Below are 72,089 nucleotides of genomic sequence, written 5' to 3' on the forward strand. Positions count from 1 at the left end.
AGGAGGTAGAGGTGGTAGTCAGAGAGGGGCCTCTGATACGGCTATTCGAACCGAGACCCGTACTCCTGCTAGAGCATATGCCATTCGCGCACGAGAGGAGGCATCCTCCCCTGATGTTATCACTGGTACTTTCACTCTCTTTGATACTAGTGTGATTGCATTGATTGACCCTGGCTCTACTCATTCATACGTATGTGAAACCTTAGCATCCAGTAAGACTCTACCTGTCGAGTCTACTGAGTTCGTAATTCGAGTGTCAAACCCTTTGGGTCAATACGTACTTGTTGATAAAGTGTGTAAGAGATGCCCTCTAATAATCCGAGAATCCTGTTTTCCAGCCGATTTGATGCTTTTACCGTTTGACAAATTCGATGTTATTCTGGGTATGGATTGGTTGACCGTACATGATGCAGTGGTGAACTGTAAAAGGAAAACCATTGATTTGAGGAGTACAAATAATGAAGTAGTCCAAGTTGAGTCTACTGATTTAAAGGGAGTGCCAGCGATAATATCTTCAATGACCGCTCAGAGATATGTGAAAAAGGGGTGTGAAACATACCTTGCGTATGTATTTGATAGCAAAGAGACGGAAAGGAAACTTGAATCAGTACCAGTGGTCTGTGAGTATTTAGATGTTTTTCCTGAAGAGTTACCGGGGTTGCCACCGGTTTGAGAGGTGGAATTCGGCATCGAAATTGTACCTGGTACCACGCCAATCTCAATAGCCCTGTATCGTATGGCATTGACAGAATTAAAGGAACTGAAGGTTCAATTGCAAGAATTGACGGATAGAGGTTTCGCTCGACCGAGTTTTTCTCCATGGGGCGCACCAGTACTATTTGTGAAAAAGAATGATGGAACCATGAAATTGTGCATCGACTATCGTCAGTTGAATAAAGTGACAATAAAGAATAAATATCTGTTGCCACGTATTGATGATTTGTTTGATCAATTGAAAGGAGCCTCAGTGTTTTCAAAGATAGATTTGAGATCTGGTTATTATCAGTTGAGGGTTCGAGACTCGGACATACCCAAAACTGCTTTTAGAACGAGGTACGGTCACTACGAATTCTTAGTGATGCCGTTTGGGCTCACTAATGCCCCCGCGGTATTTATGGATTTAATGAATCGAGTTTTCAAGCCATACTTGGATCGGTTTGTGGTTGTGTCTATTGATGATATTTTAGTTTATTCACAAGGTGAAGCTGAACATGCCGAGCATTTGAGACTAGTATTACAGATTTTACGAGACAAGCAGTTATACGCAAAATTCAGTAAATGTGAATTTTGGTTGAGAGAGGTTAGCTTTTTGGGTCACGTGGTGTCCGTATCGGGTGTCAGAGTGGACCCGAACAAAATTTCGGCCATACTCGATTGGAAACCTCCAAGGAATGTTACTGAAGTTAGGAGCTTTTTGGGACTTACCGGATACTACTGACGTTTTGTAAAGGGCTTTTCGATGATAGCTGCACCGTTGACAAAACTACTTCAAAAAGATGTTGAGTTCGAATGGTCAGAACACTGTCAGGAAAGTTTCGATCAACTAAAAACCTGTTTAACCGAGGCCCCAGTGCTAGTACAGCCGGAGTCCGGCAAGGAGTTTGTTATTTACAGTGATGCATCCTTGCTTGGGCTAGGTTGTGTGTTGATGCAAGAAGGTCGAGTTGTGGCTTACGCGTCGAGACAATTAAAGCCGCATGAGAGAAACTACCCGACCCATGACCTTGAATTAGCAGCCATAGTGTTTGCCTTGAAATTATGGCGACATTACTTGTTTGGAGAGAGGTGTCATATTTATTCAGACCAAGAGTCTTAAATATTTGATGACTCAAAGAGATCTAAATCTGCGACAAAGACGTTGGCTTGAGTTGTTGAAAGACTATGAACATGTCATTGATTATCACCCGGGGAAGGCTAACGTGGTGGCCGATGCTTTGAGTCGTAAAGCACTGTTTGCTTTGAGAGCGGTGGATGCTCACCTATCCGTTTCGCCCAATGAGGTGCTAGTAGTTGAATTAGAGGCCAAACCATAATTAATTCATCAAATACTTGAATCCCAGAAAGTCGACGCTGAATTGGTCGCTAAACGAGCTGAATGTGCCTCGAATGAGGAATCGGAGTTTCGGATTGACAACAATGATTGCTTGACGTTCAAGGGTCGATTATGTGTTCCAAGAAATTCGGAACTTATTTCGATGATTTTGAATGAGGCTCATAGTGGTCGAATGTCTATCCACCCGGGTAGTACTAAAATGTACAACGATCTGAAACGTCAATTTTGGTGGCCGGGTATGAAACGAGACATTTCTGAATTTGTTTCAAGGTGTTTGATATGTCAACAAGTAAAAGCGGAACATCAAGTGCCATCGGGATTACTTCAGCCAATCATGATACCCGAATGGAAATGGGATCGAGTGACAATGGACTTTGTATCTGGGTTACCTTTGACTCAGAGTAAGAAAGACTCGGTCTGGGTTATTGTTGATAGATTGACCAAGTCTGCTCATTTTATCCCTGTCCGTACAGATTTTTCGCTCGATAAATTGGCAGAATTATACATCTCCCAAATTGTTCGATTGCATGGGGTACCTATTTCTATCGTGTCGGATAGAGACCCAAGATTTACATCGCGATTTTGGAAGAAGTTACAAGAAGCGTTGGGTACTAAGATGCATTTTAGCACCGCATTTCATCCCCAGACTGATGGCCAATCTGAACGAATAATTCAGATACTCGAGGATATGTTGAGATGTTGCGTATTAGAGTTTTGTGGTTCATGGGAAAGATATTTGCCTTTGATTGAATTTGCTTATAACAATAGCTTTCAATCAAGCATTAAGATGGCACCTTATGAGGCTTTATACGGTCACAAGTGCCGTACTCCATTATTTTGGACTGAACTTAGTGAAAGTAAAATCTTTGGGGTTGATTTGATTAAGGATGCTGAGCAGAAAGTTCGAGTAATTCGTGAAAGTTTGAAAGCCGCTTCGGATCGTCAAAAGTCGTATGCGGATTTAAGGAGAAAAGACATTGAATATCAGGTTGGGGACAAGGTATTTCTCAAAGTTTCACCCTGGAAGAAGGTGCTTAGATTTGGCCGTAAGGGCAAATTGAGTCCGAGGTTCATCGGTCCGTATGAAGTATCCGAACGAGTTGGGCCAGTCGCATACTGGTTAATTTTACCCCCTGAGCTTGAAAATATTCACAACGTTTTCCATGTCTCGATGCTTCGACGATATACTTCCGACCCGTCGCACGTAATCACTCCATCTGAGATGGAGATTCAGCCTAACTTGAGTTATGAAGAAGAACCGATTCGCATTTTGATGTGTGAAGTAAAAGAGTTGCAAAATAAGAAAATCCCAATAGTGAAGGTGTTGTGGCATAAACGCGGAATTGAAGAAGCCACTTGGGAACTTGAGGACTCAATGAAGGATCGATATCCAAAATTGTTCACCGGTAAGATTTTCGGGGACGAAAATTTCTTATGTGGGGGAGAGTTGTGACAGCCCTAATGTGACCCTAGTCGGAAAGTGGTTTCGGGACCACAAAACCGAGTCATAAAAATAATTAATTGTTATATTCTATGCATATTATGTGTGTACATGCATATGTGGAAGTTTCATTCCCTAATTTTCCAATTGCATGAGGAATTATTAAATAGGGATCAACATGAGACATGGTGAAATATGATAGGCTAATTTTAAAGGGCTTATTAGTGCATGTCAACACAAGGGTGGACTTGCATGTCAAATTGCCCAATTCCCTTATAGTGACCGGCCAAGATAGATTGATGATGGGCAATATATTTGTTTGAATTAGATATTATAATAAGAAATTGGGTTATTGGAGATAAAATAAATTAAAGAAAGGAATTAAAAAGGACAAAGATGAATAAAACAAGGGAGGAAGAAGGAGTGTTCATCCTTTTCCTTGTTACAATTGCCGTGAGTGAGGGAAAGAAAGGTGAAGAAGTTCGGCCATGATTGTACCTAGGTTGAGGTATGTTTGATGTTTTTTTTTTTGAAATTCATGCATGTTTTTAGTTGTTAGTTTAAGTTCTACCTAGCCCATGGTTTAAATTTTTGCTATTGATGGAGATGATATTCGGCCATGGGTGTTGTCTTTCTTGGTTGGTGTTTTGATGTTGTGGTGATGAGGCATGAAGATGATTGAGCTTGAGTGTTTAATAAAAAGGATTGGATGTGAGAGTGTGTGAGGAGCAAAAATGATGGGTCTTAGCAACTTCATGAAGGTTCGGCCATGGTGCTTAAATATTGTACTTGTGTTTAACCCTAGGATTAATTAGTTATATGGTTAGTATAGGTATGGGTGACCGAATATGAGAGCATGAATAGATGAAGAGTTTGGTGAATCGATATGTGGTAAATGTTAAGTGTTAAATGAAATGGAAATGATAGATTAATGTTGCACATTCGGCTATAGTTAGGCATGTTGATGATTTTATCTTGACTTAGATGAATTATAGGTGATAGTATAGATATACATATTCGACCATCACTTGGGAGCTTATGTGATGTTGAGTTTAAAATTAGCAAAGGTGATTACCGAATGTCCAAGTATGCATATGCATGTGTGATTAGATTATTGATAGTATGGTAATTGCATAAGGTTATTAGCCGAATAGCTAAGAACATAAGGTAGCAAGATGAAAATTTTACCATGTCGTTTCGTATGTCATAAAATCATTAAAATGTGGATACCAATATATGTAGCAAAGCGGTTAAATGAGTTAATTTATTTGTTTAAGCTCAAGATCCTAAAGGAGAGGCATCCAACAAGGGAAAATCGAAGGTCATCGAGTAGCCGACTTGGAACTATTTTACCTAACACAAGGTAAGTCATTAAGAATATCTTTGGTATTGACTTAAATGATCGCAATACCTATGCAATTGTGTTTAATGAGATGAAATGTATACAAATGTATATGTATGTACAGATGAAATTGTCGAATGTAAAAAGGAAGTGAAGCATATAGAGTGGCTGGTTTTCGGCACTAAGTGTGCGGGCAATAAGTGTTCACGGTTGTGAGATTGGCACTAGGTGTGCGAACTTGAAATGCATAGCACTAAGTGTGCGAGTTTAAAGTACATGGCACTAAGTGTGCGCGGTTGATTATTAAGCACTATGTGTACGAACCCACTATATATTTTCTATAAATTATTTACATTAAGGGTGCGACTTTACCGAGTCGATTTTGGACAGCGGAAAAGGTAAGTACCTTGAGTTCATGGCTAATAGGCGCTATGTTTATATTTGGAGTTGAGCTTGGTAAGTTTTGAACCTATGTGATGATTATAGTTGAAGTCACATACATAAGGTTGATCGTGGAATAGGTGAAAGGTCGTTTAATTGTATGATTGTAACGAAAATAAAATGATGTATGAAAGGTCAATGTAGGACTTGGTATGAGATTGAACCGTAAGGTTTAAGGAACTATGGTATAGTTCGGTATGGATGGAGTACTTAGCCTCATTTCATTGTTTCCTGTTGTGATAATTTTATTAATGGATGGTTGTGGAATGCTTATGGCTTACTGAGTTATATACTCATTCGGTGTTTGCTTGTCACCTATTTTAGGTTTCTTGGACTCGTCTTTTTGCCGTGCTCGGGACCGTCATCGAAGTCATCACACCGGCTAGCAACTTTTGGTACTTTCTTCTTAGTTGGTCTAGGAGAACATTTCGGCATGTATAGGCTATTATGTTTTGTTTGAAGTTTGGTATGTAAACTTTTAGCCATGCGAAAATGGCATAAATGTTCGTTTGGATTTGGTTCTATGATGCTTGGTCACAAGTCTTGGTAATTCGGTTGTGGTTGAGTATTCGTTGAGGTCTACTCGATTATTACGCCATATGTCATGGCTAATTTATTTTCGGTGTTAAATTCATGATTTGGTAATAGTGTAGTGGGGAGATGCTCGGTGATGATTAGTCTTTGGCATGGCTAGTCATGGTCATAAATTGTGACATGTATGATGAATTATTAGTTAGATCAAGGAAAAATCATGAAATAGGCATAGTCTGCTTTAGTAACAGATGCTGACAGCAGCAGTGTTGTGAGATTGAAAAATCACTAAAAATAGTAGAAATGGAATTAAATAATGAATAAATTAGGTAATCGAAGCTTGAGGAGTCTATTTTCATATGGAAGAAACGAAACGACCATATGAACTTTATGTTAGGAGATAATTAAATTCTTGTGAAATAGTGCCAGAGCGATTTCTGGATCCCCTGTTATGACTTAGAAAATTCACCCTAAAATTAGTGAGATAATTAGAGGTCATGCCTTATATGACAAGATTCGTTATCGATTCTAGTTTCATTAGAGACAAACGGCATAGGAATTGAATCCCTTTAAAGGGAGATATTTAAATCGTAAGGTATAGAGGTCAGTGTAGTCAAACCTTGAAATAGGGGAAACTTTAACAAATAAACTGTACTAATTGGCCCAACCAAAAATTCTACAAAAATTCCACCATATAGATATATGAGTCTAGTTTCGGGGAAAATTTATGGAATTGGATTTCGAGTTTCAGAACTCAAAATATGATTTTTAAAGCGACCACGATATAGTAGCCAGCTTGCCTGGAACAAAAAAAATATAGGGGGAAATAAATGAAGTAAGCCGGTAACACCTCGTGTTCGATTTCCGGTAACGGCCATGAGTTCGGGGTGTTACAGTGAGCATGCATATGTGTGATAAGGCCGAATGGCCAATATGGTGAATACGAACATGCATATATGTGGTAAAGCCAAATGGCTAGTGTGAAATATGTAGGCGATGTACGTATATTGTGGCCGAACGACCAAATGTGAAAGGTGTGTATTATTAGATATTTGATGAGGCAAATGAATTACAAATATGACAGTCGATGTGAATGTTGTAACATGTGATTAAATGTACATGAAACTTGGAAATATATTCCGGGTGAGACCCGATGACTACGTGTGGAGATTATGTCCAGGTAAGACCCGATGACTACGTGTGGAGATTATGCCCGAGTAAGACCCGATGACTACGTGTGGAGAGTATGTCCGGGTAAGACCTGATAACTTCGTGTGGAGATTTCGTCTGAGCTAAAGGTCTCGCCGATAATCCGAGTAGAGGTTAAAGCTATAAGACTTCGTAATAAGAATTGCTTATAAATATATTCAATGCGAAAGGTTAAACAGGTATGTATTCCAAGATTATATGTGAGCTTGATTTGAACTAAATCATAAGGTAGTTATGTGATGCATACGAGAGCAATCTATGAGATTATTCCTATGATTATGTGACATCGGATCAGTGTGAGAGGTTATGTGAAATCATACGATATATCTATGTCACATGAGCTCACTTTTATGTGAAAGTTTATCTGCCTATTGTATATGATGAGATGTGCATATTCGGTAAAGGGATGGTATGCCCGAAGGAAGAGTGAAATAAAAATACGAACAACTATGTTATAATTTGATTGTTATCTGTTGTCACTGCTTAAAACTTACTAAGCATTGTAATGCTTACTCCGTTTACTCTGTTTCCTCTATTTTATAGATCTCATTGCGAAGCTACAGGCTCAGGGATCGTCAGCAACTAGTCACACTATCACTATCCACCGCTTGTTACTGTTATGTTTAGAATTATTTTATGGCATGTATAGAATAGACTAGTGGCGGAAGAATATTTTTGGTTAATGTATATAAGCCATGCGAAAATGGCATCTTTTGAATGTTTACTTAGTGAAGTTTAAATTTTACCTCTGGCTGTGCTTAGTACTTATTTAAATGAACGATCTTTATTTCAAGAAAAAGGTCAAAATTTTTCTGTTCTGACATGAGTTACAAGTCCGGTAATGCCCCTTACCTATTCTGGCGACGGTTACGGGATAGGGGTGTTACATTTTATTGGTATCAGAGCTACGGTTTAGTCAATTCTAGGACTAACGTAGCACGCGTGAGTCTATTTATACATGCCATAAAGTGATAAAATGATAGTGTGATGATTTTTGACTATTAAAATGTGTTTGTTGTATTGTAATGAATCTTGATCCCGATCGAGTTGTAGCAAGCTTCTGACTATGAGAATTTGCGATATAACTTCATTTAGATATGCCTAAATTATTAAGTTGATCAGGTACGTATCATGTACTCGTATTTGAATTTCGATTTGGACTGAATTATAAGGGTATAAGTGATGCAATTTTGAAAGAGTGTTATGACTATAAATGTGATTTTCGTATGTGGCTATGGAACTGGAAGTTGAATGGTCGATAAGCATGTTGTGTTTGTATTCAAGTAATGTAAATGGTGTACTAATGTGTATTGCTATATGTGTATATGTACATGAGAATTGAGAGTGATATATCCGGGCTAAATCCCGAAGAGCATTCGTGCTAGTGATATATTCGGGCTAAATCCTGAAGAGCATTCGTGCTAGTGATATATCCGGGCTAAATCCCGAAGAGCATTCGTGCTAGTGATGTATCCGGACAAAGTCCCGAAGAGCATTCGTGCTAGTGATATATCCGGGCTAAATCCCGAAGAGCATTCGTGCTAGTGATGTATCCGGGCTAAATCCCGAAGAGCATTCGTGCTAGTGATGTATCCGGACTAAGTCCCGAAGAGCATTCGTGCTAGTGATATATCCGGGCTAAATCCCGAAGAGCATTCGTGCTAGTGATGTATCCGGACTAAGTCCCGAAGAGCATTCGTGCTAGTGATATATCCGGGCTAAATCCCGAAGAGCATTCGTGCTAGTGATGTATCCGGGCTAGGTCCCGAAGAGCAATCATGCTGGTGACGTGTATTCGGGCCTTCGTGCCTAGTAGGCTTCGTGCTGGTAATTTAAGCAAAGTTTAAGTGTTCATTACTATACGAATTCAAATTTAAATGAGATGATATGTTTAAAAGTGTACATACATGATGTTTATAGACTTGGTTAAGTCATTTCAATGTGTAATAACGAATGAATAAGAGCACTATGTGTGTGAATGATTAGAGGCACTGTGTGTGTGCGAATTCCTTTAACCGAGCACTGTGAGTGCGAGATCGGTCAGTGGGCACTAAGTGTGTGAAGTGGAATTCATGTAAGACCTCGTTTGGGACGAAGGCATTGATTTGAGATAGTGTGTAAAACCATGTCTGGGACATGGCATATGCTCGATATGTGAGAATATGTAAGACCATATCTAGGATATGGCATTGTAAGAGCTATATGTGCTTAATGAGTATCCGTAATGATTTCGAATGATTCAACGGGTACATGTAAGATGATAAATAAAGTAAGATCAGAATAAGTGATACGGGTATGTACGGAAGGTATGTGAAAATCAAATGAAAGTAAAAATTTGTGAGTTCATATTATATTATGTTATGTATACTGAATAAGTGAATACGTAAAAAGATGGTGGATATGTTGTTAAGAAATGAATTCATGTTATAAATGTGTTACGGATTTAGTCTATGGAATGCTTGGTATATGAAGTCATATGTGCTATTGCTAAATGACCCCTATTTTTTGTTAATCATATTCAAGAAATTATTTCGATTAAGTTCGACATTTGAAAGTTTGTAAGAATTTTTGATGAATGCTGATAATTTTGGATATATGGGTTATGTGCTAAAATAAATCCCATGCCGGTATACTATATGAGGCTTTATGCCAAATCGGTTGTATACGGGTATCGTTAACGGTGATTGAATGTGCTAAATGAATTCAATGTTCAGGTATGTGGGTTGATGATGTGAATTATACATGTTAATATGTGCTTAATATGTGTTTGAAATGCATTTGTGAATTAAATTAAGTGATTATTGCTTATGAAATCAAGAAAATGAGATATATGTGCATACTTGTAGAAATGTTTATGTATTTGTTTTAAGATAAGAAAATGATTTTATAGATCGATGCGAAATCAATAATGAATTACAATTGCTATCGATGAGCCAATGTTTATATGAATATAATTCAATAAGAGGACGTTATCCTAAACTATGCATTGGTAGAAATTTTCGGGGACGAAAATCCTTAAAGGGAGGGAGAGTTGTGACACCCCTAATTTGACCCTAGTCGAAAAGTAATTTCGGGACCACAAAATCAAGTCATAAAAATAATTAGCCGTCATATTTTATGTTTATTATATGTGAATATGAATGTGTGAGAGTTTTAAGCTTCGATTTTGTCGATTGCATGTGAATTTAGTAATAGGACTTATGTGTGACACTTTTGAAATGCGATAGGTTAATCTATAAGGACCTATTAATGCATGTTGTATAAAAGAAGGGTTTGCATGTCAAATTAGCCAAAAATCTAGATGGTGGCCAGCCATGCTATGGGGTAAAACATATTATAGACATTTTATGCTAATATGTGTGGGAAGAATAATAAAATATGAGGGGAGTGGGAGGAGAAACCAAAGTTGTCTCCCCCTTACTCCCCATTGCCGTGACTAGAGAAAGGGGAGGAAAAACAAAGTTCTTTCTTTGTTGTTCAACTTGGCCGAATAGAAGAAACAAAGGAGGGGAAGAATTTGTGGTCACTTGAGTCATTAAAAAGGTTAGTATATTATGTCAAATTGTGAAATTTTAACTTGTTTCATCTAAGTATTGATGATGGACATGTTAATGATGAAATGTAATCGGCCATGGAAGTAGCTCATTTTGGAAGTATGATTTGTGGTATGTTTTTTTTTGGTTGATTATAAAATTTGGCTTAAGTGAGGTAATTGGTAAAAGATGTGTTTATGATATAATACATATGCTTTCATAAGCTAAGTTATGTATATGTGATATCTTGCATATTGGTTGTTAAAGTAAGGTTTGAGATGTTAACGTATGAATATGTTTTGTTTGTGGTTCGGCAACTAATGGTTAAGTTGTTAAGTTACATGCTTGAGTTTAAAATGTGCCTTATATGTGGTTTATGAATTTGGTAAATGATAGATTGATATTTTGGATATTTCATTAGTCAAGTGATATTGCAACTATGGTATGATTTGATTCGGCACTTATGTGTAAAATTGGTAGTTATTATTTTGGTAAAATGTGCAAAATTTGGTAAGACCAAATTTTATACTTAAGCTTAAGTGAAGTTGTTAATGCTGTATATATATATATTAACGATTAATAAATCATGTGGTTTGGCTTGACTTAGTAAATAGTGAAGAAATGCATATTTATACATAGTGTTTATGAAAGGTAGTTTTATAAATGTGATATGAGTATTTTGTTTGTAAATGAGTAGTAAATATGTTAAGAATGGTTTTAAAATGTATATGGATGCCGTGTGATTGTGTTTGATTGGGAAGTAAATTGTTTGATTTAGCTCAAGAGCTTAGAGGATCAAAGTCGGATAAGGGAATAGAGAAAGTTAACGATTAGCCGTGGATATCTAGTCGTCGACCACTTCCGAGGTAAGTTTTAAGTGATTAAACGTTGAGTAAATTCAATCATAATAGGACATAATGAGTTGATTTAATAAGATATGATGTGGCCATGATATGTCTTAAACTCAAATGGTAAGTTCATAAGTGTTTGGACTTGGAAATTTAAGAGCAAATTGTAATAATTTGCTTTGGACAGCAGCAGTAATGTGATTTTAGAAAATCACTATAAATTGTTGGTGTGGAATTATAGGCTGAATAAAATATGTAATCAAAGCTTAGTTAGTCTAGTTTCTTATAAAAGAGACCGTGGAAGCAAAGAAATTTCCTATAAAGAGATATTTAAAGTTGGGTGGGACAGTGTCAGAATGACTCCAAAATCCCCTGTTCTGTTTTTAGAAAATCATTATAATTTGTAAAAAAATGGTTATAAGATAAAATTTATATTCTTAGACTGCTTAATGAGTCTAGTTTCAAATGAAATCAAATATAACACATTTTGAATTCTGTACAATGAAAAATTTGATTCGTAGTGAAGAGTGGTCAGATTAGTCAAACATTGAAACAGGGGAACTTTAAGAAAAATCTGGTACTCATTGGCCAAGCCTAAAATTCTGGAAATTTTATGTATGGAAGATATACGAGTCTATATTCAGGGAAAATTAACGGCAAGTGATTTGGAGTTTTATAGCTCCAGTTATAAATAATTTAGTGACTATTGCTCAGGAAAACAGCTCGTAGTAAATATGTGATTTTGTTGTAAACATGGATAAAACTTGTTTTAGTTGCTCATAAGCTATTGATTAAACCCATACGTGAATTCTAAATCGTGATGTTGTAAAACGGTATATGAGTGTTAGACGGATCTTCGATATTAAAATTTGTGAAATTGTAAGTTTATGAGTATTCGAATATGAAATGATAGTATGGTGTGAAATTGAATTATTCATTGGAAAATGATTGATGTAGATTCGGCCAAGACAAAGTGTATACATGATAGTATATGTGGTATGTGAAGTATATTTGGATAATTGTGATGGGAATACATGAAAATTTATATTTTGATTTAGGATTTTATGTGATGAATGTGAATGTGTATATATGTGATAAGGCCGGATGGCCGATGTGATGAATGTGAACATGCATATATGTGATAAGACCGAATGGCCAACGTGATGAATGTGAACATGCATATATGTGATAAGGCCGAATGGCCTATGTGATGAATGTGAACATGCATATATGTGATAAGGCCGAATGGCCAATGTGATGAACGTGAGCATGCATATGTGTGATAAGGCCGAATGGCCAATATGGTGAATATGAACATGCATATATGTGGTAAAGCCGAATGGCTAGTGTGAAATATGTAGGCGATGTGCGTATATTGTGGCCGAACGACCAAATGTGAAAGGTGTGTACTATTAGATATTTGATGAGGCAAATGAATTACAAATATGACAGTCGATGTGAATGTTGTAACATGTGATTAAATGTACATGAAACTTGGAAATATATTCCGGGTGAGACCCGATGACTACGTGTGGAGATTTTGTCCAGGTAAGACCCGATAACTACATGTGGAGATTATGTCCAGGTAAGACCCGATGACTACGTGTGGAGATTATGTCCGGGTAAGACCCGATGACTACGTGTGGAGATTATGTCCGGGTAAGACCCGATGACTACGTGTGGAGAGTATGTCCGGGTAAGACCCGATAACTTCGTGTGGAGATTTCGTCTGAGCTAAAGGTCTCGCTGATAATCCGAGTAGAGGTTAAAGCTATAAGACTTCGTAATAAGAATTGCTTATAAATATATTCAATGCGAAAGGTTAAACAGGTATGTACTACAAGTTTATATGTGAGCTTGATTTGAACTAAATCATAAGGTAGTTATGTGATGCATACGAGAGCAATCTATGAGATTATTCCTATGATTATGTGACATCGGATCAGTGTGAGAGGTTATGTGAAATCATACGATATATCTATGTCACATGAGCTCACTTTTATGTGAAAGTTTATCTGCCTATTGTATATGATGAGATGTGCATATTCGGTAAAGGGATGGTATGCCCGAAGGAAGAGTGAAATAAAAATACGAACAACTATGTTATAATTTGATTGTTATCTGTTGTCACTGCTTAAAACTTACTAAGCATTGTAATGCTTACTCCGTTTACTATGTTTCCTCTATTTTATAGATCTCATTGCGAAGCTACAGGCTCGGGGATCGTCAGCAACTAGTCACACTATCACTATCCACCGCTTGTTACTGTTATGTTTAGAATTATTTTATGGCATGTATAGAATAGACTAGTGGCGGAAGAATATTTTTGGTTAATGTATATAAGCCATGCGAAAATGGCATCTTTTGAATGTTTACTTAGTGAAGTTTAAATTTTACCTCTGGCTGTGCTTAGTACTTATTTAAATGAACGATCTTTATTTCAAGAAAAAGTTCAAAATTTTTCTATTCTGACATGAGTTACAAGTCCGGTAATGCCCCTTACCTATTCTGGCGACGGTTACGGGATAGGGGTGTTACATTTTACCTTGTTTATCATAGTACCACTTATACATTTATACAAAGATTATCATCTTACAAAATATCTTTAGCTTAATCATCAAACATTCATATTTAAAACTAGATCATATCTTTATAAAATACCACAATTCAGATACACAAAATAACATGTTTGCTTGAAACATTTCAATTCAACTCCATACCCAACAAGCATTACATTGAGACTAGTCATATATATATATATATATACATGTCATGATACATATCATTCTCTTTCTGTTTTCTTATAAACACATATCATTTGTTTCATTATATCAATATTTCATATACCATAGTTTCCATGTATTCCACATATATTTATTTTCCTCCTCCTCTCCATTCCCCATCCTTAATGTATATAGCATTCTTGTAAGTACGATTTCACAATTTACTAATAAATGCTCACATCAAACTGTCCACACGAGTCATAGTCACTTACTTATTTATAATTCGAGCTACAGAGCTCCAAATTAAGACCTGTAAATTTCCCCTAAAACTAGACTCACATATCTTTCCATCGTAAAATTTTCATAATTTTTGGTTTAGCCAATTAGTACAGTTTATTCATTAAAATTTCCCCTATTTCACTTTCTGACAGTTCTGACCTCTCTTCACTAAAAATTAATTATCTCACAATACAGAACTCGGATAATATTCTTGTTGATTTATCTTAAAAATAGACTTATTATGAATTTTAAAAATATAAGTTTAAGCCTCTAATTATTTTTATCCAAATTTTTGTGATTTTCCAAAGTCAGAACAGGGGATCACATAATCATTCTAAACCAGTCTCACAAAAACATAAATATCTCAAAATATAGAACTCATTTTCTTTCTCTGTTTCTTTTATATGAAAATATACTCATTAAGCTTTAATTTTATATCTTATTCAGTCTCTGATTCAATTTCTACTATTTTTGGTGATTTGTCAAAATTACATCACTGCTACTGTCCAAAACAATTTTATTGCTAATTCACTCTTTCACACTTTCTTTGTATTAACCTCATTTTAACATACATATCACAAATCATTTTCACCAAATTTCATACATCACAAGTATAGGCCCATGATCACAAGGTCACCATAAAATCATCCTCATGTATAACTTCCTTGTTTATAACCTCACCACATCCTGGTCACTTAATGAACACATCATTCACATAATCAAGTTCCGGCACTTATTCATCACAAAACTCACAAAGCAATACATAGAGAGTCTCCCGTTGAACACTGCGGATCAATCATCGATACTTGGTGGTTTCAGCACATAGCTCTACCCATCATATAGTTTGGCTCTCTTGTACACATGGTGAACACTCAGTACCACCCATGTGACCTAGCCAATTTATCTCGTAGCTCTCTTGTCTACATGGTGTCCTTCACCTGGAACCACGCATGCAACCTAGCTACATATATCTCGTAGCTCTCTTGTCTACATGGTGTACACATAGTATCACCCATGCGACCTAGCTACATCATAATGTCTTGTAGCTCTCTTGTACACATGATGTGCACTCAACACCATACAAGTGACCTAGCTACATACTATCTGTATCATCCAATCTTTTCGAAGGTTCAACCGAGATTTCTCTCTCTTCTCCAACAATATCACCAATCAAGTAATTATCCACAAACATATTTCCAATATTATTACAAAATATCATAATACAAGTAATATTGATGTATTACTTACATATAAACTTACATATCATTTAATATCAAGGCAATAACATTAAATTACACATTGCCTTATTAAAAATCATATGAACTTACAATTTCCCATAATATCCATAATCGTAGAAATCACATTTATGTATCATAATTCAATGCACTTCATGTACCATAGACATATTTTTAAATCAATTCATAAACTTGGCACCATAATCATTTAATTTAATATAATTCAATTAATTCACTAAATTTATCTTTCAAATATAAATTACAGCATTATTGCTGTATTATTTCATATCAACTTACATAATTTCAACACCTCGGAAATCATAATGAATATATCAATTTTACATCGAAACATGCATAAATTAATTCTTATTATACATATGAACTTACCTCGATACTAAAACAGTCATTTTACCAACTTTCCCAATTTTTTATTTTTCTCTCATTCTAGGTTCAAATCTCGTTTTTCGGGATCTAAAATATCATATTTTACTTATTTAATTAATGTACTATTAAAAACAGTCCTTAACTCAAACTTTGGTAAAATTACAATTTTGCCCCTAAACTTTTGCATATTTACACTTTTCCCCTAGGCTCGGGAATTAAACTTCATTCTTTATTCTTATGTTTTATGACATGCTGATCACTTTTCCCTTCTATGGCAACATCAAATTCTCACTCTAACATATACTTATGACTATTAGGTATTTTTACCGATTAAGCCCTTTTACTCGTTTTCACTCAAAACCGAGTAGCACAAGTTGTCTAACATAATTTAAAACCTTATATTCTATTATAAAACAGCAAAATAAACACATTTCACCTAGGGGTATTTTTCCAAATATGAACCCTAGCTTAAATTATTGCTAGAATAAGCTTAATCAAATTACCGGGATTCCAAAAACGTAAAGAACTTGAAAAACGGGGTTATAACGGACTTACTCTTGAGCTTGGAAAGTTGAAAAACCTAGCCATGGCTTCCCCCATGCTAATTTCGGCCTCCATGAGAAAGATGAGTCAATTTTGGCTTTATTTTCCCTTTTTATTTCTTTTAAATACCAAATAACCAAAATACCCTTCCTTACTAAACTTTCAAAAATTCCATCTATGTCCAATTTTTGTCCATCACTTAGAAATTGGTCAAAGTTCTATTTAAGACCTCCTAATTAATATTTCAAAGCAATTTCATACTAGAAACTTCTAGAATGCAAGTTTTGCAACTTATTCAATTTAGTCCCTAACTTCAAATTGAGCACTTTATGCATAGAATTTCTTCACGAAATTTTCACACAATCATGAAATCATATCATAGACCTCAAAATAATCATAAAATAATTATTTCTATCTCAAATGTTTTGGTCCCGAAACCTCTGTTCCAACTAGACCCAATTTTGGGCTATTACACTCCCGGCCCATTTCGGCCCAACGAAGCCCTTAACGACTTATGCCATGCACATAACATGACAAGCTCAACTACTTCCCACCTATCAATTAGATTTACACAAGCAGGCCCACGGGGCCCATTGGGCCCATTCAGCCCATCGAGGCCCAGAACAGCCTGAGTACACAAGAACGCTTGTGGCGGCCTCTACAATCTATCGCCCATGGTTTGTGGGCCTCGATTTACCCCATGAGCGGTAGCACGCTTGTGAGGCCTCAAATGTCGAAGTTTTGGCTTTTCAGCTTTTGCTGATTTCCAACAAAGAAGGGCGTGAATACACACCTGTTTATGAGAACGCGCCGAAGTTCACGATCACCAACTTTGGCACATCCTGCATTGAGTCTTAATCACTTCCCCCTCACCAACTCATCTGGTTTGCTCTATTTAAATCCAACTTCTCACCAATGCTCATGTTAGCTTCCCGATGTGGGGATTACAACCATTAGAAAAATTCCTTAATTTTCTTTTTCTATGACCACTTCAACCGTAGAGTTCCAGTCTAACTCCACCTCTTACACAACTCAAACAGCAAAATAAATACTTCATTGAGCATCCTAGGACTTGAACCTCAGACCTCACAGTTACACAACACGCCACTTTGCCACTCCACCATAGGCTCTTTCTGTGTCACAAAATATCCTCAATTAATTGTATGGTCTATAGGCTAAAGTCCAGGCTCCTTTAAAAGAAAAACCAAAATAAATTACATGAGCCAAGACTTGAACCCAAGCTCCCTTGCAACATTAATGACGCCACAACCACTAGACCACATGCTTCCTTGTGACATTTACTTAACACAATAATTTAAAAGGCCATCATCCAAGCATCCAGGGTTTTATTCACTTAAAACCAAAATTTTTGCTAAAGCCCATGTTTGAACCCAAGATTTCTCAAACACTTAACAGAGCACTTAACCACTGAAGCAGATACACAGTTGTGTCATTTCCTTGCATAATTAACTACTTATATACAACCTCCCTACGGACCCATACTCAAGGCCCAATACTTCTAGGCCCAAATTCGGGGCGTTCCAATTTCAACCCTGGTTTTATTCGTTTCTTTCAAGCTGAAAAATTTGATTCACATATATATACAAAAAGATAATAATTTATCGAAGCAATAATTAATTGTACTAACCAAGTTCAAAATTTACCTAGCTAAATTGTAAAAATGACAAAGTTCAAGGGCATTTTGGTAATTTTCTATTCTCCTCGACTTTTCACTCAATCTTGATCATGCATCATCCAAAAAAGAACCGAAGCTTGAAGCTTTTCTTATAGTTTATTTTGGTGATGAACAGGCCAAAATGAAGAAGAAACTTATGTTTTCTTATTTTCATTATTATTTAAACCTTTATTCATTACTTTAATAATAAAATAACTTGTAAAATAAAAGAAATTAAAGAATCCACCGTCCCACTATCTTAGGTATGGATAAACTACTCATTAAGTTGATCCAATTATAATTCTTTAAGCAATTAATACCTTTAAACTAATAGCGATTGAATTTTTCAACTTTTATGATTTAGTCCTTTTCGCTTAATTAACTATCGAAACATTAAAATTTTTCAAAGAAACTTTAATACCACTTTAATGACATTCTTTAAATATTTATAAAAATATTTACGACTTGGTTTATAGAAATAAGGTCCCGATACCTTTTTTTCTAAAACCAGTTGACCTTAAGGTCTTACCACTTAAACTTAATAAATCGCTTATATAACATAAATTATCAAATCAAAACCATTTTTAAAATCATATTTGACTCAGAAATATTACATAATAATATTTATGAACCTACTCATCGAATTTGTTAGCCCCAAAACCACTATTTCCAACACCACTGAAAAATAGGTTGTTACAAGCTTCATAGAGAATGATCGCTTATAAACGTGTTATTGTTTATAATTAAAATCGTGCAAATAAAATTATAAATATTTAAATGTAATATTTACAAGCATATAGGTCAAATTGAAAAGTAGATATGTTACAACAAAGCACCAATAAGTATTCTGAGGGTCGTTCCTAAGGGATTGTAGATTGGTGAAATTAGAATTAAATTAATACAGAAAATAATCACTAATCTAATCGAGTCACGAATTAGTAGTGTTAATCCAAATTAAAATAGTCTTTAAACTAATTAAATTAATTAACCTAATGAAATTTTCTATTCATAGTGTCAACAATGCGAGCCTTTAGCCTATGATCAATTAAAACCCTAATTATCTAATTAAATAATTAATCATCCTCGATCGAGTTATTTATCAGCTAAGAATACCCTTCTGGACTTTTTTTAGGCATATAGATACCCTTTCAGTCTCACCGCTTGGCACAAGTTATACACGATAGCATAACCGGAAGGGGCGTCACTTCCTAATATACTAAGAACTCTTAAATAAACAACCAATTTCAGATAAATAATCACTTAACAGATAAATCAGTTTATTAATTGAATCATGCAAGACATAAATAAAGTAAAATAATATATTCTAATATTTATACAACGATTAATTGGCCAAACCAAGGAAATGTAAATAAAAGAATAGAATAGAAGATATAAGAGAGTGCTCATGTAACACCCCAAACCAATATTTCGTCGTTAGAACAGGGTTATGGCGCATTACCAAAACTTTCAGAACATTTTCAGATAAGTCAAACATTTACTATTCATTCCTCGAGATTTATTCATAGCGTCCCTTAAATGGACCTCGAGGCCCAAAACGAGCATTAGAATCGAGTCGGGACTTAATCGGAAACTCTAAGAATTTTTCACGAAATTTCAAAAATTTTCCAAGGTGCAGGGCTCACACGCCTGTGTGGTCCAAGGGACACGCCCGTGCTACAGGCCGTGTTCGACCCCATGTAACTCTCTAACTTGTGCACACGGCCATCCCACAGGCATGTGTGCTAGGTCATGTGGTTAATTAAATTCTTTCGAAATTAGGTGCAGATTTCACACGACCAAGACACACGCCCATGTTCCAGGCCATATACCACACACGGCTCAGACACACACCCTTGTCTCTGCCCGTGTGCTCAATTCTGAACATTCTATTTTCTAAAATTTAAGGTGCAAAGGACACACAACCTAACCACGCGCCCATGTACCAGGCCGTGTGTCACACACAGTCTAGACACACGCCGGTGTGTTTGCCTATGTGGACAAAATAAAGTCATTCCTAGCTTCATTTCTTATCCAAAATCATACCAAATTCCTGCACCAAACTTACATCCAAATACCAACCAGCCCAAGCATTGAATTCAAGCAATTTATAACATCTAACATGATATATTGTTACATGCATTCATGCTTAAATCTTACCTTTCTCAATCAATCAATAATAAACACTTATGTTATCTCCATAAAGTAAACTTAAATACATATATATACATGTACCAGAACATAATCATCACTAGCCATTCCAATGGCTAGATTACAATAATCATTTACATTTACATGCCAATATGACCAATATAACCTATACATGCCATTGTAACCATAATTGCTTTACCATATTGTACCAACATGGGCCGATGGATAGTGTGAGTGATCTTCGCTAAGCTTCCAGTCCAACGAGCTTCTGATTTACTCTAAAACAGGGAAATAAAACTAAGTAAGCATAAAATGCTTTGTAAGTCCGTATAACATGGTACTTAACTTACCATTCATTCTATTTTGAGGTAACTATGTAAGGCATATTCAATCAATTTGACCTCAAGCCCTATAGACATCCTTATTGCCCTTGTTAGTCATATATTCCATAATAACATCAAACATATATGGGCTAAACAATAATCAAGTTTCCATACACATATGCTTTCTACAACATGTATTCATTTAACATGTATAAATCATCTCTTTATATTACAAGTATAATTTCATAATATTCATCTCGAGTTCAGATTATTTCATGTCAGAACTTTACTCATATCATTCAAAATATCGAGGTCACACGATGTAACATCCTGAAATAAGGCCTAGTCAGAACAGTGGTTTCGGGACTACAAATCCAACATCAAGATATTTATTTTATGATTATTATGAGGTCTAAAATGTAAGTATAGGTATGTGTTAAAGTTTCATGAAGAAATTTTATGAATAAGTGCCCAATTGGAAATTTGGGACTAAATTGAATAAATTGCAAAACTTGGATTCTAGAAGCAATTTGTATGAAATTGCTTTAGATTATAAATTAGAAGGTCTTGAGGAGCAATTTTCCCAATTTTTAAGTTTTTGGATAAAAATGGGTTTGTATAGATGAAATTTTAAAGAAAAGGCTTAAGGCCATTTTGGTCATTTGGCATTTTAAGGAAATAAAATGGGAAAAAGAAGGCAAAAATTAGTTATTTCCTTCTCCATGGCTGCCGAAAATTGAAGAGACACCATAGCTAGGGTTTTCAACATTTTCAAGCTCAATAACCCCAAGGAACGAATTCTAGAGGTCAATCGAGAAAAATGAAAGGTTTCGAAATAACTGAAACACGATACAGAATGAGTACCAGGTAAGTTCGAATAACTAAAAGTAAACTCATAATATACTTAATTGTATAATATATGAATGTATGAATATTATATTTGATCGTGGAATGAAAAACCTATGAAAAGTATTTTTGGTAATAACATGTGACAAATATCTCGGTTAAGGTTGAAAAGGAAGTTCGATGGATGAACCATGTTTCATGTGATTTTGAGATCCTGCATGTGTTGCAGAAAGGATTTATCCCGGACAGGTAATCCGTTGATCTCAATGATAGAAAGGATCTTGCCCGGATGGGTGTTCCTTGAGTGATCGAGCCTCCCGAGGAATATATGTGTATAAAGGATTTAGCCCGGACAGGTAATCCGATTAGGGCCTGAATTTAGTCTGGACTGGTAATTCAGATCGGAGCTCATTAAGGATGCTTGTCACTATAAGGGATTTAGCCTGGACTGGTAATCCCAACATCACCTTATGAGTTTACGATACGGGGGATTTAGCCTGGACTGGTAATCTCATCGTAGAATGTATGGTTCACAGGAGTGCATGTCTGAAACGATCATTCCTAAGAATTGACGGTAAAAGAATAGTCCGTCGAGATTTCCTAGAAACTCAACGGGATTAATATGGAATATAAAGATGAAACGGTGAATGATGAGCTCATCTAATGATAAATTACATGATGTATTATGATTGTGACTAACTTATGGATTGAATGCAAGTGCTAGGGAAACCATTTCATTCTAGTCGGTTTTATTGCTTATTATGGTTGTATGTTAATTATCAGTAAGTTTACTTTCTAGTTATCCGAGCTTACTAAGCATGAAAATGCTTACCCCTCTCTTTTCCCTATCTTTCAGAGCTCGAGGACTCGTAAAGGTTGGAAGACGGTTGGAGAGTCAACACACTATCAACGAGTCCAGCTTTGGTACATAGATACTTTATTTTGTTCAATGGCATGTATAGGTATTTTTGGGTCATTTTGTCATATGTGTCATTTGGCTAGCAATGTAAAGGCTTGAATGTTATGTTTATTCATTTTGTGTATGGCCTTGATATATGGCCTATATTGGTGTAGTTTTCTATCCTACTAATCATGAAATTTTTACTTATTGAAACGATTACATGGTGTATTATGAATAGATACGATAAATGTAACCAATTTATTTGAAATTGGGAGGATCACAGTTGGCAATGAGTTAAAAGACGAGCCAAATCCGATATTGTGATTAATGAGACTATAGTCCTTAATACAAAAAGGGTAACCTAGCATGTGCAAAACTAATGATATGAGGTTTACATGAAATTGAAAATTATGATAGAACATGAGTGCGATTAGGCCATCTTAGATATCAGTAGAAGCTATAAATGAGAGTGGGCAATTGAGGGTGACCAAAGGCTTGAAAGGCAGCCTAATAAGGTCCATATGGGTAGACACATGGGCTTGTGTCCAGGCCGGGTGTGACGGATCGCCCTTAGGCATTTAGTATGACCGTGTGTCCCCTGCACCTAAAATTTTAAGTCAGTGTCGAACACGGGCTATGTAACACCCCAAACTCGGCCTAGACGTTATGGCCGAATCTGACGTGTCACATTGAAGTTTTTAAGAATACCCATGCCTCTTTCAACATCCTTCTTAGTGTTTTAAAAGATAGTCTTTGCTAAGTTAATAAAGTGAATGGAAGCTGTGCACCAGGTAGGTATCCGAAACAGAGGAGGTGAGCCATGAAGGCTGTTTAAGTACCAAGCTCTTGATTGGATCCAATCCTAGACATGCCCACAACCATTGCCACACTTTGGTGCGAGGTTAGGTTTTGAGAAAAACGAGTTGGAATTCATTTAAGTAGATATTTTTGATAAACCGATTAATTGTATCGTTGCGTTATTTTGAAAACAATTATCATTTTGGAAACGCGCCCTAAGTCTAACCCATTTTGGATTGTTATTAGTAAAATATAGGGTATAAAATAAAATAATCCCAGAAAAAGAATTAAAATGGCCTTATTACAACCCAAAACCAAATAATAATATTAATTAAGATAAAACTTAAAAAAATAAACCGGTTACTTATTGCAATTAAAAGAAACAGAAACAGTAGTGTGGCCATCTCCGAGTCCCTCGCAGCTCCAAACCATCTAAGCTTAGGGATTACCTGCACAGTTAGAAATGGGGTGAGTTTACGAAAACTCAGTATGTAATCCCCAACAACAAACAAATAGTGAATAACACAGTGTCAGTACAATCTGGGCCAAAGCCCTATTCAGTAACAGTACAGTCTAGGCCTTAGCCCTTAAACAGTAGCAATATATGCCTAAGCCCTAATTCAGTCTCGACATATACTGGGCCGAAGCCTTTTCATAAATCATATCACTGGGCCGAAGCCTTTTCATAAATCATATCACTGGCCGAAGCCTTTACTGTAAGCGGTATGGCCCATAGGCCCATTTCAATATCACATGTAATATCAATGAATGTATGCAAGCCCATTTGGGGAGACTACTCAACCCACCATCCGCTACTCTCCACCCGTACCAACCAACACACCATGTGGGGAATAACTCAACCCACCCAACCACACTCTCCACTAGCAGCATAGCTGCTTTATCATATAACTGGAGGCCTAGCCTCTTTTAATAACTAGGGCAAAGCCCTTTTCGATAAACTGGGGCATAGCCCTTTTAGCACTTCCTCCATTTATAAAACCCAACCCATGCAACATGTCATGTAAACAGAATGTCATGTCCATATTTGAATCAAACAATCACAGTCAAGTCATTCATATCACCAACATATATTCACAATCAAATCCATCAACCATACAGTCCAAGTCAGTCACTTGCCCACAAGGGCAAAACAGTCATTTTTCATATTATAAGGGTAATTTCATAATTTTACCAAATATCAGGGTTTTCCATGTTCATTAACAATTATCAATATTTCCGAGTGTTTAAACAATGATCTTTAACCCACTTTATCAAATTTGGGCTTTTGGGCCCAAAACCCCTAATGGGCCCTACGAATGTTGATTTAGCCCACTAAGCCTGCTTAATCCAAATTTTACAACAGTACTAACCGTGTTAACATGCAACTTTTCCAGACTCCATTTTCTATGAATTTTACCCAAATTGGCCCGAAAGCCCATTGGGCCCGATTCTAGCCCATTGAGGCCCAACTTACCAAGACACCCAAAATCGTGCTCTTACCTGTACCAACGGTCCCGATCATCAACTTAGCGAATCTAACTAACCTATGAGCGTTCGCTTGCTCACAAGTCCTCGAAATGCCGGAATATCGGCATTTCGGCTTTTCGGCATATATCGATTTAAGCTACGAAAGAGGGTTCGTTACACACCTGTTATGGGTTAAAGTTGAAACGTTTCCAAAATCAATCACCTACGATAACCACCACCTACCACTCAAACTTAACTAATCCAATATCAATATATGTAAATCCTAAGCACATCAGTCATACGAAACATAAGGGCATATTCGTCATTTTACCATACAGGGGTATTACGGTCGTTTTACCCTATAGGGGCTTTACGGTCTTTTTACCTATTAGGGGTATTTTAGTCATTTCATCCTACAAGGGTGTTTTGGTAAATCTACAAACCAAGGGTATTTCAGTAATTTTGTAAACCAATGGTATAAGTCAAGGGTATTTCTGTAATTTTGTAAATCAGGAGTATTTTGGTAATTTTACAAATTGAGGGTATTTTGGTAATTTCACAAATCAGTGGTATTTTGGTAATTTTACGAACTAAGGGTATTTTGGTAATTCTACCCTATAGGGGTATTTCAGTAATTTTACAATCGAGGGTAAAACGGTAATTTTGTAAATCGAGGGTAAAATAGTAATTCTGTAAATCAAGGGTAAAACAGTAATTTTATAAATCGAGGGTACTTTGGTAATTTTACAAGTCGAAGGCATTTCTGTAATTGGTAAACTACAGTATTCTAAACAGGGATAACAATACGAATAGTCCTAAAGCACATTCTCGGCCCAAATGGGCCCACACACTCGTGTGGCCCTTTTAGCCCAAATCTAGCCACAATTATGAGATTCACCTAGCCTAGTCCAATATTTACTACACAATCAAACAACTTATCCAATTGGGCTCGTAGGCCCATTAGGCCCACATGGCTCTTTTCGGCCCATCGCGGCCCGAAGTAGCCATCCTACAACTAGAGTAGTGAGAAATACACACCTGATAGGAGACTGGAGTTAATCCACGCTCTAAGCACTCTTAGCCGACGCCCAACCCAAACGAGCACGCCATACAGCGAAAGGGATCAGCCAAGAAAAGTATTTTTACTCTCCTCATGGTTCTCTCTATTTAAAGCCAGCTTCGCATCCACTCTTATGTTAGCTTCCCGATGTGGGATCCTTCCAACATCAGAGTTTAAATTCAACACCAACTCTTGCTGCCCCCTGTTAGCAAAATAAATGCTCTTTGATTGCCATGAGTTTCGAACCCTGGACCTCCTTGCCAACTCTATGACGCCACCTTGCCACTTCACCACAGGCTCTTTTTGTGTCTTTTTATCCCCAATTAATTATAAGGTCTAAAGGCCAAAGTCCAGGTTCCCTTAAAAATAAAAAACAGAATAAATTACAAGAGCCAAAGCTTGAACCCAAGCTCCCATACAACCTTAATTACGCTACTTCCACTAGAACACATTGCTCCTTATGTCATTTATTTAACACAATAATTTAAAAGGCCCTCATCCAAGCATCCAGGTTTTTTTTCACTTAATACCAAAATTTTTGCTAAAGCCCAAGTTTGAACCCAAGATTTCTCCAACACTTCTCAAAGCCATTAACCACTAAAGCAAACATTTAATTTTTTCATTTCATTGCACAATTAAATACCTATATACAACCTCCTTACGGACCCCCACTCAATGCCCAATACTTCTAGGCCCAAATTCGGGGTGCTACAGGCTAGACACAAGGGCATGTGTCTTGGCCGTGTCAATCTAATAGAATACTTAAGTTTTGGACACGGATGTGTCCCAATGCACACGGGCGTGTGTATGATCTCAACACGGGCGTGCAAGGTATTAACCTATAAGTTTTCCTCATATCTTTAGTTTGGTCCCGAACCTTTCTCAATGTTTGTTTAGGGCATCGTAGGCACAAAATTGGGACACTACAATGTTAATGGATTTGTTTTGAGTTGAAACGAACATAACCTGTATTTTCTATCTATGCTCGTATATATGTCCAGTAACGCCTCGTACTTGTCCCCAGTCTCGGGTACGGGTAAGAGGTGTTACATTTAGTGGTATCAGAGCTACAGTTTAGTCAGTTCTAGGACTACCATAGAAAGTAATGGACTTTACTATACATGCTATTATTTGAACATTGATAGTGTGACACCTCCTAACCATTTAAATTGTTTTTGAATATAGTAAATGTCTTCCAATCAAGCACAAGATGAGTCCGAGGGAGCCAAGAGCCATGCTCTAGCTTCCGTTCATCAAACTGTTTCTAGTAGTAGTAGAAGGTCTATGTCTGAAGGCCGGGAAGAGGCCAAGGCCGCCTTCTTCGAAATGATGGATGAGTGGTTTAGGGATTACTTGAGGAATTGCCCTAACATACCACGACCTCCCCCAGCCCCCTAACCAACCTAATGAGGAAGTACCACGAGGTATGGTACCTATGAGAGTTGGTAAAGCCCCTGTAGACAAGCTTAGAAAGTATGGGGCTGAAGAATTTAGAGTTAAGGTTGATGATGGTGCTGAAGGAGCCGAGTTTTGGCTTGAGAATACTACACGGGTATTAGATGAATTGTCGTGCACGCCTGAGGAGTGCTTGAAGTGTGTCGTGTCCCTTCTGAAGGATACTGCATACCGCTAGTGGAAGACTGTACCTTCTGTGGTGCCGAAGGAAAACATTACTTGGGAATTTTTCCAAGTAGAGTTTAAAAAGAAATACATCAGTCAGAGGTTCTTAGACTCAAAGCGGATGGAGTTCCTGAAACTCAAACAACGAAATAAGACTGTAGCAGAATACGAAAGGGAGTTCATAAGGCTAAGTCAATATGCAACTGAATGGGTCCAAACAGAGCTAGAAACGTGTAAACGCTTTGAGGAAGGTCTGAATGAGGAAATTAAGTTATTGATCGGGATTTTTGAGATACGAGAGTTCATTGTATTAGTTGATCAGGCCAAGAAGGCCGAGGAGCTTAATAACGAAAGAAGTCAAGCTAAGAGAGAAGCTCGAGTTTTGAGCAAGAGGTCCAGCGGTAAGACGTTCTTATTTTTTATGAAGAAATCAAGGAGCCAGCATAACCCTCCATTTCATCGGTAGGATATTCGGTTAAAGCGAAAGGCTCTAAACGACGAAATCAGAGGTCTTCCTCTCAGCTGGTGACTAGTGTAGGGAGTGTAGATGACCAAAAGCTGAAGTGTAGAAGTTGTAACAAATTTAACTCTGGAGATTATCGAATGAAGAGCGGTGCATGTTTCATGTGGTTCTCTTGATCACTTTCTTAGAGACTGCCCAGAATGAAATGAAAAAGAAGTGGAAGTGACTCCGAAGTCGAGTACTCCCATTACTCGAGGTAGAAGTCTGAGGTATCCTGAAAGTGCTAGTGGCAGTCGAGTCGTAGCTAAACACGCTACAAAATCAAAGGCTCGAGCCCCGGCGAGAACATACATAATGCACGCTTGAGAGGAAGCCTCTGCTCCTGATGTCATCACGGGTACTTTTTCTCTTTTTAATACATGTGTTATTGCATTAATTGATCCGGGGTCGACACATTCATACATTTGCATGAGATTGGTGTCCAGTATGAATATATCTATTGAACCTATGGAATTTATCATCAGAGTGTCGAATCCATTAGGTAAGTTAGTTCTTGTGGATAAAGTTTGGAAGAACAGTCCTTTGACGATTCAGGGTCATTGTTTTTCGGCTGACCTTATGTTGTTACCTTTTGATGAGTTTGACGTAATATGGGCATGTGTCCAGGCCGTGTGTGACACACGGATTGCCCTTGGGCGTTTGGTATGATCGTGTGTCCCCTGCACCTAAAATTTTAAGTCAGTGTCAAACACGGGCTAAACACACGGGCGTGTGTCTTGGCCGTGTGAATCTAACAGAATACTCAAGTTTTGGACACGGGGTGACCACACGGGCTTGTCCCAATGCACACGGGCTTGTCCCAATGCACACGGGCTTGGTCCCGAACCTTTCTCAACGTTTGTTTAGGGCCTCGTAGGCCTAAAATTGGGACACTACAATGTTAGTGGGTTTGTTTTGAGTTGAAACGAAATTTTATAACTCGTATTTTCCGTTTATGCTTGTATATATGTCCAATAATGCCTCGTACTTGTCCCCGATCTCTGGTACGGGTAAGGGTTGTTACACACGAGTAGTAGTACACTCAAGGTGTACAAATCTATAATCAAGGATGAATATTCTCATCAAATAATTTCTATATACAAATATCATCATCTCATACTTTCATATATCACTTGTCAAGTATCATCATTTTCTTGTATTTCATATGGATAAGTGTAATAACTCATTTTATTATTCATATCTTCTCATGTCTGGATTGTCACCCGTTCAATTTATTTGAAATATCGATGGATCACAAGTAGTACACTCAAGGTGTACAAATTAGGATCCATCAATTCATATTCAATGGTACCCATAAGGTACTATTTTAAAGAGTACACTCTCGAGCCACACATGTATACAACAGGATTACTAGTCCAGGCTAAATCCTTTTTATGACATATACTCTAAAGAGCTCGATCTGAATTACTCGTCCAGGCTAAATCCAATCCATAACATATGCTCGAGAGGACTTATATCATGATTACCCTTTCGGTTTAAATCTTTTCTATAATGAGGTCAATAGGATTACTCTTCCGAGCTAAATCCCATCAGCAACAAATGTAGGACTTCATTCATTTTGAGAAATCACATATCCATCAATTTTCCATTTATTCAACTGAGATTTAAACATTTTTTAAGCATTATCGGGCATGTGATTATTTCATATGTAACAGCCTGGTTTTAGCTAAATCGAAACAGTGATTTTGGAACCACAAATCCAAGGTTGTAAAATTATTTTAATATTATTTTATGTGTTTATAGCATCTTCAATCATTTAATAGCTCAATTTGAGAAAAAGGACTTAATCGCATAAAATGAAAAAGTTGCATTCTAATTGATAAAGGTGTCTAATTCCTATGGCTTATTAAATGAATGGTCCTTATGTTGTTATTAGACCACTGAAAGTGGAAATTGACAAAAATGGGTTTAATAACATGGAATATGGTGGCTTTTAATGAGGGTTACTTTTGTAAATTAGTTATTATGTTAATATTAATAAAAAAATCAAATTTCCTATCATCTTTTAATCTTCCTAGCCGAAAATCAAAAGAAAAGAAAACAAATAGGAATCTTTAGGGTTCGGCCGTGTTAAATCTCAATTGAAGGTTCGTTTTTGTTCCGTTTTTGATGATTTTTACGTTTTTGAGATCATTGCTTCGAATACTAGCTAGCCCATGCTTGAATTTTTTATTTTTTTTATGGATTTTGTGATTTTTCATTGTTGATAGCTTGAGATTTTTTGTGGTTTGATGATGAAAAATAAATCTTTGATGATAGATTATTATGTTTAATTAAGGGATTTTTGACAAAAATGCTTATTAAGGATTAAATTGTGAAATTTGTAAATTGAGGGGTAAAAATGTGAAATAAATGAAAGATATGGGCTTATATAAACTAAGGGAATATTCGGCCAAGCATGTGTATAAGGAAATTTTGAGTATTTTGTGTGGTTATGAAATAAGGACGAAATTATAATAAATGTGAAAGTTTAGGGCTAAAGTGTAAAAATGTCTAAATATGTGTTTGTGGATGAAATTGAATGAATTGATGAATAAAATAGTTAATTTTGAATGTATATAGATCAAGAACAAAAGAAATCAGATTTGGATCGGGGAAAATCGAAAGTTATTGAGTAATTGATCCAATTCATCTATTCCGACTACAAGGTAAGTTCATATGCAAATAAATGTATTTAAATTGAATTATATGTGTTTACTTGCCATTGCATTGTTATAAATGTTGAACGAGCACTTAAGAGCTAGAATCGACAGAGTTTCGACATCCGAAAGTCCCGTACGAACCTTAGGAATAGTATAGGATATAGATGTCATGACATTAGGTTTTCGAGATGTGATTACATGTAAGACCATGTCTGGGACATTTGCATTGTTTTGAGATTACATGTAAGACCATGTTTGGGACATTGGCATCATTAATTGATTTTGTGTAAGACCCTGTCTGGGACAATGGCATCGATATGTATTAACATATAAGACTATATCTGGGATATGGCATTGTACAAGTTTATGTGATTTTCGAGTATCCTTAACGATTTCAAATAGTTCAACGAGCAAAGATAAGTTGAGAAAGAATGTGTTAATAAGCTAAACGACTCAGGTACGTACAAAGTTTATATGAGTATTGAAAAGTGAAGTAAGTGATGAGTTACATGAGAGAATGAATATGTATTCAAAGAGAATGAATATGAGTTACTTGGCTTAGTGATGCAAATGTGGTGATTTATATGATAGCTTTATTTTTATATGGCTTACTAAGCTTTTAAAGCTTACTTTATGTGTTTATTTTTTGTTTTTTTAGATCATCGAAGCTAGGGATCATCGGGAAACATCATCGCACTATCGATCATCTCGTTGGTATTTTTGGAAGCTTTATATATATTGGTAAATAGCATGTATAGACTAGTGTCAATTTGAGATGTTTTGAGTTATGATTTTGGCCATGTGATTTGGCTTGTTAATGTTGACGTGTATGACTATATGGTAAATGTTGAAGTATAAAATAGGTGATGAGTTGATGGATAAATGCAATTAGAAGTTATGTATGTTTGATGATTTGGGTGTAGTGAAATGGTATGTTTATAGATAGCATGATATGTGCATGAATTGATAGGTTTTTAGTTGCTTAAAGATGTATTGAAATGGTGTTATATTGGTTACTATGTGTGCTTGTGAATAGGGTGTTAAATTGGCTTTACAAATAGCCTATTTTTGTCCACACGGGCAGAGACATGGGGGTGTGTCTTAGCCGTGTGTGACACACCGTCATGTTACACGGCCGTGTGTCCCCTGGGGTACCCTTCGATTTAAAGTCAGTAAACCCTACAGTTTTGATAAGGCCTAGACACACGGGAGTGTCTACTGGTCGAGTGTGGCACACTGGCTAGCATATGGCCGTGTGGTCGGTCGTGTGACCCAAGTCAGTAACCCCCTTAGATTTCACACGGCCTGACACGCGAGCGTGTCCTCAGCCGTGTGGTACAAGTTAGTATGTATGCCCTGTTTTCACGTGGCCTGTGACACGGGCGTATCTGGTAGCCGTGTGAGGCACAAGGCCTGTTCACACAAGCGTGTGACCTGTGACTTCATGAAATTTTTCTAAGTATTCAAAAATTTTTATATGTGATCGGTTTAGTCTCGAACCACTTCTAAGCATGATTTAAGGTCGCGTAGAACCTTTTAAGGCACAATATGAATGTTTGTGAATGGTTTATAATATTGAATGCATAAATGTATGAGAATGTGATGTATTGTCTGGTAATGCCTGTAACCCTATTCCAGTGTCAGATACGGGTTAGGGATGTTACATTTAATTGGTATCAGAGCTACGATTTAGTTGATTTTAGGACTAACGTAGCGCGTGAGAGTCTAACTGTACATGCCATATATATAAACTGCAATAGTGTGATGATTTTTGACAGTTAAAATGTATTTATCGTATAGTAAACGGATCTTAATCGAGCCATAGCTGATGACGTGGAAAGTAATACGCTCGCTCCTGCTCAAAGGGTAATGCTGGCTGATTCTAGGCCGATTATGAGTAGCCATAAGGGAGAGGCTAAGGAAGCCTTTTTTCTAGATGATGAATGAGAGGTTCACTCAATATATTAGAACTAATCCGGCTGCTCCACAACCTTCACCCCCATCAAATCCTCCACAAGTTCATGTCATGCCACAAGCTGTGAATCAGGTACAATTGAGTAAGCCTTCGGTTGATAAAATTAGAAAATATGGGGCTGAAAAGTTTCATGCCACTATTGATGATGATGCTGAGAGAGCTGAGTTCTGGCTTGAAAATACAATACGAGCATTTGATGAAATGTCATGTACTCTTGATGAATGTCTTAGGTGTGCCGTTTCATTTCTGAAAGATACGGCATACTATTGGTGGAAAACATTGATATCAGTGGTTCTGAAAGAACGAGTCACTTGGGAGTTCTTTCAGATTGAGTTTAGAAAGAAATACATCAGTCAGAGATTCATAGATCAGAAACGCAAAGAGTTTCTTGAGCTGAAACAGGGTCGTATGTCTGTTACGGAATACAAATGAGAATTTGTGAGATTAAGTCAATATGCACGAGAATGTGTTTCAACTGAAGCTATAATGTGTAAAAGATTTGAAGATGGTTTGAATGAAGAAATCAAGCTGTTAGTCAGGATTCTGGAAATAAAATAGTTTGTAATACTCGTCAAGCGAGCATGCAAAGCTGAAGAACTTGGGAAAGAGAAAATAAAAGTTGATTTTGAAACTAGAGATTCGTGAAAAAGATTATCGAGTAAGTCATTTCATTCGGTCTCTAAGAAGTTTCGAGATGACTTTAGCCGTTTAAAGGCTACTGCGAGTTATTCTAGATGTGGTCGAGATAGACCACCTTTGAGTTCGAAAGCTACCTTAGTAGCTAGTGTTGGTAACATCAGGCCTAACCAACCCAAGTGCAAGCATTGCATTAAACGACATCCCGGTGACTGTAGATTGAATGATCGAGCTTGTTTCAAATGTGGATCATTGGATCACTTCATTCGTGAATGCCCTGAGTTGATTGAGCATGAGATAGTGCAAAATACTAGGCTGAGTAATACGACAGCTCGAGCTAGACAACCCAGAAACACGGGTTATATAAGTAGTAGCCAGAGGGGAACTAAAGACACTGCTGTTAGATCTGAGGCTCGTGCACCTGCTAGAGCTTATGCTATTCATGCTCACGAAGAAGCTTCATCTCCAGATGTTATTATCGGTACTTTCACTCTCTATGATACAAGTGTTGTTGCATTGATTGATCCTGAATCGACTCATTCATATATATGTGAAACTTTAGTATCTAGTAAGACTTTGCCTGTAGAGTCTACTAAATTTTTTATTATAGTATCAAACCCCTTAAGCAGATGTGTAGTGGTTGATAAAGTATGCAATAATTACTACAGGAAAATAGGGCTTTAGCGGCGTTTTATCAAAAAACGCCGCAAAAATTGTAAAACACAGAGCAATAGCAGCGTTTTTTTCAAAACGCCACTAAAAACTGAGAAATAACGGCATTTTTTGTTAAAACGCCGCTAAAAACAGAGCATTAGCAGTGCTTTTGGTGAGACGCCGCTAAAGACCAGAGCATTAGCGGCGCTTTTGGTGAAACGCCGCTAAAGACTAGAGCATTAGCGGCGCTTTTGGTAAAACGCCACTAAAATTCATGTAACTCTTAAAATTCTAAACCCCAAAAAAAACATAAAACACTAATCTATAACCCCTAAAATAGTAAACCCCTAAACCCTAACAAGCCTTAAACACTAAACTCTAACCCCTAAAACCCTAAACACTTTAATAGGTGCATTTTTAGTGGCGCTAGGTTATAAACGCTGCTAATGTTAAATTATTTTGTTCAAAACTTTGTCGTTTAGCTGTCTTATTTTTTACCCACACCTGATACACTTAACATTTTCCCCGTTTTTCCCCAGTTCTATTTCCCCCTTCTTCCTCATCCTAAATCCCTAAAGTATTATCACCCATTCCCAAATTCAACATCCTAAATCCCTAACGAATTTAATAATAATAATAAAGTAATTTTAACAATTAAACTTAAATTCAAAAATTTGAAACATAGAGGAATTAAATTCTTAAGAATAGAAATATAATGACTAAATTTTAATTTTACGAAAAGTACAAATACTTATCTCATATTTTAGCTTTTACAGATTAAGTGGTTTAGTATTCAATTTGTTAAAGTATGTTAGGAGAATTACTTTTTCTTTTTTAAGATTTAACACTCCTATGCGAAAAGATATTATTTAACTCATATATTTATTAAAAGTTTATATAAAAATTAATTTAAAAGTTTATATAAAAATTAATTGTTATTTTGGTTATAATCATAAAGTTAATTGTGTTTCGAGTTTTTATTTTATATATATATATATATAAAAATACATTCTTATAACTTAATTTATATGTGAGAGGGTAAGTTAATAATTTCACAACTGAATTAATATACTTGATTAACCCATAACACCAACTTAATAAAAAATAACTATAATTATAAATTTTTCTTTCCATTAATATGATTCAACTAAAAATATTTTTAATATTTAATTTATATAGACAAACAATTATTGCACTCAAATTTATATAAATTATAAAATTACAATTAATTTTATTTAAAACTCGATTCGAAACAATGGATGTTTTGAATTCGTAAAGTAAAATAATCATACTAAAATATGGCACACTCATTGAATTTTTATGTAACAAAATTAATAAAATTTGATGTAATAACCAGTATGCCATTATATAAAAATCTAAACAACTAATGCGGACCATACTTAAAAGAATAATGCTTGTATTACTGTGTCATTTTGTATTTTTTATTTTCAGAATACTTAATTTTTTTATTTATAAAAACCAATTTATAAAAAATAGTAATAAAAAATATTTTATAAAATTACTTAACTAATAATTTTTAATAGAAAAAATAAAATTTTTTTAGCATAACAAAATAGAGTCATTTTATTTAAAATGAAATAAATTTTTGTGGTGTTTTTATAAAAAACGCCGTAAAAATTTAACAATAATGGTGTTTTTATAGAAACACCACAAAAAATTATTTCACTTAAAAAATGCGCGGTTTTATCCTAAATTTTCCCCCTCTGAAACGCCTAATATTTTCCCCTAAAATTAGTATCCTCAAAACACCCCCCAATCTCACCCCTCCGTTGCTCTTTTCAATCAAGAAACTGAGATGGCAGTCTTGATTTGGCATCAAATTGCTTCAGTCTTGATTTGGTTTCCAGTTATACTCTGAGATAGAAGAGATGGCAGTGAACCAGACGGCGGCGTTGAAGGTGGGGTTGTGTCTATTGGGTTTCTGCTATTCGGCTACACGTTCATCTCCCTCCACAATCTCAAAGCTTTGAACTTATTATAAATTTAATTTTAAAAAATGGAAACCCCCCCTTTTTCCTGTTCTTCTCTTCTTTACACTCTATTTTTCATTTGATTCTGCCGAATTCTTTAAATTCTTTCTTCAATTTCAAAATTAGAAAGAAAAACCTTTTATTCCTCTCAAGCCCATCAAATTTAGAACCCTAATTGTACTCTTTTTGAAACTCAGACAGTATAAATTTTGTGGATTCCTTTTGGACAAATATACACACAATCATATATATATATATGTATGTATGTATTTCAATAACAAAAACAAAATAGATATCTCAGAGTCTGAACAATAAATCCATTGCCTTCTTTAAGTTTAAAAATGCTTTTAAATTGAAGATTTTTAATTATCCTTTGGCTTCTAGGTCTTCGGCTTTTGACCTATTCAAGGAGAAAAATGGTGTTTGGCTAAAAGGTGGGAGAATTTACGCTCGCTTCTGCAATTTTTTTTTAAATTTTTTTGTGTTTAGATTATAGAAACTTGATTCTAGTTTCTCCATTTTTTTCCTGTTTTACTTGCTTAGCTCTGATCTTCAGTAATAAATTCACAACTGCGTTTTCAAACTCTTCGTCAATGGATTCCTTCCCAAGATCTTTGAATCCCAACAAGCACCTTAGAGAACAATTAGTTAATCTCTTTTTTTTTCTTCTCAAATTTCCCAATTTTTTAAATTTAATCTTCTAATTGCAAATCCTATTGATTAAAATACTATAACCTACAGATTCGTGAGCAATTTGCCTGGATCTTCCACGCTTGAAGTCTCCGCTCTTTTGAATAATGTAGCTGTAAGTTTATGGACACTTCAATTTCATTTTAATTTGTTTTATCTCTCAAATAAATGTGTGTTATTTTTTAAAATTTCTTTTCAATCCTATATTCAGCTTCTAATGCTTTTGCGGCACACTTTCTGCTCTCAGACAGTGAATGGTAAAGTTATCGATTTCTTTATCACTAATTGAAATGATTTATTGTAGAAACTTTGTTCTTAAATGTTTTAATCAAGGCCAAATATTAAGTATTTTTCCTTTTTTGAGAAAAGTGTTTTTTAACTTTTAAGTGCAAGAGTAAGGTGTTGTTTGATAAGCTGAAATATTAAGTTTTGAATTTTTTAAGAACTAAATTTATATTAGAAAATTGTTTGCGGAATTAGTAAACCATATAATAAAATTAAAAAAAGTTTAACGGTTTGTCAAACACACCCTAAGTCTTAAACTTTGCAAAATTATAGCAATTGTTGACATATTTTCACCTTTAATAAAACAATAAAGATCAGAAATTCAAAATTTATATGGCTTTGTAGAATTCATGAGTGCTTATCATTGAATCTGTTTGAGCAGATACTTGTAGGAGTTTAAAGTCTTACTTAGCCTCAGTAGCTTTGGATTATGTCTTCATTGTTCTACCCACACTCTTAATTTTCACTGTAAGTACTCCCAGTTCGCATTCTAAAGATTTTGTTGGAATCCCCAAATTCGACTTTTGTTGTTTGATAAAAGAGTTATCGGTGTAATAGGTTCTAGCAGAGTGGGTATACATATGCATGATTGGGTTATTGTTCTTGCTGATCTTCTTTACTGCAGTCAAAAGGTAGAACTTGATGAAAGTTTCATATATGCGTTATTTCTTCAATCATTACTCATTATTCTACAGAGAACTGTGTTGTTGATGTAAAAGTATATTAACTCAAAGCCTTCTCATGCAGAACTTACTCTTTGCCTTACATGGAAGGACCTAATGCTTCAAGGGCAAGCATATCATCTTATAGGGTTGTTACGGTATAGTGTCTTACCTGCTTGTATATTATGCAAATTGGTTTCTTTTGAAATTACTATCTTTGCTTAATGTACCTTTTTGAATTTGTGATAGATTTTCAGTGGGAATTTATTGATATTCTTTGTCACTTACTTGTGTATCTTGGCTGTTGGTACATTGTTTAATTTGTAATAAATTTTTAGTGGGAAAATTTTGCAGATGTTTATCACATATGCTTGTGTATCTTGAGAGAATATGCTAAGACAGAGACTTACGGGACTAGCTTGGTAAGATATTATCAAGGTCGTTAATATTTTTCTTTTCATCTTCATGCATATTATTTCTTTTTGCTAATAATTTAAGTAGGTAAATTTACAGCTTTTTAGAGGTAAAACCCATGTTAACATTTAATCCTATACCCTCGTACATAATATTTTTGTTACCTTTGCTTGTCGTAGGATTTTAACGTTGCTTATAGACAGATATGTTGAAAGAATTTCACGTAGAATGGTAGGATATCGTATATTTACTAATTTGTAAAACTATCTTGGAATTCACAATCATGATTCACTAAACCGTGCTATGCAATTTTTTGCAGTGCAACCTGGCTTATGTTACTTGGGTGGTGGCTCAAAATCTACAGGTTTTGCAATTTCTTCTTCTTCTTCCTCTCTTTTTAAAATTTCTTGAGTTAATTGCACCAAACATCCTCAATTTCTTTTTATTACATTTAAGAAGAGGATTGGATGGTACTGGTTCTATGATTATATGTGCTTGTCAACTACTAGTTTGAGTGAAAAACAAAGACATTTTATGAGCAAAGTGTCCTTTCCTTCTAAGATGTATTTTGGTGGAGCTATTAAACTTAGTTTGACATAGTGTTTTTAATTGCAAAATTTTGATAAACTTTTTAGTGTTTTGTTTTAGTCTCTGATCTTGTATTTGATGGCATGGCAGAACACATTTATCTAGGATGGGAAGGAGATGGCATCAGTGCTTTATACTTATCGCAGTTGTGTCAAAGCACTTCCTCAGGCATTTTAGCCTTAGTTGATTCTAATTTATACATATTTTTAAGGTAAACAATGTTCTAATATAATTTGCTAGTTTTAGTGTAAAGCAATGTTCTTTTTTATGTGGTGTAGGGGGTATGTTGGAATTCACAGTTCGGGATTCAGAAACTTGCTACTGAAACCAAAGCTGCTTCGATCTATTGTGGATTTTGGTTTTGAACATCCTTCCGAAGGCAAAGTTTTAAACTCATGTCTGATGTTAACATTCGTGAATTCCATGAATTAAGTCATTTTGTTTTTTCTTGCTTTTAGTGACTTATAATGGTGGGCAGTATACAAGTTTGGTGCTTTATTATTTTGATTCTATATTTATATTTAATCTAATTTTTATTATTTATTTTAGTTTTGATTCTATATTTTTATTTTTATTTTAATTTGATAATGAATTTTAATAGAAAATTTTTATATTTAAATCATGGACATTATTCTTCTCAATATTTTGATAATGAATTTTAATTTTTTTTATTTTTTTATTTTATTTTTTTTAAATTTCATGACCTTTAGGGGCGTTTTGGGGAAAAGCGTCGCTACAGGCCATGACCTTTAGCGGCGTTTGTGGGAAAAGCGCCGCTAAAGGCCATGAATTTTAGCGGTGTTTGTGGGAAAAGCGCCGCTAAAGGCCATGAATTTTAGCGGCATTTGTTAGCGGCGTTTGTGGGAAAAGCGCCGCTAAAGGCCATGACCTTTAGCAACATTTTTTTAAATAAACGTCGCAAAATTTTACGGCGCCATCTATAGCGGCGTTTTTTGCGGTGCTTGTAAAAACGCCGCTAAAGGCCTAAAAAACGGCGCTAAAAGTCAGTTTTGCTGTAGTGAATTGTCCATTGGTGATTCGAGATTCATGTCTTCCGGCTGATTTGATGTTGTTTCCATTCGACGAATTTGATATGATTCTGGGTATGGATTGGTTAACACTGCATGATGTGATAGTAAACTGCAAAAGAAAGACAATTGATGTGAGATGTCAGAATGATGAGATAATTTGGATTGAGTCTAGCGATTTGAATGGTTTACTGGCAGTGATTTCTTCGATGTTAGCTCATAAATATGTGAAAAAGGGTTGTGAAGCTTATTTAGCCTATGTTCTTGATACAAAAGTGATAGAAAAGAATATTGAATTAGTGCCAATGGTGTGTGACTACCCAAATATGTTTCTTACAGAGTTACTGGGTTTACCTGTAATATCCCGAATTAGGGCCTAATCAGAATAGTAGTTTTGTGACCACAAATTTGAGATAGAAATAATTATTTTATAATTATTTTGATGTTTATGATATGATTCATGATTGTGTGAAAATTTCGTGATGAAATCCTATGCCTAAAGTACTTAAATTGAAATTAGGGACTAAATCGAATAATTTGCAAAACTTGCATTCTAGGAGTTTTTAGTATGAAATTGTTTTGGAATATTAATGAGAAGGTCTTAAATAGCAATTTGACCAATTTCTAAGTCTATGGACAAAAATTGGACATGGATTGAATTTTTGGAAAGTTTAGTTAGTAGTAAGGGCATTTTGGTTATTTAGTTATTAAAATGAATTAAAAACAAAATTAAAAGCCAATTTTTGTCCATCTTCTTCATTAGGTCGAAATTTCAAGGGTTCTCCATAGTTAGGGTTTGTTTCAACCTTTCAAGCTCCATAGTAAGTGATTCCAAGTCCCGTTTTTAATGTTCTTTACGTTTTTGGAATCCCGGTAGCCCGATTAAGCTTATGCTAGCAATAATTCAATCTAGGGTTCATATTTGGAAAAATACCCATAGGTGAAATTTGTGTATTTTGGTGTTTTATGATATAATATGAGGTTTTAAATTATGTTAGACAATTTTTACTACTCGGTTTTAAGTGAAAACGAGTAAAAAGGCTTAATCGATAAAAATACCTAATAGTCATAAGTACATGTTAGAATGTGAATTTGACGTTTTCATAGAAGGAAAAAATGATCAGCATGTCATAAAACATAAGAATAAGGGATGAAGTTTAATTCTCGAGCCTAGGGGAAAAAGTGTAATTATGCAAAAGTTTAGGGGCAAAAATGTAATTTTGCCAAAGTTCATATTAAATGTTGTTTTGATGAATGTATGTATTAAATAAGATTAATTTGGCATTATAGGTCAAGAGAAACGAGATTCAAGTTGCGATTGAGGGAAAAACAAAGTTTATGAAGAATAGGCTCAATTGCTAATAATTTTATACCGAGGTAAGTTCATGTGTAAATGTAGTAACATAATTTTCATTTTAAGTAACTTAATGATATTTATATGATATGATGATTATTATTATGAAATATTATACTTTGTGGTTATTGTTGAGTAATATGCAAATTATGTTTATTACTTGTTAAATATGAATTGCTACCGAGTATCGGTTTCAATATTCCGTGGAAGACGGTAAAGATGTGTGATCGAGGAAAAAGCCCATTTGAACCTTGGGAATAGATTAGAATACAAGTGACATGTCACTAGGATACTTGACTTCTGAACTCGTTGAGTTGAGTCCGAGTTCGTGAGATGTAACTAGGCATCCGAGCTCGTTGAGTTGAGTCCGAGTTCACTTATGGATGCGAACGCCCGAGCTCGTTGAGTTGGGCCCGAGTTCACTTATGGGCGGGTTACATGGTACCTTGGCTACATAAGTTCCACAGGCTATTGAGTTTGTCTAGCTGCGGGTATGGCTCTTATGTTCATGAGATCCGCGTATTCGAATTATATTCCGATGTGTTCAACGGGTGAATCTTACATGAATAAGAAGAAGGCCTAAAATGAAGGTGACATGTTGGTAAGTGTGGTAAATGAGAAAATTTGACAGGTATGTGCTTAAACCCTCGGGTTGAAAACTTGGTATGATGAAATCGTAGAAAGATATTAAATGTAAATGAAACATGAATGTTTTGGTGCTATTTATGCAAATGATGTTTTATGTGAGATAGTGTGATTATGTTACTTGCTATTTGCATGTGAACTTACTAAGCATTTCTGCTTACTCCCTCCTTTTCTTTCATTGTAGTTTTGACAAGCCGGCTTGAGAATTGGGATAGGTCGAAGACTCGTTCACACTATCCGAAGGCTTAAATTGGTAAAATGGCTTGTGTATTTTGAATGTGGCATGTATGGAAAAGCACTCACTTTGTGTAATTGATCTTATGATATGGCTATGGTTTGGTAAGAAAAGGGTTTGTAAATGATTAGCCAATGGAATGGCCAATCTAAGTCATATTTGATGTTATGTATGTTTAAAATGCTATTTAGTCCATGAAAATCCTTAGTAAAGTGAAATTTGCCATAAAACAGAATTTGACAGCAGCAGTGATGTAAATTTGAAAAATAACTAAAACTAGTAGAAATGGAATTAAATGATGAGTAAGTTATGAAATTGAATCTTAATGACTCTATTTTCGTATGGATTGAACAAAACAGGTATATGAATTATATTTTAAGATATATTTGAATTTTTGTGAAACAGGGCCAGAGTGATTTCTAGATCCCCTATTCCGACTTTAAAAATTCATCATAAATTGTACAAAGATAATTAGAAGTCATAATTTATATGTAAAGATTCCTTATTGAGTCTAGTTTTAATATAAATAAACTTAATAGTAATTGAAGTTCTGTACAGAGAGATATCTAATTTGTAATATACATAGGTCAGAGTAGTCAAACCCTGAAACAGGGGAGAATTTAACTAATAAACTATACTAATTGGCTTGACCAAAAACTCTAGAAAAAAATTAGTAAATAGAAATATGAGTCTAGTTTCAGGGAAAATTTATGGAATTGGATTTAGAGTTTTGGAACTCGAGATATGAATTTTTAAGCGACTATGACACAGATTGCTAGCTTGACTGGAAATTTTAAAAATAAATTGTTTGAGCTGTTTAAGTACTGAATTAAGTCTGTTAACACCTCGTGTTCAACTCCGGCGACGGTCTTGGGTATGGGGCGTTACATTTGGTGGTATCAGAGTAGATTTAGTCGGTTCTCAGACTAATGTGTCGTATGTACGGGTTTTGCTATACATGTCATATATATATTGTGATAGTGTGACGACTTCTGACCTTTTAAATGATTTTTTTATAGTAAATGGATCCCGATCCAGTTGCGGCTGATGATGTAGAGAGTAATGCACCAGCTCCGGCTGAAGGGGAGGTGCCAACTGAAAATCCACCTCCTACTGTTGGTCAAGGAGGAGGAGAAGGGGCTCAGGAAGCCTTTCTCCAGATGATGAGTGCCTGGTATACTAAGTTCGTTCGTACGAACCCGAATGCACAACCTCCCCCACCTCCCCCGATTCCTCAACCTGTACCCTTGATGCCATAAGGTGTAGATCTGATGAAATTTCACAGAACTCCAATTGACAGAATCCGTAAACAAGGGGCCGAAGAATTCAGGGCAAATATTGATGATGATACCGAGAAAGCAGAGTTTTGGCTCGAGAATTCTATTCGAGTATTTGATGAATTGTCTTGTTCACCTGAGGAATGCTTGAAATGTGCTATATCATTGTTGAGGGATTCAGCTTATCATTGGTGGAAGACATTGACTTCAGTAGTACCGAAAGAGAAAGTAACTTGAGAGTTCTTTCAAGAAGAATTTCGGAAGAAATATATCAGTGAAAGATTTATTGATCAGAAGCGTAAAGAGTTTCTTGAATTAAAGCAGGGGAACATGATAGTTACTGAATACGAAAGGGAGTTTGTCAGGTTGAGTAAGTATGCTAGAGAATATATTCCTACAGAAGCTAAAATGTGCAGACGATTTGAAGACGGACTCAATGAAGACATCAAAGCATTTGTTGGGATTCTTGAATTAAAAGAAATGGTAGTACTAGTTGATCGAGCTTGCAAGGCTGAAGAACTACTTAAAGAGAAGAAAAAGGAAGAGGCTGAGACTAGAAATTGGAAGAAAAGACCGACGAGCAGTTCATTCTCACAGCAATCCAGAAAATCTAGAAATATGAATCCTCGTTCACAGGTTTCGGCTGGACAATCATATGGAAATTCTAAGAAGCAAAATGTGGTCCTAAATCTCAGACTACTTCTGTGGCTAGTGTGGGAAATACGAGATTTGTTAAGCCTGAGTGCCAGCGGTGTGGCAGAAATCATTTTGGCCCATGTAGAGCGAATGAATGTTTTCGGTGTGGTTCTCTGGATCATTTTATTAGAGACTGCCCAGAGAGAGCTGAGAAAGAAAAATTTCAGAATGTAAAAGCTAGTGGTGCAGATATTCGAGAAAAGCTGGAAATGAAGCAAACAGCAAAAATGTAGCCAGAGATTCAGCAGCTAAATCTGAAGCAAGGGCTCCAGCTAGAACTTATGCTATAAAGGCACGTGAAGATGCTTCATCACCCGATATGATTACTGGTATATTTTCTCTTTATGATGTTAATGTTATTGCTTTGATTGATCCCGGTTCTACTCATTCATATGTATGCATGAAACTTGTGTCTAGTATGAATATACCTGTTGAGAACACAGAATTTATGATTAGAGTGTCGAATCCGTTAGGCAAATGTGTGATAGTTGATAAAGTATGCAAGAAATGCCCTTTAATGATTCGAGGTCATTACTTTCTAGCCGACTTGATGTTGTTACCGTTTGATGAATTTGATGTTATTTTGGGTATGGATTGGTTGACATTGCATGATGCTATAATAAATTGCAAAGAAAAGGTTATAGAATTAAAGTGTGAAAGTGGTGAAATTTTGCGGGTTGAACCAAACAAATCAGAGGCATTATCGAGTATGATTTCTTCGATGTCGACTCAGAGATATTTGAGAAAGGGTTATGAAGCTTATTTGGCATATGTAATTAATACAAAAGAAGTTGAAAATAAAGTTGAATCAGTGCCAGTTGTGTGTGAATTTGCGGATGTATTTCCAGAAGAATTGTCGGGTTTGCCTCCAGTCAGGGAAGTAGAATTTGGTATTGATTTGATACCGGGAACAGCTCCGATTTCGATTGCTCCATATAGAATGGCACCAGCAGATTTGAAAGAATTAAAGTCACAGTTGCAAGAGTTGACTGATAAAGGCTTTGTGAGACCGAGTTTTCACCTTGGGTGCTCCTGTGTTATTTGTGAAAAAGAAGGATGGTTCTATGAGATTGTGTGTTGACTATCGGCAGTTAAACAAGGTGACAATCAAAAACAAGTATCCGTGCCAAGGATTGATGATTTGTTTGATCAGCTAAAAGGAGCGACATGGTTTTCAAAGATTGACTTGAGATCTGGGTATTACCAGCTGCGAGTAAATGGAGTCGGATGTGCCTAAAACTGCTTTTAGAACAAGGTACGGTTATTATGATTTTTAGTTATGCCATTCGGGTTGACAAATGCTCCTGCTGTGTTTATGGATTTAATGAATCGCATATTTCGGCCATACTTGGACAAATTTGTTGTGGTGTTTATAGATGATATTTTAATTTATTCAAAAGATGAGACAGAGCATGCTGAGCATTTGAGGATAGTTTTGCAAACTTTGAGAGATAAGCAGCTATATGTTAAGTTTAGTAAAAGTGAATTTTGGCTCTGGGAAGTTAGATTTTTGGGTCATATTGTTTCAGGTGATGGTATACGGGTCGATCCTAGTAAGATTTCATTCATTGTTGATTGGAAACCACCGAAAAATGTAACCGAGGTTAGAAGTTTCTTGGGGCTAGCTGGGTATTATCGGCGGTTTGTAAATGGATTTTCTATAATTGCTGCTCCTATGACTAGACTACTCCGAAATAATGTTAAATTTGAATAGACGGAAGAATGTCAACAGAGTTTTAAAAAATTGAAAAAGTTATTAATTGAAGCACCAGTGTTGGTACAACCCGAATCAGGTAAAGAATTTGTGGTGAATAGTGATGTTTCTCGAAATGGCTTAGGATGTGTACTTATGCAAGAAGGAAAAGTGGTGGCTTATACTTCGAGGCAGTTAAAATCTCACGAAAAGAATTATCCTATTCATGATTTGGAATTGGCTGCTATAGTGTTTGCTTTGAAGATTTGGCGACATTATTTGTATGGTAAAAAGTGCCGAGTATATACCGACCACAAAAGTCTTAAGTACTTGATGTCACAAAAAGACTTGAATTTGAGACAGCGAAGATGGTTGGAGTTATTGAAAGATTACAAGCTTGTTATTGATTACCATCCGGGAAAAGCGAATGTGGCTGCCGATGCTTTAAGCAGAAAATTGCTATTTGCTTTGAGAACTATGAACACTCGGTTAAAGATATCAAATGATGGTTCGATTCTAGCAGAGTTAAGAGCAAGACCGATGTTTTTACAAGATATTTCTGAAGCTCAGAAAAATGATCAAGATTTGCAAGCCAAGAGAAAGCAGTGTGAAGCTGATACGGGATCAGATTTCAGAATTGGATCTGATGGTTGCTTGATGTTTAAAAATTGGATTTGTGTACCAAAAAATGATGAGTTGATTCAAAAGATTTTGCATGAAGCACATAATGGTTGTTTGGTGGTTCATCCGGGCAGTACGAAAATGTATAATGACTTGAAGAAAATGTACTGGTGGAGTGGAATGAAAAGAGATATTTCCGAGTTTGTATCAAAGTGCTTAGTTTGTCAGCAAGTGAAAGCTGAACACCAAGTAACTTTGGGATTCCTCCAGCCTATCATGGTTCCTGAATGGAAATGGGATCGGATTACTATGGATTTTATATCAGGGTTGCCGTTAACTCCGGGGAAGAAAAATGCCATCTGGGTAATAGTTGACAGACTGACTAAATAGGCTCATTTTATTTCGGTACGTACGGATTATTCTCTTAATAAGTTGGTTGAATTGTATATCCGTGAGATTGTTAGACTTCATGGAATACCTTTGTCAATCATTTCAGATAGAGATCCGAGATTTACTTCACGGATTTGGCAAAAGTTGCAAGAGGCATTAGGTACAAAGTTAAATTTCAGCACTGCCTTTCATCCACAAACTGATGGACAATCAGAGAGAGTAATTCATATTCTTGAAGACATGCTCAGATGTTGCGTATTGGAATTTCAAGGTAGGTGGGAAAGGTACTTACCGTTGGTAGAATTTTCTTATAATAATAGTTATCAGACGAGTTTGAAGATGGCACCTTATGAAGCATTGTATGGTCGTAAATGTCAGACGCCATCGTATTGGACTGAACTCAAGGAAAATCATATTTATGGAGTTGATCTAATAAAAAAAATCGAAGAAAAGGTGAAAGTGATTCGAGATTGTTTGAAAGTTGCTTCAGATAGACAAAAATCTTATGCGGATTTGAAACGAAGGGAAATCGAGTTTCAAGTTGGTGATAAGGTATCTTTGAAAGTGTCTCCATGGAAGAAAGTCCTTAGATTTGGACAGAAGGGCAAGTTAAGTCCGCGTTTTATTGGACCATATGAAATAATTGAAAAAGTTGGAATGGTAGCATATCGGCTAGCATTACCACCTGAATTAGAGAAGATTCATGATGTGTTCCACGTATCTATGTTACATCGGTATCGTTCGGATCCTTCACATATAATTTCACCGACAGAAATTGAACTACGACCGGATATGACTTACGAAGAAGAACCGATTAAGATTTTAGCTTGAGAAGTCAAACAATTAAGAAATAAAAGTGTTGCTCTCGTGAAAGTATTGTGGCAAAAGCACAGGGTAGAAGAGATGTAACACCCCAAACCCGGCTTAGACGTTATGACCGGATCCGACGTGCCACATCAAAAACGTTAAAAACATTTTTCCATTCTAAGTTCAGAAAATCGTACTTGATGTTCAAAGGTTTAATTCATTAAGGGTTAAAGTGAATGGAAGCTGTGCACCAGGTAGGAAACCGGAAAAGAGGAGGTGAGTCCATCGGACTGCTTAAGTACCAAGCTCTTTCGGATCCAAACCTAGACATGCACACCGCCATTGCCACACTCCAACATCGTGTATTTCCTTAAGTTACCTTTGTAATTATGTTCATTTGAGAATAAAACATATTTAATTTTGGGAAAACGTTATCACAGCAGAAGCCTTGTTCGAGATCGTGTTACTTTGAAATCAATTTATGGTTTTTGAAAACGAACCCTAGATCTAGCCCATTTTGATAGTTAATATAATTTAAGATCATCATGATAAGTTATAAATCAAAACCCAAAAAAATAATAATCATAAGCGGCCTTATTACATAACAAAAGCCAAATCATCAAAGTAAAGAAAATTAAAGTCCAAATCACCAGAAGAAATCCATATTGCAGAACGAGTGGCCACTCCGAATCCCTCGCAGCTCCAAGCCCACTATGGTTGGGGATTACCTGCATGGATGAAGATAGGGGATGAGTTTGGGGAAACTCAGTGTGTAAAATTAACCCAACCATAGCCCGTATCTGCTCAAACCACAGAAACAGAATAGATTGGCCTTAGCCCAGAACAGTATACAGAATTAAGCCCATAGGCCCATAACAGATCAGATCAGATATTTCATGTATATGTAGAACCCAACCCATAACCAACCACATACACCCCCTTACCAACCTTTCACCATGTGAGGAGACTACTTGACCCACCCAACCGCTACACGCCACAGAATTATGCAGCATGGCTGCCAGAACAGATAATGTGACAGAGTCACCAGATACAGATAATCGTGGCAGAACCACCAGAACAGATATATGTGGCAGAGCCACCAGATCAAATAATTTGTGGCATAGCCACCAGGACGCTTCCTCCATAATATAACCCATGTCCCCATGCAACAAATATTCATTCATGGCATACATCATACAGATTTAAATCAACATGCTTTTCAGACAAAATTAACCTAGGGGCATATTGGTCATTTACACCTAGGGGTATCATGGTAATTTTCCATACATAAGGGCATTGTCGTAATTTAGCTACTTTTAGGGTTTTCATGCACATCCTATCCATTTACGTACTATCAAAATACTTACCGCGCATACTTACCAAATTGAGCCCGTTGGCCCATGAACCCGATTTTTGGCCCATTAAGCCCACATTATCAAAATGTACGAAATTGCACGTACTGCAGTTTATTACCTTCAGAATACCAAACATGCAAACCCAACTATCTTACGAGCATTCGCACACTCGCAATTTCCCAAAATACCAACTTTCCGGCATTTCAGCTTTTCGGCTTTTGCCGATCTAGTCTATGAGAGGGTGTCAGTTACACACCTGTTTTATGACGATTTGCTGACGAGGACCACGCACGAACTGCCTACAATTATAATACTACCACATTAATCTTACTACCGAAACGAACTACATATTAATTTCTTACCATATTCGGCCAACAACACCTTAGGCCTTAGCGTTCCTACCTTTGCCGAAAATAGCGTCTCGAACCAGATCCACTCGCTCCACTTGTTCAAGCCCTTGATCAACAGCCTCTTAATCACACTATTACCAAAATAATACTATTATCACAACCTCTTAGGGCTACAAGTCCAAAAACGACAACCTCCCTAACCTTTTAGGGATTCTGGCTTTTCTTAAAATATGAAAGATAGACTAAGTTGGAAAGACTTACCACCGATTCTTCCAGTCAACGTTCCCCCTTAGTTCCTACTTGATTCTGATGTAGTTCTAAGCCCTCAAACGATAACAAATGTCGAGCCCTCAGTGATCTCAGTATTCGGCTATGTCCCTAGGATAGTGTGGGAGTTTCGGCTTTTTGCAAAAGTGTAGAGAAAGATAAAATATGAGGGTTTTTACTTGTGTTATTGTCGAAAGAAACCTGGGTTTTAGAGGTTAAGAGAATCGGCCAAAGATGATGAGAAAAATAAGAGATTTGGCTAGGGAAAAATCGGTACAAAAGGAGTCAAGTTTTCGGGATTTCGGGATTTGAGGTAATCGGCTATAGTCTTAAAAATAATGGAAGGAAGGTGGTATAGAGTAGGGTGGCTGAAGGATTTGGCTATGGGGAAAAGAAGAAGAAAAGAATAAGTGGATGGAGAGAAGAGAAAAAGAAAAAAAGAGGAGAATGGTCAGGAAACGGCACCACTTACCACTAATGCCGAATTTATACTAGCACTAACCCTAGCTGAAATTCCCATACTAAAGTCCCTTGGCCGGCCACCTCTTATTCCTTGATCAGCTCCTAGATTTCCTCCCTTATCTGCTCCTAAATCCTATCCCTTATCAACTCCTAAATCCTATCCCTTATCAACTCCTAAATCCTCTCCTGATAGACTTTCACTTCAGTTCCACTGCTTACCTTTTCTGAACATAAAAACAATAATTCCCTTAATATGTTGTCATTGTGACTTGAACCTCAGCTCTCCCTAGCATCCACACGCCACTTTTATAGCCTTGCCAGTGGTGTCACATGCCACTTTGCCACTTGCTTCCTTATGTCTTATTTTACCCAAATAATATTTAAGACCCCTGTTAACCAGAACCCCTTTTTCCTCTTATGGATTAAAATCACCTAAAATTACCGAGTTTTAGCTTAAGCTTGGGCCTTCTAGAGCCCACTAACATAATTAAACCTACGCCAAACAGTCAAAACACAAAAATTCCAAAATTCACCAAAATTAACAGAAGTCCCGAAAATTGGGGCGTTACAAGAGACTACATGGGAACCTGAAGAAACTATGAGAAACCAATACCCACACCTGTTTACCGGTAAGATTTTCGAGGACGAAAATCCTTAAAGGGAGGGAGAGTTGTAATATCCCGAATTAGGGCCTAATCAGAATAGTGGTTTCGTGACCATAAATTTGAGATAGAAATAATTATTTTATAATTATTTTGATGTTTATGATATGATTGCATGATTGTGTGAAAATTTCGTGATGAAATCCTATGCCTAAAGTGCTTAAATTGAAATTAGGGACTAAATCGAATAATTTGCAAAACTTACATTCTAGGAGTTTTTAGTATGAAATTGTTTTGGAATATTAATGAGGAGGTCTTAAATAGCAATTTGACCAATTTTTAAGTCTATGGACAAAAATTGGACATGGATGGAATTTTTGGAAAGTTTAGTAGTAAGGGCATTTTGGTCATTTAGTTATTAAAATGAATTAAAAACAAAATTAAAAGCCAATTTTTGTCCATCTTCTTCATTAGGTAGAAATTTCAAGGGTTATCCATATTTAGTGTTTGTTTCAACCATTCAAGCTCCATAGTAAGTGATTCCAAGCCCCCTTTTTAATGTTCTTTATGTTTTTGGAATCCCGAAGCTCGATTAAGCTTATGCTAGCAATAATTCAACCTAGGGTTCATATTTGGAAAAATACCCATAGGTGAAATTTGTATATTTTGGTGTTTTATGATATAATATGAGGTTTTAAATTATGTTAGACAACTTGTACTACTCGGTTTTAAGTGAAAACGAGTAAAAGGGCTTAATTAGTAAAAATACCTAATAGTCATAAGTACATGTTAGAGTGTGAATTTGACATTACCATAGAAGGGAAAAATGATCAGCATGTCATAAAACATAAGAATAAGGGATGAAGTTTAATTCCCGAGCCTAGGGGAAAAAGTGTAATTATGCAAAAGTTTAGGGGCAAAAATGTAATTTTTCCAAAGTTCGTATTAAATGCTGTTTTGATGAATGTATGTATTAAATAAGATTAATTTGGTATTATAGATCAAGAGAAACGAGATTCAAGTCGCGATCGAGGGAAAAACAAAGTTTACGAAGAATAGGCTCGATTGCTAATAATTTTATACTGAGGTAAGTTCATGTGTAAATGTAGTAACATAATTGTCATTTTAAGTAACTTAATGATATTTATATGATATGATGATTATTATTATGAAATATTATGCTTTGTGGTTATTGTTGAGTAATATGCAAATTATGTTTATTACTTGTTAAATATGAATTGTTACCGAGTATTGGTTTCAATATTCCGTGGAAGACGGTAAAGATGTGTGATCGAGGAAAAAGCCCATTTGAACCTTGGGAATAGATTAGAATACAAGTGACATGTCACTAGGATACTTGACTTCCGAACTCGTTGAGTTGAGTCCGAGTTCGTGAGATGTAACTAGGCATCCGAGCTCGTTGAGTTGAGTCCGAGTTCAGTTATGGGCGAGTTACATGGTAGCTTGGCTACATAAGTTCCGTAGGCTATTGAGTTTGTCTAGCTGCGGGTATGGCTCTTATGTTCATGAGATCTGCGTATTTGAATTATATTCTGATGTGTTCAACAGGTGAATCTTACATGAATAAGAAGAAGGCCTAAAACGAAGGTGACATGTTGGTAAGTGTGGTAAATGAGAAAATTTGATAGGTATGTGCTTAAACCCTCAGGTTGAAAACTTGGTATGATGAAATCGTAGAAAGATATTAAATGTAAATGAAACATGAATGTCTTGGTGCTGTTTATGCAAATGATGTTTTATGTGAGATAGTGTGATTATGTTACTTGATATTTGCATGTGAACTTACTAAGCATTTCTGCTTACTCCCTCCTTTTCTTTCATTGTAGTTTTGACAGGCCAGCTTGAGAATCGGGATAGGTCGAAGACTCGTTCACACTATCCGAAGGCTTAAATTGGTAAAATGGCTTGTGTATTTTGAATGTGGCATGTATGGCAAAACACTCACTTTGTGTAATTGATCTTATGATATGGCTATGGTTTGGTAAGAAAAGGGTTTGTAAATGATTAGCCATTGGAATGGCCAATCTAAGTCATATTTGATGTTATGTATGTTTAAAATGCTATTTAGTCCATGAAAATCCTTAGTAAAGTGAAATTTGCCATAAAACAGAATTTGACAGCAGCAGTAATGTAAATTTGAAAAATAACTAAAAATAGTAGAAATGGAATTAAATGATGAGTAAGTTATGAAATTGAAGCTTAATGAGTCTATTTTTGTATGGATTGAACAAAACAGGTATATGAATTATATTTTATGATATATTTGAATTTTTGTGAAACAGGGCCAGAGTGATTTCTAGATCCCCTGTTCTGACTTTAAAAATTCATCATAAATTGTACAAAGATAATTATAAGTCATAATTTATATGTACAGATTTATTATTGAGTATATTTTTAAGAGAAACAAACTTAATATTAATCGAAATTCTGTACAGAGAGATATCTGATTTGTAATATACAGAGGTCAGAGCAGTCAAATCCTGAAATAGGGGATACTTTAACTAATAAACTGTACTAATTGGCTTGACCAAAAATTCTAGAAAAAAATTAGTAAATAGATATATGAGTCTAGTTTCAGGGAAAATTTACGGAATTGGATTTAGAGTTTCGTAACTCAAGATATGAATTTTTAAGCGACTATGACACAGAATGCTAGCTTGAATGGAAATTTTAAAAATAAATTGTTTGAGCTGTTTAAGTAATGAATTAAGTCTGTTAACACCTCGTGTTCAACTCTGGCGGCGGTCTCGGGTACGGGGTGTTACATTACCACCGATCCGAGAGGTTGAATTTGGTATTAAATTAGTGTCAGGAACGACTCCGATATCGCTAGCTCCGATAGAATGACACCGACTGAATTAATAGAGTGGAAATCACAGTTGCAAGAGTTGACTAATAGAGGTTTTGCATGACCAAGTTATTCTCCTTAGGGTGCACTGGTTTTGTTTGTGAAAAAGAAAAACGGAACTATGAGAATGTGCATCGACTATCAACAACTTAATAAAGCAACTATCAAGAATAAATACCCTCTGCCACGACTAGATGATTTGTTTGATCAGTTAAAAGGGCTACAATGTTTTCAAAGATAGATTTGAGGTCGGGTTACTATCAACTACGAGTTAAAGACTCTGATGTTCTAAAAACTGCTTTCCAAACGAGGTACGGACATTATGAGTTTTTAGTTATGCCTTTCAGATTAACGAATGCACCTACTATTTTTATGGACTTAATGAATCGAATCTTTAGATCGTATTTGGATTGATTTATTGTTGTGTTTATTAATGGTATCTCAATTTATTCACGAGACAAATCCAAGCATGCTGAACATCTGAGATTAGTGCTACAGATTTTGTGACATAAACAGCTTTTTGCAAAGTTCAGTAAATGTGAGTTTTGGTAACGAGAAGTCAGTTTTTTGGGACGTATTGTATTAGCTTCGGGTGTTTGGGTTGATCCGAGCAAGATTTCGGCTATACTAGATTGGAAGCCTCCGAGAAATGTATCCAAAGTCTGAAGTTTTCTAGGACTCGCTGGTTATTACAGACGGTTCGTAAAGGGTTTCTCTATGATTGCAACCCCGATGATAAGACTACTTCAGAAAGATGTTAAGTTCGAGTGGACAGAAAAGTGTTAGAAAAATTTTGATTAGTTGAAAGTTTTGTTGACCGAAGCTCCGGTGCTACTTCAACCAGAGTCGGGAAAAGAATTTGTCATTTATAGTGATGCATCTTTAAATGGTCTAGGTTATGCTTTGATGTAGGAAGGCAAAGTCATAGCTTATGCCTCGAGACAATTAAAGCCGCACGAAAAGAACTATCCGACACACGATCTGGAATGTCATGTTTATTCCGATCAAAAAAGCTTAAAATATTTGATGACTTAGAAAGATCTGAATTTATGACAGCGAAGATGGTTAGAGTTGTTAAAGGATTACGAGCTTGTGATTGACTACCATCCAGGGAAAGCCAATGTTGTTGCTGATGCTTTGAGTCATAAATCTTTATTTACTTTACATACGATGAATACTCAATTAGCTCTATCTAATTACGGTTCGATTGTAGCTGAATTCAAAACGAGATCGTTATTTATACAGTAGATTTATGAAACTTAGAAAGTTGATAATGAATTGTTAGCAAAACAGGCTCAATGATACTAATGATAGTCTAAGATTCAGAGGTCGAATTTGTGTTCCGAGAAATTCAGAGTTGATTTGGATGATTTTAAATGAAGCTCATAGCAATCGGTTATCTGTACATCCGGAAAGTACAAAAATGTATAACGACCTGAAACAGCTTTATTGTGGCCTTGTATGAAGTGTGATATCTCTGAATTTGTTTCGAAGTGTTTAATCAGTCAGCAAGTCAAAGCTGAGCATTAGGTACCGTTTGGGTTACTACAGCTGATTATGATTCTTGAGTGCAAATGGGACAGAATTACGATAGATTTTGTTTCGGGTTTGCCTCTGTCACTGAGTAAGAAAGATGCGATCTGGGTAGTGGTTGATAGACTGACTAAATTTGCCCAGTTCATTTCGGTACCCACGGATTATTCTCTCGATAAGCTTGCTGAGTTGTATATCGCCTAGGTTGTGAGATTGCATGGAGTACCTATTTCTATTGTTTCAGATAGAGATCTGAGATTCACATCACGGTTTTGGAAGAAGCTGCAAGATACATTAGATATGAAGCTACATTTTAGTACTGCTTTTCATTCTCAAATAAATGGTCAATCCGAGCGGATTATTCAGATACTCGAAGATATGTTGAGATGTTGCATTCTTGAGTTCGAAGGTACGTGGGAATGATATTTTCCATTGATTGAATTTGCATATAATAATAGCTTTCAATCAAGTATAAAAATGGCACCTTACGAAGCTTTGTACGGTCGCAAATGACAAACACCTTAGTATTGGACTAAACTCAATGAGAATAAGATACACGGGATTGATTTGATTAAAGAAACTGAACAAAAAGTGAAAGTGATTGGCGATAGTCTGAAAGCAGTGTCAGATCGTCAGAAATTATATGCAGCCATGAAACAGAAAGATATTGAGTTTCAAATTGGAGACAAAATGTTTTTGAAAGTCTCACCATGGAAGAAAATACTCCGATTCAGTCATAAAGGCAAATTGAGTTTGAGATTTATTGGGCCGTATGAGATTATTGAACGTATCGGGCCGGTTGCTTACAGATTGTTGTTGCCATCTGAGCTGGAAAGGATTCATATTGTATTTCATGTATCCATGCTTCGATGTTATCGATCTCATCCTTCGCATATGACCTCTCCGTTTGAGATTGAAATTAAGTCTAATATGACATATGAAGAGGAACCGATCTAGATTTTAGATTGCGAGGTTAAAGAATTGAGAAATAAGAAAATCTCTTTAATGAAAGTCTTATGCATCAGCATGGAATTGAAGAAGCTACGTGGGAGCCCGAGGATGCTATGAGAGAACGTTACCCAAACCTATTCGATGGTAAGATTTTTGAGGATGAAAATCCCTAAGGGGGGAGAGTTGTAACAACCCGGTTTTAGCTAAATCAGACCAGCAGCTTCAGAACCACAAATTTGAGGTCGTAAAATTATTTTAATATTATTTTATGTGTTTATAGCATGTGAATATGTATGTGTGAAATTTTCGTGAGCTAATTTTATCATTTAATAGCTCAATTTGAGAAAAAAGGACTTAATCACGTAAAATAAAAAAGTTACATTCTAATTGATAAAGGTGTCTAATTGCTATGGCTTATTAAATGAAAGGTCTTTATGCTGTTATTAGACCATTGAAAGTGGAAATTGACATAAATGGTGTAACATCCCGAAATAGGGCCTAGTCAAAATACTGATTTTAGGACCACAAATCCGATGTTAAAATAATTATTTCATGATCATTATAAGGTCTAGGATATGAAAATAAGCATGTGTTAAAGTTTCATGAATAAATTCTAAGTGTAAGGTGTCCAATTTGAAATTAAGGACCAAATTGAATAAAATGCCAAACTTGGGTTCTAGAAGCCATTTGTATGAAATTGATTTGGAATGTTAATTAGAGGTCTTTAAAGAGTAATTTTCCCAATTTTTAAGTTTTTGGACAAAAATGGGCATGCATGGAAAAATTTGAAAGTTTAGTAAGGAAGGCCATTTTCGTCATTTGGTAATAAAATTAATAAAAAGGGGTAAAGGAAGCAAAATTCAACCATTTCTTCTCCATGGCTATCGAAAATTAAAGAATCTCCATAGCTAGGGTTTTCAACATTTTCAAGCTCAATAGTAAGTGCTCCCTAGCCCCGTTTTTAACGTTTTTCGTATTTTTGAGATCCTCGTAACATGCTCTCTCTATTTCTACCCATATTTCAAGCTAGGGTTCATGTTCAAAAATTTACCCATGCATGAGACGTTTTTGTTTTGATGATTTATAGAGGAATGTGAGAGTTTAAAGGATAGTAAACAACTTTTACTAAGTAGTTTTTCATGGAAATGGCTTGAGGGACCATTTTTGTAAAAGTTGTGAAAATGGGTAGAAAAATGTGAAATAAAGAAAATGTGGGCTGCTATAGGCAAGAAAAATATTCGACTAGGCTTGGGTAACTTAGAAATTTCATGCATTTTATTATACGAGCCTTAGAACTAAATTGTAAAAGTGTGAAAGGTTAGGGGCAAATTGGTCATTTTGCCCGAAAGTGAGTCTTAAGAGGAAAATGAACAATGGGAGGTATTAATAATTTGTTTTTTTACTGATATAGACCCTAAGGAACCAATTCCGAAGGTCGACCGTGGAAAACAAAAGGTTTTAGAATAACCGAGACACGGATCCAAAATGACTATCAGGTAAGTTTGTATAACCCGAAGTAAACTTTTAATGTACTTAAATAATACATGTTCTTGAATGTATGAAAATTAGATATTCATTGCATGATAATCCATGCAATGTGCTAGTGTAAATGAAAAGATGATAAATTTCCCGGGTGAAATAGAAAGGGAAATCAGATGGATAAATTATGGTTTACATGACATGAGATCTTGCATGTGTTGCAGAAAAGGATTTAGCCCAAATGGGTATATCTCAAAATAGAAAGATCTAGCCTGGACAGGTGCTCCTTCAGTGATCAAGCCTCCTGAAGAATATGGGTGCATTAAGGATTTAGCCCGAATGGGTAATCCAATTGAGGACTTAATTTAGCCTTGACTGGCAATTCAGATCCGAGGTTATGAGGGCAATTGTCACTAAAAGGGATTTAGCCTAGACTGGTAATCCCGACATTGCTCTAGGGGTTATTACTACGGGGGATTTAGCCTAGACAGGTAATCCTGATGTAAGATGTACGGTTCACGGGAGTGCGTACTTGAGATGATCACTTGTGTGACTTGACGGTAATTTGGGCTATCCATCGAGATTTTCGATAAATTCAATGGGATTAACATGAGAAATGAAGATAGAAATATTGAGTTGATGAGCTCATCTAAGACTAATGACATGATGTATTGTTATGAGACTAACTTGATGATTGAGTGCATGTGATAGGAAAACTATTTCATGCTTGTTGGAATTATTGCTTAAATATGGTTGTATGCTAATTAATCGGTAAGTTTACTTTCTAGTTATCTGGACTTACTAAGCATATAAATGTTTACCCCCTTCTCTTTTCCCTATCTTACAGAGCTCGTGGACTCGTGAAGATTGGAAGATGGTTGGAGAATCAACACACTATCGACTTGTCTCGCTTTGGTATATTGATACTTTCATTTTGTTTAATGGCATGTATAGGGTTTTTTGTTATTTTGTTATATGTGTCATTTGGCTAGCCAATGTAAAGGCTTAAATGGTATACTTATTCTTTTGTATATGGCCATGAGATATGGCTCATATTGATGTATGTTGTTAACCTACTAATGATGCATGTTTATGTTTAAATGCTTCATGAGATATGATGATGAGGTTTATCATGGATGGATGATTGAAATGGGACCTAATAATTTGAGAGTGGACATAACATATAATGGTATATGGTTATAATATGGCCTAAGGGTAAAATGTAAAATGTGCTATGTTAATCCCTAATACGAAAAGGATAATTTAGCATGTACTAAACCGATGAGATGAGGTTAACATGCAATGAATTATACCAAGGTTGTTTAAGAGTATAATTAGGCCATGTTAAATGCTATTCAAGACTATAAGTGTGTATGGATGATAGAGGGTGACCAAAGGCTTGGAAAATAGCCCTAAAAATGTCCACACGGGTAGAGACACGGGCATGTGTCTAGGCCATGTGTGACACACGGTCAGGCCCATGGGCGTGTTGCCTGGCCGTGTGTCTCCTGCACCTAAAAATTTAGGTTAGTTTGCATGGTAGTAAACACACGAGCAAAGACACGGCCGTGTGTCTCAACCGTGTGGTGGACACAGCCTAAGCACACGGGCGTGTACCTCAAAATGAATGATGACATCATTAACAGAATGTCTAAGTTTTTGGACACAGGCGATGACACGGGCTTGTCTAAGCCGTGTGAGGGACACGGGTCAGGGACACGAGCATGTATTTGGCCATGTGAAAACCCCTGTAGGTTCAAAATGAAAAATAAATTCAAATAATTCAACACGGGTGAGGGACACGGGTGTGTCCCTAAGCACACGGGCGTGTGCTTTGCCTCTACACGAGCATGTGAGGCATAACCCTAAGAATTTTACTAAAATTTTCAATAGTTCTCGGTTTAGTCCCGGATTGGTTTTAATGTACGTTTTGGACCTTGTAGGTCCATAATAGGGACACTATGATGTTGTTTTCTTGACTTTAAATTAAAATGAAATTTTATAACCTGTATTTTTTTTAAATGTCTAAGTATGAGTCCGGTAACACCTTGTACATTGTCATGGTCTCGAGTACGGGTAGGGGGTGTTACATTTAGTGGTATTAAAGCTACAGTTTAGTCGGTTCTAGAACTAACATAGCCTGTATTGAGTATAGCTATACATGCCATTACACAAGTTATGATAATGTGATATCTACCAACCGTTTTTAATTGTATTTGAATATAGTAAATGTCTTCCAATCAAGCTCAAGATGAGTCCGAGGAAGTCGAGAGCCATATTACAACTTTCGTTCAGCGAATATTGCTAGTAGCAGTAGACGACCTATGTCTGAAGGCTAGGAAGAGGCAAGAGCTACCTTCTTCGAGATGATGGATGAATGGTTTGGGAATTACTTGAGAAATCGTCCTAATATACCACGACCTCCTCCGCCCCTGCTCGGTGAGAGGGAGAAGTGCCACAAGGTATGGCACCCGTGAGAATTGGTAAGGCCCTAGTGGATAAACTTAGGAAATACGGGGCTGAAGAGTTTAGGGCTAGAGTTGAGGATGATGCAAAACGAGCTGAGTTCTGGCTCGAGAACACTGTGCGAGTCTTAGACGAATTGTCATGTACACCTGAGGAATGCTTGAAGTGTACTGTATCTCTTCTGAAAGATATAGCATACCATTGGTGGAAGACGGTATCCTCAGTGGTACTGAAGGAAGACATTACATGGAAGTTTTTCCAAGCTGAGTTTAAAAAGAAATACATCAGTCAAAGGTTTTTAGACTCGAAGCGAAAGGAGTTCCTGGAACTCAAACAAGGAAATAAGACTGTGTCAGAGTACAAAAGGGAATCCGTAAGGCTAAGTCAGTATGCAACGGAGTGGGTCCAATCAGAGATATAAATGTGTAAGCGCTTCGAGGAAGGCTTGAATGAGGAAATTAAATTGCTGATCGAGATCCTTGAGATATGAGAATTTTCCGCATTAGCTGATTGGGCCAAGAAGGCCGAAGAGCTAAATAATGAAAGAAAGCAAGCTAAGAGAGAAGCTCGAGTTTCGAGTAAGAGGTCTAGCGGCAGAGCACACTCTTTCCCCACAAAGAAATTGAGAAGTCATCAAGAACACTCCACTTCATCAGTAGGGTATTTAGGTAGAGCAAGAAGCTCCAAGTGGCATAACCCAAAGTCTTCTTCCCCTATGGTAACTAGTGTGGGAAGCGTAGATGATCAAAAGTCGAAGTGTAAAAGCTACAAAAAAATTTCACTTTGGAGAGTGCCTAATGAAGAGTGGTGTGTGTTTCAGATGTGGGTCTCTTGACCATTTTCTCAGAGGCTTTTCGGAGCGAGCTAATAAAGAGGTTGAATTAGCTCCGCAGCTGAATACTTCTATTTTTCGAGGTAGACCTCCGAGACATCCTAGAAGTGCAAGTGGCAGTCGAACTGTTGCTAAGGATGCTACTACAAAATCAGAGGCTCAAACCTCGGCAAGAACTTATGCAATACGCGCCCGAGAGGAAGCCTCTGCTCCCAATGTCATCACGGGTACATTTTCTATCTATAATACTCGTGTCATTGCCTTAATTGATCCAAGGTCAACCCATTCGTACAATTGCATGAAATTGGTGTCTAGCATGGATATGTCTGCAGAGCCTACAGAATTTGTGATTAAGGTGTGAAACCCTCTAGGCAAGTCAGTCCTAGTTGATAAACTTTGTAAGAACTCTCCTTTGACGATTCAAGGTAATTGTTTTCTAGCTAACCTTATGTTATTGCCATTCGACGAGTTTGATGTAATACTGGGCATGGATTGGTTAGCTGTGCATGATGTGATTGTAAATTGTGGTAGCAAGTATATTGAATGAAATGCTTAAATGGTGAGGTTCCCTGGATTGATTCAAGCGAGTTGGATACTCCGCCGGTTGTGATTACCTCAGTGATGGCTCAAAGGTATATGAGAAAAGGATATGAAGCCTACCTTACTTTTATGTTGAATACTAAAGAATCTGAGTTGAAGTTGGAATCGGTACCAATAGTATGCGAGTATCTGGATGTGTTTCCGGAAGAGCTACCCCAATTACCTCCCGTTAGAGAAGTAGAATTTGGTATTAAGCTGGTGCCAGGGACAGCTCCTATCTCTATTGCTCCTTATAGGATGGCGCCAACCGAACTGAAAGAGTTAAAAGAACAATTGCAAGAACTAACGGATAAAGGTTTTGCAAGACCGACCTTTTCGCCTTAGGGTGCTCCAGTATTATTTGTCAAGAAGAAAGATGGTTCGATGAGGCTATGTATAGACTACCGACAACTTAACAAGGTAACCATTAAGAACAAGTATCCGTTTCCTAGGATTGACGACTTGTTTAATCAATTGAAGGGAGCCACTGTGTTTTCTAAGATAGTTCTGAGATCCAACTACTATCAGCTGTGAGTAAAAGAGTGGGATGTACCTAAGACTGCTTTCAGAATGAGATATGGTCATTATAAATTTGTTGTGATGCCTATTTATTTGACAAATGCACCAGCTATATTTATGGACTTGATGAATAGGATATTCCGACCATACTTAGACAAGTTTGTTGTTGTGTTTATTGATGATATCCTGATTTCTTCCAAGGATGAGACTGAGCATGTAGAACATCTGAGAACAGTTTTATGGATCTTAATGGACAAACAATTGTATGCTAAATTTAGCAAGAGTGAGTTTTGGCTCTGAGAGGTTAGATTCCTCGGTCACATTGTGTCGGGTGATGGTATCCGAGTTTATCCAAATAAGATATTTACTATTGTTGAGTGGAAGCCGCCGAAGAATGTAACAGAGGTTAGAAGCTTTTTTGGGCTTAGCCGGTTAATATCGACGCTTCGTAAAAGGGTTTTGATGATTGCGACTCCTTTGACGAGATTGCTGCAAAAAAGATGTTAAGTTTGAGTGGTCAGAGAAGTGTCAGCAGAGTTTTGAGAAATTGAAGACATTACTGACCGAAACTCCAATTTTAGTGCAACCCAAACTGGGAAAAAAATTTATGGTCTATAGTGACACGTCCTTAAATGAACTGGGTTGCGTGCTTATGCAAGAGGGAATAGTAGTAGCATATGCTTCGAGGCAACTAAATCCACACGAGAAAAATTATCCAACATATGACTTGGAGCTAGCTACCATTGTATTTGCCTTGAAGATTTGGAGACACCATTTGTGTGGTGAAACTTGTCATATATTCACAAATCACAAGAGTTTGAAGTATTTGCTAACTCAAAAGGAATTAAATTTGAGACAACGAAGATGGCTAGAATTGATTAAAGATTATGAGCTAATAATTGCTTACTACCCGAGAAAGGCGAACGTAGTCACTGATGCCTTAAGTAGGAAGTTCTTTTTTGCATTGAGGGCTATGAACATGTATTTGGCGTTATCTGATGATGGTTCAGTTTTGGCTGAGTTAAGAGCCAGACCAACATTTCTTCAAAAAGTTTACGTAGCTCAAATAAATAATAGTGACTTACAAGCCAAGAGAGAGCAATGTAAGTCGGCCGTTGAATCAGATTTTTGGGTTAACTCTAATGGTTGCTTGATGTTTCAAGATAGGGTCTGTGTACCCAAAGATGATGACCTTATTCAGAAAATTTTGCATGAGGCACATGATTGTCGTCTGTCTATTCACCCGAGAAGTACTAAGATGTACAATGACTTAAAGACCATGTACTGGTGGAATGGTATGAAAAGAGATATCTCTGAATTCGTGTTGTAATGCTTGATATGTCAGTAGGTCAAGGCTGAACATCAAGTGACTTCGGGTTTATTATAGCCCGTAATGGTTCCCGAATGGAAATGGGATAGGATTACTATGGATTTTGTAACAGAATTGTCGTTAACATCGAAGAAGAAAGATGCCATTTGGGTTATAGTTGATAGACTAATGAAGTCAACTAATTTTATTCCTGTACGGACAGATTTCTCTCTTGACAGATTGGCTGACTTGAACATATCCGAGATTGTAAGACTACATTGGGTACCGTTGTCGATCATTTCAGATAGGGATCCAAGATTCACTTCGAGATTTTGGAAGAAGTTGCAAGAAGCCTTGGGTACAAAGTTGAGTTTTAGTATGGCATTCCACCCACAGACTGATGGTTAGTCTGAGCGAACGATTCAGACTCTCGAGGACATGTTAAGGTGTTATGTCATTGAATTTCAAGGCAGTTGGGAAAGAATTTACCATTGGTGGAATTCGCCTATAACAACAGTTTCCAGACGAGTATAAAGATGGCACCTTACAAGGTATTGTATGGCTGGAAGTGCCAGACTCTACTGTATTGGGCAGAGCTCAGGGAAAGCTAGATTCACGGAGTTAATTTGGTCAGGGAAACTAAAGAAAAAGTTAAAGTGATACGCGATTGTTTGAAAGTGGCATTGGATAGGCAGAAGTTGTATGCTGATTTGAAGAGAAAAGAGATTGAATTTCAAGTTGGAGACAAAGTATTCTTGAAAGTATCTCCATGGAAAAAGGTCTTGAGATTTGGCCAAAAAGGCAAACTGAGTCCAAGGTTTATTGGACCCTATGAGATTATTGAGAAAGTTGGACTGTTAGCCTATTGCTTAGCACTTCCATCCAAATTAGAAAAGATTCATGATGTATTCCATGTATTTTTGTTGCGTAGATATAGATTGGACTCCTCTCATGTGATTTCGCCCAAAGAAATTTAAATTAGACCGAACATGACTTATGGTGAAAAACCGGTCAAGATTTTAGCTCAAGAAGTCAAACAGTCCAGGAATAAGAATATAGCCTTGGTGAAAGTTTTATGGCATCGACACGGGGTGGAAGAGGTTACATGGGAGCCCGAAGAACCATGAGAAGTCAATATCCGAACTTGTTTACTGGTAAGACTTTCGAGGACGAAAGTCCCTAAGGGAGAAGAAATGTAACATCCCAAAATAGGGCCTAGTCGAAATAATAGTTTCGGGACCACAAATACGATGTTAAAATAATTATTTCATGACCATTATGATGTCTAGGATATGAAAATAAGCATGTGTTAAAGGTTCATGAAGAAATTCTATGTGTAAGGTGTCCCATTGGAAATTAATGACCAAATTGAATAAATTGCAAAACTTGGGTTCTAGAAGCCATTTGTATGAAATTGCTTTAGAATGTTAATTAGAGGTCCTTAAAGAGTAATTTTCCAAATTTCTAAGTTTTTGGACAAGAATGGGCATGCATGGAAAAATTTGAAAGTTTAGTAAGGAAGGGCAGTTTCGTCATTTGGTAATAAAATTAAAAAAAGGGAAAAAGGAAGCAAAATTCAGCCATTTCTTCTCCATGGCTGCCAAAAATTAAAGGGCCTCCATAGCTAGGGTTTTCAACATTTTCAAGCTCAATAGTAAGTGCTCTCTAGCCCCGTTTTTAACGTTTTTCGTATTTTTGAGATCTTCGTAACATGCTCTCTCTATTTCTACCCATATTTCAAGCTAGGGTTCATGTTCAAAAATTTACCCATGCATGAGACGTTTGTGTTTTGATGATTTATGGAGGAATGTGAGAGTTTAAAGGATAGTAAATAACTTTTACTAAGTAGTTTTTCATGGAAATGGCTTAAGGCACCATTTTGTAAAAGTTCTAAAAATGGGTAGAAAAATATGAAATAAAGAAAATGTGGGCTGCTATAGGCGAGAAAAATATTCGACTAGGCTTGGGTAACTTAGAAATTTCATGCATTTCATTATACGAGCCTTAGAACTAAATTGTAAAAGTGTGAAAGGTTAGGGGCAAATTGGTCATTTTGCCCGAGGGTGAGTCTTAAGAGGAAAATAAACAATGGGAGGTATTAATAATTTGTTTTTTTACTGATTTAGATCCCGAGGAACCAATTCCGAAGGTCGACCGTGGAAAATAAAAGGTTTTGGAATAACCGAAACACGGATCCGAAACGACTATTAGGTAAGTTCGTATAACCCGAAGTAAACTTTTAATGTACTTAAATAATGCATGTTCTTGAATGTATGAAAATTTAGATATTCATTACATGATAATCCATGAATTCTTGATAGGCTCCTCATTTTGTTAAATAAAGTTTTCAAGTGGGCCACAATTCAAACAGAAAATTCAGATGTGGCCAAGGCCTTGACTGATAAGGGTTTGGAAGATTTAGGCATCATAGTGCTTAGAAGGGTTCAAAGGACTATGCGTTCTGAAGGGAAGTGGCGGATCAGATATGTGTCCAGAGGGAAAAACTTAGTTGCAGACCGATTGGCTAAACTCTGTCTAACATGGAAATAAAGTTTACAAATTTTAGATGTGCCTCTTAATGAGGTATTGAAGGCTTTTCAACAAGATAAAGATTGTGGTGCTTTTGAACAACTGATTTTTGTTCCAAAAAAAAAAGGTGTAATGAAGGAACATGTTGAGCTTATGAAGGGCAAAATTTCTTTACCTCATCGAGGCCATAAATCACCTCTTGAGGCAATAGATAATCTTTGTCTCTCATAGTCCCTTTTGATAAGAGAGAAAAAAAGTAGCAAATTGCCACTATGATTATTCAATGTCAACCATAAATGTTGTTTTATAATAGTTTGATAAGTAATTCTTAAAATATACTATTTATATAATTATTTTGTGTATTATTTAACTAAAAATATTTTTTATTTAAAATTTATTTGGCAAATAAATTTTAAATAAATTTATGTATTTTTGTCAAAATTTGCTATTAGTCTCTATATTATATATGTAAGTTGTGGATTTTGTCTTTTTACTTTAATTTGGTCAATTTTGGTCACTATATTTTTTGAATTGGACAATTTTAGTCCTTGTATTTTTTTTAAAATTTTAAAATTTTAGTCTTGACTTAAAAGGTAGTAGTTAAATCCATTTGCTTAAATTATGTCATTAGTCATATAATCTATCTTCTCCAATTGGATCACTTTTAGTCCATATACTATTCGAATTTTTAAAATTTAATCTTGACACAAATTACAACCGTTAAATCCGTTAATTCACTTTTTTGGAAGTAAAATGTTAAAATAATAGGTTATGGCATTACACATGTAAGAGTGTGTTTGTCGTAAAAGATTTTAAAAATAATAGGACTTAATGAATTTATCAACTATAATTTAGTCAGAATTGAAATTTTAAAATTTTAAAAATATAAAAGTTAAAATAAAAAAATTAAAGTAAAATAACCAAAATTACAACTTACGCAAAAATTAATAGCAAAATTTAAACTATTTTTTCAAATAAAATAAGTGAATATTTTCTAAATATGGTATATTTTTTTCTAATAACTGATGTGGACTTAACCCTAAACTAAACTAAAACGTATTCACTTCTTTCCTTTAGTGGCAGAAAGTCGGACCACGTGTTAACATTGGCAGACATAAAGTCATTTATCGTAGTTTTATCAAAATCCTTTCTTCACCCGCACTAATCTTTTTCCTTTGCTTTGCTAGAACGCTGAAAAAAAAAGGGGTTCCAAGAGAAAAGTAGAAGAAATGGCCTCAAAGCTTCTTCGTCAAACCCTAACCAAAACCAACAGAACCGCCGCTATACGCTGCTTCTTCACCGCGGCTTCTGTCGCTTCCCCTTCCGAGTATGAGTACCCAACAGGAATCACCATGAAAGGTGTGAAAATTTCGGGTCGTCCGCTTTACCTCGACATGCAAGCGACTACCCCCGTGGATCCTAGGGTTTTAGATTCGATGCTTCCTTTTTACCTCTCTCGTTACGGGAACCCTCACTCCCGTACTCACCTCTATGGTTGGGAATCTGAAACCGCCGTCGAAACAGCCCGCGCACAAGTCGCGGCACTCATCGGGGCTTCCCCGAAAGAAGTCGTCTTCACCTCCGGCGCCACCGAATCGAACAACATCTCAATCAAAGGCGTTATGCATTTCTACAAAGACAAGAAGCGCCACATCATCACGACTCAAACAGAGCACAAATGTGTTTTAGATTCTTGTCGGCATCTTCAACAGGAAGGTTTTGAGGTGACTTATTTGCCTGTCGGGTCGGATGGGCTTATTGATTTGGATACGTTAGGGAAAGAAATCCGGCCCGATACCGGGTTAGTTTCTGTTATGGCTGTTAATAACGAAATTGGTGTGGTTCAACCGGTTGAAGAAATCGGTAAAATTTGTAAAGAATTTAATGTCCCTTTTCATACTGACGCTGCACAAGCTTTAGGGAAGATTAAGGTTGATGTAGAGAAATGGAACGTTAGTTTAATGAGTTTAAGTGGGCATAAAATTTATGGTCCTAAAGGAGTTGGGGCTTTGTATTTGAGAAGGCGGCCTCGGATTAGAGTTGAGCCACAAATGAATGGAGGTGGGCAAGAGAGAGGGATAAGGAGTGGGACTGTGCCTACTCCGCTTGTTGTTGGGATGGGAGCTGCGTGTGAGTTGGCGATGAAGGAAATGGAGTATGATGAGAATAGAATTAAAGGGTTGCAAGAGAGGTTATTGAATGGGATTAGAGAGAAGATTGATGGGGTGTTGGTGAATGGGAGTATGGATAGGAGGTATGTTGGGAACTTGAACTTGTCCTTCGCGTATGTCGAAGGGGAGAGTTTGTTGATGGGATTGAAAGAAGTGGCAGTGTCTAGTGGGAGTGCTTGTACTAGTGCTAGTTTGGAGCCGTCATATGTGCTGAGAGCCTTGGGTGTGGATGAGGATATGGCACATACTTCGATTAGGTTTGGGATTGGAAGGTTTACTACTGAGGAAGAGATAGATAGGGCAGTTGAGCTTACTGTGAAACAGGTTGAGAAATTGAGGGAAATGAGTCCACTTTATGAGATGGTGAAGGAAGGTATTGATATTAAGCAGATTCAATGGGCGCAGCATTGATGAAATGTTGAATATTGGTGAGGCAGTTTTGGATATGAATTCAGTGTCAAAAGAATATTTTGCACTGCCAGCTAAAGTTGCTTAAGCAGAGCTAGAATTGTATGGCTGTATCCTGGTTTACTTTTCTTGTCCATGTACATGCCTTGAGAGCTTTCTTAGATAATTTATATGATTAGAGAGTAAATCTTGCATCCTATTTTGATAATAGAAACAATAAAATAACCAGCTTTATGTTGTTTAATATGTTCTGTAACTCTGAGCTCACTCTGTGTTGCATACCAAATAATAGCTAGTTTTATGTAGTTTTTTATGTGATGAATGAACAACTTGGGTGATCTATGACTGCCATAGTTATACTCCAATTCTGCTAGCAATGAAATGATTGGGTAGTCTCTGGTTGAATCAAGCATTTTAGAGTAGCTCATCAGTCATCATTCTGCACTGGATTCATTTGTTCAGACTTTGGGAAAGAGCTTGCTTTTGTGAATACATCTAAAGGATTTTCTTTGTTTATCATCTTCCCCTTTTTCCTCCAAGCTGGTGAGTCGCTTTCACTACTGATGTACGGTGCCTCTTGTTAACCACGTTTGGCTGTTTGTTGAGTTAAATTGTAAATTTGGGTGGAAAAAGATTCTTTTGATTACGATTGTCCTCAATCCTCATGCTGGTGTAGACCAATACTGGTCTCTAGGATGAAGAAGAGTTCTAGTAGATTGGATCTTGATGGCTGTTCTCTAAATAATGGTGTTATTTTAGATTGCTTAGCATAACTTGGAGGATAGTTTCCTAGCTGATAGGGGACCCGAGACAACTTGAACCATGTTCCTTGAGATGTCTGCATAGAAAGCATTAGGTGGTCAAGAATCACTTGGCATAAATGGTTATAATTATGTAAGATTACTATTCATAATATGATTATGGCAAAATATAAGATATAGGGTGGAATGTTCTTACATAATTTTAGTTTGATTCATTTTTAAACAAGTTTATTGTCATTAATTTTAGGTCTCAATTTTCATAAAAATATAATAAATTATTAGATTTATATATTAATAAGTAAATATATGTCAATGAAATAAATTTATAAAGCATATTATAATAATTTATGGCTAATCATAATTATAATTATAATTAATATATTAATAAATAATAAATAAGTTAGCACAGTAAATATAGTAATTATAATTTTAAAGTGTGATATTTATTGATTCACTGCAGAAAAAAAAAAGATATTTTTGTTTTTATTAGATTTAAATTTTATTAGAGAAGAAAATGATTAAAAAGTAAATTGATTCAAAACTTAAGAATAAGTTCGTAGCTTAATCTAAGGAGATGATTGAAATATTGAAAATTTAAATAATATAATTTTATTTCAAAATATAACATTATAAGTCATAAATGTAAGATTTAACCTTAATTTTCACTCTTCAATGCATTTAGCACAGCTAATGCCATACTACATGCTCCCACTTGAATATTTGATGGCTGCAAATGATGCATACTCTTGAGGCTCTAAAAATTCTTACTCGAATTGTAGTCTTAGAGGCTCTAAAATCTACTGAATTTGGGTTTTGTTGAAAGTTGGGACACTTTCACCACTTCCATAGGCAATAGTATTTCATATTTGCATACAGATGATGGATAAATTTGCAGATGATGGTAGTCATTGGGTTTGGGCTTGCTATTCTAAGGCGGATGGTAAACTACTTCACTTCAAAGGGTAGTGACCGAAGGTTCTGGCCCAGTAAGCTATTCTGGGGTACAAAACAAACTGGTTTTTAAGGGCTTGTAATTTTTCGATTTATGGATGGATTAACCACCTTTAAGCCTTGATAATAATATTCTTCCTCTTGGACCCTGGTTTTCACTCTCTTTGCCAACGTGACCAGGTTAGGAATCGACCGAAGGTTCTTCCTTATTTTTTTTTTCTCAAAATGTGATCTCGAAAAGAAATTTACTCTTCTACTTGAGAAATTGATATTCTATCAAAAAGTTAAAAATGGCTACAAGATAAAGCTGTTTATAGACACTAAACAGAGCAAAGAATTGGTGATCTTGATTGAGACCAATTTGTAGAATCAATGAAAAAAGGAGAGCTAGAATCCAATTTCAAAATGGCCGTGGCAGTACGTACTATCCAATCTGATTACAATATCTAAATCAACCGGGAATCTTTAGGGGTGACTCGTGTCCTTGCTGTTCTTTCTGTATAAGGAGAGTATATATGGTGGATGGGTTAAGGGGGAGACAGTGAAATTTTAAGCATACAAAGAAAACTAGGCTGTGGGAATCAGAATCCTGTTTTGCTGCTGTGGACCTCAGCCTTTTCCTCGGAGGTGTCTGTCTTCACAGTTTTAAGGAGATGGAGGATATGGAGCTCCATGTCCCCCCCCCCCAACCACCACCACCACCACACGCACACACGTGAGACTGTTGCACCAAAATCTCTGCCATTATACTCTTTCCCAAGGATGAGTTTTAATCATATCTCCCAATTAAGAGCGGTCGGTCCCAGCCATCGTTATTTTTAGAACTTGAATCATTTCTCAGAACTGGTAGGTAAAATATGACGAAAACCCACTGTGTTTCTCTCTATCTTGGTTTTTTTTTTTACGGCATTTGTTTTTTGTCTAGGGGAGATCATTTTTAGGTTAAAACTAAGTAAATCAACTTTAATGTCCGCTTCCATTTGAACGGTTTTGTACTTATGGATTCGATTTTGTTGATTATTTGGACTGGTTATAAGTTTTAGATTTTTAAATTGCTTTGATTGAAAAAATTAATTTAATTTAATATTTTTAAATTATTTAAAATATATTTATAATTTATAATATATTAAATAAACATATATTATTTAAGCCTAATAACTAAATTAATAATTTCCCTTCCGTTAAAAAAAAAATAGTTCTATGTAAACCTCTACCGTTATTTGATACAGCATTGAAGCTTTTAGAAAATTTTTAGGTTTTTGATGACCTCAGGGAATGTTATTTGTCAGCCTGGGATTATCCATGTTTAGGGTTTTTTACTATAATAATATGAAAAAAAAATCAAAATGGGATATCCTTAAGATTATATACGAAAATGGGTTATTAGAAGTGATGGAGGGTGGTGCATAGGCGGCACCACCCTCAAATATAACACAATTTCAGTTAAAAAAAATATTTTCAGTTAAAAAAAAGAGTAGGACGAAAAAAAATAATAAAATATGGGTGGAGGGTACCCCACAGGCGGCACCAGTGGAGGGTACCCCACAGGCGGCACCGCTGACTCCTCTACACCGACGGGACTCGTCACTGCCACCGACGGGACTGGTCTCAGACATTTTTTTTTATTGTGTTTGGGGACCTTAAAATGGTCCCCAATTTCTTTGTGTGCGTAAGTGAAGAAGAAGAAAGGGGGAAGGAGAAGAGAAAGAGAAGAGAAGAAGAAGAAGAAGGAGTAGGCGGCATTGGTGAGGGAAGAAAAAAGAAAAAGAAAAAGAGAAGGAGAAGAAGAAGAAGAGGGAGGGAAGGAAAAAAAGTTAATGTTTTTTTAAGGAAATAATTTTTAATTGATAATTTAAGGAATAAATGATTTATATTAATTGTTAATGTTATTATTGTTGATTGATTTTGATTTAATTTTTAAATTTAATTTTTTGCAAGGTATATTTTGGATAAAAAGAGATATTAAGGTATGTTTGTATTTATTTTAATTTTATATATATTCATAATTTATTTTTAATTTTTATTGAAGTAAAAAAATCCTATCTATGTTATGTAGAAAAAATATTTTATTATTATTATTATATTTAATTTATTTGGTAAGTGTGTTTTAAGTTAATTAGATATATTTTTTATTAATTTTATTTGGCATGTTATATTTTTATTTTTTTTATTTTTTATGTGATGAGTTTTTTTACAAAAATAGTATAAAAATATTAAAAGAATAGCTTAATAGTATATTTTAAAAAATATATTTTAAGAAATTTGAAAATAAAAAAAGGTCAAAATCAGAGTTTTTTTTTCTAAATTAATATAATATACTAAAATAATACATATGAAACATTATGTACTAAAATAATAAAAAAATAAAATACAAAAATAGTATATTTTGAAAAATAAAATCCGAAAATAAAATAAAAAACAAACGGCCAAAATCAGAATTTTTTACTAAATTAATATAAAAAAACTAAAATAATACCTTTGAAACATTAT

The 72,089-nt window shown here is 35.9% G+C and overlaps 2 protein-coding genes across 22 annotated transcripts; both read left to right on the top strand.

The window, feature by feature from the left end:
* The first annotated feature begins 35,508 nt into the window (after nt 1-35,508).
* LOC107924155 (uncharacterized protein At4g17910) lies at nt 35,509-39,008 on the top strand. 21 transcript variants are annotated; one of them, XM_016854482.2, is made up of 12 exons: nt 35,509-35,749; nt 36,206-36,255; nt 36,365-36,468; nt 36,563-36,626; nt 36,723-36,768; nt 37,179-37,264; nt 37,355-37,428; nt 37,544-37,616; nt 37,797-37,896; nt 38,192-38,236; nt 38,551-38,671; nt 38,739-39,008. In XM_016854482.2, the coding sequence occupies exons 5-12, from the start codon at nt 36,729-36,731 to the stop codon at nt 38,890-38,892; spliced, it is 693 nt and encodes a 230-aa protein (XP_016709971.1). In that variant the 5' UTR covers nt 35,509-35,749; nt 36,206-36,255; nt 36,365-36,468; nt 36,563-36,626; nt 36,723-36,728; the 3' UTR covers nt 38,893-39,008. The 21 variants fall into 21 exon arrangements, 10 of the variants coding, with proteins under 10 accessions (XP_016709971.1, XP_016709963.1, XP_040939845.1 ...); XR_005906586.1 differs by lacking the exons at nt 36,365-36,468; nt 36,723-36,768 and adding an exon at nt 38,052-38,103 and having other exon boundaries at nt 37,813-37,880; nt 38,551-38,605; nt 38,739-38,756; XM_016854474.2 differs by lacking the exon at nt 36,365-36,468.
* A 27,383-nt stretch (nt 39,009-66,391) lies between these two features.
* Nucleotides 66,392-68,131, top strand: LOC107924231 (cysteine desulfurase, mitochondrial). Its single transcript, XM_016854581.2, has one exon. The coding sequence runs from the start codon at nt 66,538-66,540 to the stop codon at nt 67,888-67,890; it is 1,353 nt and encodes a 450-aa protein (XP_016710070.2). The 5' UTR covers nt 66,392-66,537; the 3' UTR covers nt 67,891-68,131.
* Nucleotides 68,132-72,089: the final 3,958 nt, after the last annotated feature.

This window comes from Gossypium hirsutum, chromosome A12 (genome assembly GCF_007990345.1).
Source record: "Gossypium hirsutum isolate 1008001.06 chromosome A12, Gossypium_hirsutum_v2.1, whole genome shotgun sequence".
In the NCBI taxonomy this organism is placed as follows: Eukaryota; Viridiplantae; Streptophyta; class Magnoliopsida; order Malvales; family Malvaceae; genus Gossypium; species Gossypium hirsutum.

Excerpts from the sequence above, each read along its gene's own strand:
- LOC107924231 (XM_016854581.2), top strand. The coding sequence starts at position 66,538 with ATGGCCTCAAAGCTTCTTCGTCAAACCCTAACCAAAACCAACAGAACC.
- LOC107924155 (XM_016854482.2), top strand. The coding sequence starts at position 36,729 with ATGCTTTTGCGGCACACTTTCTGCTCTCAGACAGTGAATG. Across the intron at positions 36,769-37,178 it reads CTGCTCTCAGACAGTGAATG|ATACTTGTAGGAGTTTAAAG; the intron begins GTAAAGTTATCG and ends CTGTTTGAGCAG. Across the intron at positions 37,265-37,354 it reads CCACACTCTTAATTTTCACT|GTTCTAGCAGAGTGGGTATA; the intron begins GTAAGTACTCCC and ends TCGGTGTAATAG.